Here is a 70,783-nt window from a genome sequence, read left to right as displayed (position 1 = left end):
AAAAACCCCACAGTTTAAAAACTACCACCAAAAAAATATTCCAAAGTACAACTCTCTACCCAGTCACGTGCTTCATATTTTTTTTGTGTCTGAGTAACTTAAGCATTAATCTTTTAGCTTTTACTCATGCAGACTGTCCATACTCATAAGAATAGTCTGTGCGAACAGAACTACCCACCTGAATACTAGATGCTGGCTTAGCGCCTCGATTTGCAGTCAGCCGTCTCCATGTATACAGATAAAGGGCAGACACCTTCCATACAGAAACGTTTACAAAATACATTTAGAATGTTGCTTCCCTGGTTTTCATGTAGCGTACTAAATCAACCAAAAATCAAGCCAAATCAGTTTTAGCTATATTTCATGAATCACAGTGTTTCAATATTTTTTTAATCCTAAGTCTAAAAAAATGTTAATTTCACAATACTTCTTGGGTATTACTCAATTACAGCAGACTTTTACAGTGTTCTTGCACAGTGGATTCTATTATTTGCTCCATTAGTATTACAATAGTTTTACTTCAGTAATTCTCACTTAATATAGAGAAATGTTGCTGTGTGGCGTAAAACCTGATAGTTACTGCGAGTATCTTTAACAAAGATAACATTTACAGAGAATAATACAGACATCCGATCCTATATGTTTCTAGAGATAAAAACCTTCATTCTTTCGACAACAATTTGTAAAGGAAAGGCATTGATAGGTGTAAAGTCTAAATTTTTAAGACAAGATCGCCCTCTACTGCTTAGGAGAGAGTAAAACTAGGGAGGATCATCCTTACCGTATGGAGTTTTCATATAACCGATATGTGAAGCTCCTGGCCCAGAGATGCTCTGCAAACCTTGGTGGCTTCACAGCCTGGGAGTTGTTCCCTCCTTCACAAGCATACTGCTCAGTGAACTCAGTGACTGCAGAGCAACAACTCCACGGCAAGATGCTGCCAAGAACGGGAGGAAGATTATTTACAAACTCTCTTGTCTCTCTGAAACTGGCACACAACTCCCTCGAGTGCAGGGAAGTTGATGTAGGCTCATGGGCATGGTATGCTTGCCCTTTGCTGCACGTAGGCCTTGTTCTTCCTCGAGCTGGTATTCAGTGCCTTCTAGACTCATACGAAAAGATATGGATTGCTCAATAGGATCATATCTTTAAATAAGTATTATCATACATTGCAAAGCGTCTTTACCTTAAGTGTTCTAAACTTGCTTACAATCAATAAGCCCATAGATCCAAAATCATATGGTGGAATGAGAAGACACATTAAGCCAACAATGGGACTAGGTCAAAATCATTCTTGTCACCAACAGAATTGCACCAAAAGAGTGCAATTTCTTGATTCCTCCCAAAAACTATTAACAGATCTTTGAGGCCTGATTTCCCTCTATAAAAGCAGCGTTTACTCTTTGCTTTTATAGCTTACTTACCCAAGTGCCTATTACTTCTCTTTTTATTACAGCTTCGACCAATTTAATACGGCAGTCAGGCCCACATAAGTCTCTTGGATCCTTGTTAGTACTCTTCTAAAAGCAGGCTTAGTATTTGTCACCTGCCATCCCAGTGATCTCAGTTCCATTTCAAGAGAGAAAGTAGCAGCATACCAGAGTAGTTTGATGAACTCATTATCAGGTGCCTCTGAAATTCTTGAGTGAACACCTTCTGCTTCTAGCCATTTATTCTTCATTTTCATTGGAGGGGGGTTTGGTTGGTTTGTTTGGTTTTTTTTAAACTCTTCTACTGACACTATAATTTGAGGCCGTTCCTCAGAAACATCTTGAATAAAGACAGACTGTAGTCTTGGAAGATCCTTAAGCTACTCTGCAAAGAACATTGATTCAAATAATTCATTTAGTCTTCAACTTCAACCTTATCTTCATTAAGGATTCCTCTTACACCACTGTCAACAGGCCATAAAAATTCCCTGGCAAGTTCTGCTTCCAATATGACTGGAAAAAGCATATTAGTAGTTTTGCATCTCCAGGGAGTTTGCCCCTCAAAATCTTTTTAGCTGTGTTACTATCACCTTACATTTAACTTGGATTTTTTTATTCCCTTAATCTAAATATGACAGCATCTTCGATGGATGTCTATTAACTTCCAGTAGTGTTCTCTTCTCTACTCTACTGCTTAAGTAATACATCTTTTTTCTTTTGTTGTTTTGGTTCTTCAAATGTTTCCTTATTATCACAGACTCCATGAAGCCTGCACCATGAGACCTGGAAGATGACGCTTCCAGCTAAATTTTGCTGAGTTTTCTTACAGTCTTTTCTATCTAACTGCTGATCAAACCTAAACCTACTTAAAAAACGTGAGTTGCACTGAAACCCAACTTCATGCTGAGGGGAAGGACTAAATACATTCCAAGTGAATCACGAACTACTGTGTGCAGGATTTGGGTTTAAAAAAGAAAAAGTAACTAGAAGATTGCAAAACCTGTCTCCCCAGAAGTTTACTATGGAGCTAATATCAATGCTTTCATAAAGCATTGGACACAGCTGGAGATGGAACTTCAGACAGGCTGGACTAAGCGCTCGGGTGATGCATTTTGCTTATGGATATTAGGATCACCACGTTTTGAGCCAGGATGATTTTCTCTGAAATGAAATGAGTAGACACCCAGCAAAATAAATGACATACCTGCTGGCAGCGTGTAGGTATAATTCATCCAGTCGTTTTCCTTCCATTGCACAAGCTTCTGGCATGTAAGGCACTTTGATCTCTCTGCCATCACCACCCAACTTCAGCTCCTGATCACTGCCATCCTTTTGTCTATTTAGAGACTTCGACAACACTATGGAGATGGCTCAGTAAAATTCATTAGCTTGTGTTATACAGGAGCTTTAATGAGGTAATTTGATAACCCTATTGCTCCTAGATTCCCAAATATAAAAGTAAGATTTAGGAGCCAAAAGGACTTCCTACTTCCAAAATATCTTACTAGGCCCGCTGGGCAACCTAGCTTCTTTTTGATCAAACTCCAAGTTTTAATTAACTGAAGAAATTTCCCAAACCATTTGGGGAACACTTCTGACTATTTTTTTCACTAACTCCTTAAGATGAGTGAATGGAAAAAACAGATGCATTTCAAAATCTTCAAAATAAAATTCCTTTCTACTTTATTTTTCCCAAAATTGCATTTGTATTTTTGGATCCACTCCAGTAACTTCTATCCACTCACATTCTCAGGGCAAGCCCTTCTTTGCAACATACAGTTTAAGGGAACAGGCTAAGATGAATAATTACAGAACTAAGAAAAGAAAGAATCCTCTGACTTTGTGTCCAATGCTTTAACCCCCGTTTCTTACAGTCACCGCGCACATCCACAGACAGAAACAGCAAGAGACAGCAATATATTTTAGTCACTGAAGATACAGATGCTAATACCTGGCACTGACTACAACCACATCCCCCCTTCATTCCTCAGCCCTCCCGGAGCGAGTCCTTTGAAATCAGATTTTACACTTTGCAGGAAGTAACTATTGTTAGTATTGCACTTTTCCACTCCAAGTTGCATTTTGATAGCTTAGAATCCTTCCTCGGGCTGAAAAATCTGGACTATGAATGTTTAAGTACCTCATAAGTCACACCCATTGATGAAATTGCAGCTAATTTTCACTACAAATCCCTGAAAAAACAGGAAAAATTGAGAAAGAAAACATGTAGATTTATTCAGTCCTGTGCTCTGATAATATTTCCATTGACTAGCATGTAAAAAAGAAAGAAAAAAAAAAGATTCACTATGCCAGAACCTTCAAAAACTTTCCTGGACTATCAAGCTTTAAACATAATTCAAACATATGTCCATTTATTAAATATTTGGTTTGGTTCCTTTACCTTCATTATGGTTCATGAAATTATTTCACAGGCACTCACTCAAAACTTCACCTCCTGCTGTTTTCACAATGACTGAAGTAATAATTCAGCTGTCTGTTTGGGACTTTATATCATCTTTACTGCATAAACCTGTGCTGTCATAGACCAAATATTTAATATCATTGAAAAGACAATGTCTGGAAGAGCAAGCCAGAAACACACAAAAGCCCTAGCCTCACTGTAGCCTTCTTATGAGCAACTTGGTAAGTGCAATGAAAAAGAACAAATTCATCTATATACAATATTTTCCATTTCATCTTTGTTACCAGAAAGGAAGTATACATTTTAAAAGTCTAATTTTATATCAGTTGGATCAATGTTAAATAGGAGAGAATTATCTACAAAGCTGATAAAAGAAAACAGGAATAACATTTCCTAGGGAGAATATGATCTCCGGTTAGTGTAAACCAGGATAGCCACCAAATGTGGCAACCTTATCAGTTGAAGACTTGGCCTTCAAAGCTCTTTTCGCTCGTTCACACTTTCCTTCTTTTCCTACTGTCACTGCCATGTCCTGTTTTGATCATTGCTTTGAAACTTCACATTCATCAAAAACCACAAATACAGAAAAAAAAATGAATAAGAATTCAAATCATTTTGCTTGCAAGCAGGATCTCCACCCTCCAAAAGTTTTACAGTAATTATTGTTAGACATAAAGGGATATTTGAATGATAATAAAGAAAAAGGGATATTTGAATGATAATAAAGAAAAAGTAGGTCCCATGATGAAAAGAACAAGATCTACATGGCTACATGTAACTTGGATTAAAAAATACTCATATCATTTGTCAAGCCAATGATCGATTTCCGATGCTCAGCTCCATGGGCAACATCGTATTTGTTGCAAATATGACTTTATCCCTTGTGAATCAAGTAACTGCACAGGCATACACAGTGCAATGTAGATATCCACAGATGACCTGCTTTGGAGCAGTAAGACACAACTGTTGCAGACTCATCTGCTGTATTGTTGCCATTAACTGTGGTTATTGTATTCTGGTAGGGCTCATACAGTCAAGTTATAATCAAACCACACTGTGCTAAAAACTTAGTTTAAAATATTTTTAGTTTTTACTCCATTTAACAGGCAATCTCAGCCTGAAATACAAAAGGAATCATACAGTAGGAAAAATTTCCATTAAAATAGGATTCTCCAAGGTCATGAACAGATCACTGTAGAAAGAACAAGTCATGGAAACAAAACAAAACAAAAAGTACCATTACAGAGACTTTCTTTACCACATTAGGTGTAACTTTTGTGTGTTTAAACACACAAACAGAAAAAAACAATATATATATATATATATATAAACGAGAGAACTGTGATAAAAGAAGGGCAGACAAGAAACAGGCACCATCTCATGTCAACTGCACAGGATGGCACAGTTCTCGACTCCAAACAGCACTAGACCTTCTTTGTAGCTATAAAAGGCTTCACATTTCAATCCAGAATAAACAGGGATTTGTTGAAGACTGCAAGTCAAAATATCTTGATCCCAGTGACACTTACGTCATTAGTCTCAATAAAAGCAGGGCTGCACTCTGCCTAGAAACGTAGAAGTTCATCTGCACTAACCATTGCCAATAACCATTATAAAACTGCACGGAACACTATTTTATTTACCTGTGTCCTCAGCAGTTACTCTACAACACTGTTTTTCATCACCAGCTTTAGGGCCAAATCTCAGTTCTGGTTTTAATTCAATAGACAAGTAGGATTTATAGGGCCAGACAGAGCTTAAGCCCCTCTGTCTTTCTTTCAACTCTTAACTCCATGGTACTATCCTGGCAAAACAATCCATAAATCCAGTCCTATGGCAGCAGCAGCAGCATATAACACCATATTCACAAGTAAGTCACTCGGCAAGCCAACAGCTGTTCTCAGCAGGCAGGGTGTTTTTGTTCAGAGCTACAGAGAAACTACAGTTTTGAAGCTTTATTGACAGAAAAGACAGCCAATCCATGAGCTTTATGTTTCCAGCCAGCTGTCTGCCACAAATGTATTTGGGTTCTGATGGAAAGCAATGAAAAACCACATGCACGTGAAGAAAAAAAAAAAGTTGCCTCAAAAAATTTGGAGTAGGAGGGTAGTTGCTCGTTACTCTGAAATAACATATCTTGCAAAGAATCTGCTTTCAGCTAACACTGGCTTGGAGCAGACAATCACCATTCACAAACATTTCTGTCAGTATTTTATTGGCAGTTTTAGAATAAAACCCTAACAAAACAAACTCAAGTATAGCTGAAGAACTAAGCAGTGATATGGAAAAAGTATAGAATCTCCCAAAGTTGTGCTTGCAATTCTAAAATTTTCTTTTGTGTCTCAAGTTAGAACTGTTTCTCCAAACATTACACAATTTTATCTCACGTAACAAGAATTTTCCATTCATATCCTCATTGTGAGGTGCAATGTAAAGCTTATAACGTAGCGGTGTTCAGTTTTCTACAAACATACAATCTAAAGTCAAGGGGGGGGGGGGGGGAAAGAGAAGATGCTTGAAAATTTTGAAACCCTGTTCCACCTATTATTTTTTCCCTCCAGAAACAACAATCTGAAAAACTGAAATGATGCCCCGTGGGATCTTCTGGTGATATCACCAGTGGAGTGCTCCCAAAGACATTACAGTGCATCTCTTGGAACACTACAGATATTAATTAGTCTTACTAAAACGCAACTTCCAGAAACTGATACATGAAATGAGAGGTGACGAACAAGTCTTCGGCATTACATATCTTTGTTTGGAATAATCAGTTACCAATGATCTTAAAATTATTTTGATGGTTTGGACGTTTCAGATCTCCTTTTGGCTCCTTGCAGGAAAAGAACATAGCTTGTTTGTTAAAGGTTTATCTTTGAACAAGGTACATGCTAAGACTATATACCATCCAGTTCGTTCGCTCCTTGTTTCACGCTAGTCCCTGGCTGTCTCCGCTGCATACACACTAGTTCGCTTCCAGGCTTTTACCTGAAGTAAATCAATTATTTATTTTGTCTGGGAAACCTGAGTGCAGAATAGCAGATAGAAGATACTGCATATATGAACCACTCCACTGTCCCCAGGGATGAGGGTTCTTCCCCTGAGCCAAGGACAGCAAAACCCAGTTAGGCTTAACTGTATTTGTCTGGCAATCGGAATTTTAACACTTTACCGGTATGACAAGCTATGAATTCGGGCATAAAGATCTTCACTTTGGTTTGGTGCACACAGACATGAGAGCCAGGTATAACCAGAGTAACATTTGAAAGCCAGCTGGCTCTTAGGAGCTTGACTGTTTGCTGAGAAATGAGGAATAGAAGTGACCTGAAACCCAGACAGGTTTGAACAGGATTGCTTTCATAGGAGTCACGACTGGGTCCATGAGAAAATTCTTAGCTAACCTACCAGGCCTGTCTGGATTTTCATACACCATTTTCCTACGTTACAAATTTTGTATACAGATTTTGCTGCCAGGCCACAAACCCATTCTACATACATGTATTTAAAGACTGGGACATAGGGCTCCTTGGAAAATCTTGCTGTTTGACCCACCTCACTGTAAATTATTTTTAATATCTCTGGGAGGGTATTTATTACTGCATTAGAGGCATAAGTGTCTTATGTCATGTAACATAAGCATTATTATCTCTCTCAAAAAAAAAAAAAGCCAACCAAAAAAACATAACCCCAAGCAGCCACCATGTAGCCACAAAGTTACCACTCAAATTCTTATTGATTGTTGTTGTCAACACTCACAGTAAGCAATTATTTTCTTATATGGACTACAGACTTCCCACGTTCTAACTTTTGTCCGTTGTCTCTTCTCTTTCTGCCACACAGCTCTAGGAAGAGTCTGGCTCCATCTTTTTTAGACCCTCCCATTAGGTATTTGTAGACAGCAGTTCCTGGCTCAACCGTTTATCTAAAAGCCCAATTAAAATTCTGGTTAAATCATACCTTCTTCATCACCCTCTCTCACCAGTGAAATAAATCTTCCAAACTATGTATGTCAGCCCATGCCCATGACTATTTTTCTTCACTTTGCACAGGCCTCCAATCTATAAACTGACAAAAATTTCCAGAAGGTAAAGCCTTGATGTTGATGCTTTCCTTTTTATATGCCAAAAAGACACTTTTTTGCAGACCAGCTCCTGTTAGTCTTTCCTATAAAATACACCACAACCAAGCTGATCTGGGTGCTTTAGCACATTACAATTTGATGTGCTGGGCAACAGCTCAATTTAAGAAAGAAACAGAGAACCCTAACAGGTAGTCAGCTAATAAACATAATATTTGTCATTTAGTGCTGCAAGATGCCCGGGGTAATAAGGAATCTCACAGGACCTACTCAGGTTTGGGTTTGGTTTTTTTCCCCCAACTACATGTACTTCAGATTTCACACTTACGTACTATACCTCTTCATTTCTGCCACAGCAGACCCCAAGCTCTAGCCTCACATTTTGCAGACTCCTTGGCATTACCAGCTGTTATTACCATTTTAGATTCCATGCAATACCATACTGATTTCTACCATGTGAAGGCACACAAACTCCAGAGAATTCCTTTGATCTTTTCAAAGAACATCCAGAAGCATTATCATCGTTGCTATTTTTTTTTTTTTATTTATCAGTCCTGTGTTGTTGCTTCCATAAAGATATAATCCTCAGAGTTAAAGTCTGCAATACCTTTCACATGAATAAGCAAAATCAATCATGGGTCAAAAAATATGACAAATTTCACATCTATATCAAACAGTACGACTGTTGCACGTAATCTCTAAGGGGACCAGAGCTGAAAGGACACTGAACAGAAGCAAACAACATACCTGTTCCTTCAGGCAGTGGCTGTAGGAGTTATTAAAATGATATTTGCAGCTACAGTGGCTGGCTGTCCTCATGTTGCCTCAATTCTTAGGACGTATTTCTTCCCATTTCTCATCTTAGTCAGCAACATCTGCATTGTTTTAATTCTCCATTATGCTCAGTAATGTAATTTTTGTACGTCTGCTATCATATTCTGGGTTTTAATAAACTGGTTTTCTCCTTGATCCCCTCATCATCTGTTTCTTCATTCCCTGAACCTACCCTAAATCCCGCGATACCAAGCAATTTGCTTCTACAATCCTTCTCAGGCAGGTTTCATTAAAACCTCCAGCTGTGGAACTAATGTTACTAATGTAGAACTAAAATCTAAAATCTCCACACCTGGAGATCTTGCACTGGCCCTGCTGGGAATTCCACCAAACTCAAACCACTTAAGGAGTTTGTAGACAACCTACTTTTGACTTCAAACAACATCTTTGAAAGTCTCCATGACCGTACATTACCCTCTAGATTGATGCCAAAAATCACTGTTCGCGCCTGGCTCCTTCACAACATAGTTCTACACATGTCTAAGCGCAGACTGTAGAAACGCCTTAATACAATTTTTCAAAACAAAATTCCTCACTATCAATTTATGCATTTTTCCCTATTAATTAATGGCCAGTTACTGGTACGATAAACCAGAAATGCTGCAAAAAGAGGTCTACTAAAATGCCCTAACCATGGCCAACAGCTTAACTCTTAAAAATCAGGCAGCCAGAATATTTTTTTTTTTTCCAGAGCCATCTTTTGTGCTAGTTAGACTAGATGAAAACTCACTGCAATATCCCTAAAACCTACTTGCATGGAACATTAGAAAAGACCATGACAAGGGCAGGATGTGGACACAGCTAATTGCTTTAAGTCTGAATTTTCCATGAGATCTCCCAAAGACGTACACTAAAGCCACCTTCAGCTTTCCTTCCGCATGGAGGTGTGAGTCACCTACCTAAGCAGCAATGCTAAGAGCACATCTGTGAGGTCTGAACAGCCCCAAGAACTAGGTGTCCTACTGCTGCCAGACTATTTGACATTAAGTTCCTGGTTTAAAAGCGCAAACATAGCTCATTTTCTCCTTTTAAAAGTTCTATTTTCTCTGCACCCAGAATTGACCACCCAAAACCTCTGCAGGGCACCTGGGAGCCCCCTGAAAAGTCCCCTGCACCCACAAAGGCCGCAGCCACACACAAAAACCATGCTGACACCAAAAAGGGCCACCAAACTGCACTCCAACCCAGTAAACTCAAGCACATCCCTGCTCTCACGTGTTCTGCGAGCGAAGGCTCACATCTGTCTCCATGTCTTAGTCACAGCCTGTGTGGATATAGATTCTTGACCCCACAGGCCCACTTTTCAGGAAGGGCCCTTCCCTTCCCTTCAACTTCTCCCTTCCACCCCATCTGCACCGAGCACACCGCAGCAGATATGAGACCACCAGAGGTGAATGGAAATAAAAGGCAGGCGCTGCAGGAGTCTGAGGAGTGCTCCACGTTCGCCTGGCACTTTCCAGCGCCCCGTTTATCTCAGGAACAGCATCCCAGATGAAAAGGGCTGAGGCAATTTGAAAGCAACTCACTATAGGGCAGCGAAAGCCTACTTCCCCCCCTTTTTCAGTCAGAAACACGAAGCCGGCTTTACAAAGGAATTAAGGGAAGGGGGAGCCGCCCGCGCAGCCGCCCGGCCCCTGAGAGAGCCCTCAGAGAGCCCTCACAGCGCCCCACCCCGGCGGCCACCTGGGGCTCGAGACACAGCCCCTTCCCGCCGCACGGCCTCAGCCAATCAGCGCAAAGATCGCCGGCGGCGGCGGCGGAGGCCTTTTTTTTTTTTAAAAGCCCGCCTCTCCTTCGCTACTCACCAATCAGAATGTTCTCTCTCGTGAAGCCGTAGGATGCTTTCCCCGCATCCGGCGCGCGACATCTTCCCATTGGACGAAGGGAGGGAAGGGCTCGACCAATGAGGTGGCCCGGGTGGGCGGGGACAGTTCAAACCGCCGGCGGCCGGGGAGCAGCGCCATGGTGAAGCCGGTGAGGGCCGGGGCCGGGGCCGGGGCCGGGGCTTGGGGCCGAGATCCCCGGGGCCGCCTCAGCCGAGGGGGCAGGGCGGGCCTCGGCCCTCGGGTGAGTCCCTCGCTCTTCTCCCGCCGCAGCCCTGCGCGATGCAAGCGGGCGACTTTGACTCCTCTGACGAAGACGCCGCTGAGGAGGACCTGAGGCCGCTCCCGATCTCCTGGTGAGACGCGTCCCGGGGCGGGCGCGGGTGTCTTTTCCCTCAGAAGCTACGCGAGCGTTTGCATTAAATCCCGCTCCAGCAAAACGGGAGGTTTTTTCCTGAAGGAAACCCGTGCCGGGCTCTGGTGACCTGCCATAGCCCTGCTGATACAGCTCTCGGGCTGCAGGATTCCGCTGTCATGCTTTCAAAAGGTGTTTCAAGAGATGCACAATCCTGACTGTTGTCAGGGCAGCCATAAAGATGGTGTGCCTATGGGGCTGTGAGTGAAGGAGGGGAGACGGAGGGAGTGCAGTGCAAATATTTTGGGCGATTACATCTCACAAACCAAACAATAGCTGTGAATATTGCAGTGCGGTATTCTGTAGGGGTTGTGGTTGTGCAGTTGAGGTTGTGGTTGGCCTGACGGCGCCCCTGAAAAGGGATTAAGTTGGTGCTGGTGAACTGTCAGTGGATGCGGGGCCAGGTCTGCTTTTGGAAGCGTCTGCTGGTCACTGTCGGTCGTGCTAACCCGAGTGTCTTGGTGCTAAGGCGGGGATTTGGCAACGCTTTCTCTCCTCCTCTTGGGCAGGGGTATGTGATGAAGTACACTACCAAATGCGTGATTCCCTTGTCTGATGTTGTAGAAATAACACTGGAATACTTCCATTTTATTCTTAAAATTGAAGTACAGGTAGGTAACTCTTCTCATGGTTCCACCGAGAAGGAATGTTTAGCAGTGAGTTATCTCTGTTCAAATAATCAAAATGTTCTGATTTTTTTATTTTATTTTTTTCTTTTCTGATAGGTTGTCTTTGTCTCCTGTCTACTCTTCTGAGTTCCTGGGATTATGTTCCCTTCCAGGTAGGAAGCATTCACTGAAATTTGCAGGCATGTTTGAACTTGAAGAGAGGTAATATCTTGTACCCCAAAATTCTGTGTTCCATTTACTTGGTGGGGTGACTTCTTTTGTAATCTACCACTGGAATAATTATTTCAGAAATACCAAAGCTAATCTAGAGAATATCTTAATGCAAGATCATCTGGCGGAGTGGTAAGAGAATAGTGGCCATCTTCCATTTGTCAGTTAAAATATTTGGCTTTTTAGCCTGGCTTACTATTTATAACAAGCAACAGCAGTGAAACGACTGCTTTGACAAATAATTCCTTTATAAGATATATTGGGCTCAACTCGCTGTGCTGACAGTTTTGTACCGCTCTCCCTTAGCGTCTGGGTTGCACTACCATGGCCATGATATAAAAATAAACATATAAGCTTTCACTGTATTTTTAACTACCAAAACTGCAGCCATGGTGAATCTCTTGTGGTCACAAAAGAGATAGAACTGCTGGTGGTGACAATATGAACTTTCCCTACTTCGTTTAAAGCAGTTACTAGACTTTCATCAGCCAACTCTGAGAAATATAAGCTTGGGACTAATACCACACTAAAGAACTAGAAAACAAGTGTTGAATAATATTTCAATTTGAGGTATCTATCTTGAAGTGGATGATGGCCAGTGCTGATGAAAATCCCACTAACACTTGAATGCCAGTTAACATACATATACCAAAAAATAGCTGCATTATGTTTTTTAGCTACCTGAGCTGTTCATGTAATAGCTGTTTAATCTTCAGATGCTAACCTCCAGTCATAGCCCTGCTGATACAGCTCTCAGGCTGCAGGATTCCGCTGTCATGCTTTCAAAAGGTGTTTCAAGAGATGCACGATCCTGACTGTTGTCAGGGCAGCCATAAAGATGGTGTGCCTATGGGGCTGTGAGTGAAGGAGGGGGGACAAAGGGAGGACACAGTGCAAATATTTTGGGCGATTACATCTCACAAACCAAACAATAGCTGTGAATATTGCAGTGCGGTATTCTGTAGGGGTTGAAAAAATGCCTTGGTAGCATGATATGAGGAAAAAATGGAAGTGGCGATATGCTGAAGATTGAATAGTAAGGAGGATTTTTAATGTGATTTGTGCTGAGTGTTACAGAACAGGGAACTTGCTTTCCTACCACTCAACCAGACAACACTTAAGTGATCTCTATCCAGCTCTTTTATTTGTTGGGTTTTTTGTTTTGTGGGTTTTTTGCGTCTTTTGGTTTTTGGGGTTTTTTTTAAGCTGTACCCTAATTCATAACATCCAAATCTTTTCACCTGGAAAATGCATAGCAGCTTAAAACCTTGGGCAGTTTTTTTTAAATCCTATTACATTACAGTATTAAGCAGATAATGTTTAAACTGCCTTCTGCACTAGTGATCTATTTGCAAAAATAAGAACCATGTTTTATTTGGGGTGTGGCTTTGTTGTTCGCTTTGGTTTTGGTGGGAGGTTGTCTGCACTCTATTCTTCAGCTGTAGCAGCCATTCCATAAATGTCACTTACCTGGAGTGGTAATTGTCATTCATAACTTGTTTTAGGTTGCAGGTTTAAGGATGTTAGAAGAAACCTTCAGAAAGATATAGGTGAGTCTTCTGGCCAGTGTATAAGTGCCTCTCTCTTCCACATAATGGGCAAGAACAACGTGCAGGTAAACTGAAAGCGTAAGTTACAAAGGGGCTAGAGGTTCACCTTGCCTTAGTCTGGAGGCTGCTGGAGTTGCTGTTTATCTAGTTTGGGCATAAGAATCCAGATGCCGGGTATCTAAAACATGGCTTGACTTTGAGAGGTGGTGGCGTTTTATTCATACTTCTATAATGGATGCTGTAGTTGTCTGTCTAATGTGCCATGATGTTAGAATGTTAAATTTTTTTACTGAAAGAGTGGTTAAACATTGGACCAGGCTGCCCAGGGAAGTGGTTGAGTCCCCATCCCTGGAGGTATTTAAAAGACGTGTAGATGAGGCGCTTAGGGACATGGTTTGGTGGGCATGGTGGTGTTGGGTTGACGGTTGGACTCGATGATCTTAGAGGTCTTTTCCGACCTTAATGATTGTATGATTCTATGAATGCATAGCAATTGTTTACAAAGTCTTGCTGGGGGTATGTCTGACAGCAATGTCCATCTGAGTTTTGGTAACGCTGTGCTTGGAGATGCGGCAAATATCTTAGCACAGTCGCCGTTATGAGTACTAGATATCCCTTTCACGTGTGCAGTGCCACTTTCTCTGTGGCTTCTCTACCAAATATTGAATAAGTTGTTAGGGTATTTCCAGGCTGGAGCTATACAGGCATCTGCATGTCTTTCACAGTAACTATGAGCTCTGCTAAGTGCCATGCAGGAGAAGGCATCTTCAGAACAGCTAGGACCAAGAAGAATTACAAAACTTGTAATCTCCTTTTCCCAGAGAAAAGTGAGATTGGGATAGGAAAGATGAAATCATGTAAAGATTTGTGCCTAGTATTCATCTGTAAACACTAGTAGAGCAGAGACTAATAGCAAAAACCCACAGTGTTTGGACATAGTCACAGCTGGAGGTGAGACAGAATCATGCTTAAGCTGGCAGCAGTTAACAGACTGTGCTGAGTGCCGACACGCTTTCTTGTGAGGCTTGTCTCGAGACTCACTCTGAACTGAGAAAATTTCCTCTCGTGGGTTACCTGAAGGCAAACGTGGGAGAGACTCAGTAGAAGTAAATGCTGCTCAAAGCAAAATTGCTAACTCCTATTGTCTTAACCTCAAAGATTAAACAAGAGAATCAGTGCCAAGTAGCTTATCTGTTTATCCTTAAGCTTGATAAGCTTTTGTTTATTTGCAAGTGTCTTAATCTGTTGGCAGAAGAACTAAAGAACTATGGGACCCAGGATATATTTGTGCTTTGTACCAGAGGAGAGCTCTTAAAATACCGAGTACCAAACCTTATAGACACCTACCAACAGCATGGGATCTGTGTGCACCACTATCCTATTCCTGATGGGGACGCTCCTGACATTGCCAAGTGCTGCAAAATTCTGGAAGAGCTCAGAAGCTGCCTGGAAAGTAACCGGAAAACAATCATACAGTAGGTTCTGGTTGCCTCCCTTTCACCCCACGTTCCTGTAAAAGATACCAGCTTCCCTCTAGATGCATGACCAGCTGAAACGGAATCCTGTCAAATGACAATTGCATTCTTTAGGGTTAGTTGCTGCTTAGAAAAGCTGCTTGTTTCTCCTCATGCACCCTTTTGGAGCTAACTTGTTCTTGGTAAGATCTGAATCTCCCGTTTCCCCTTGCTCTGTCCAGCAAGCACTTCAAAGTGTGTGTTGAATGGCACCATGTGACTCCTTGCTGCTAGCCTAGTTGGATATCCGGTATACAATATGAGTTGTAAGCTAAAGCAGCTGTTGTCAGAGGGTAACACACCCCGGGGCTGTTTATCAGGGACTCGGTGGGTTCCAGCAGGCAAAATTCACTCTTAAATTGCATGAAACTGGTTCAAAGTAATTTCTTTAGACACTTGTAGCTGAGCTCAGGGTAGAGGGGAAGAGCTTTTACGTTCCCTGTTCCCTGAATGATCCTGCTGACAGCTCCCTGCACAGGCATCTGCCGAGTCCTTGGGCTTCCTGCTGATGCAGAACCCTGCTGCTATCGTTAGCTCACAACTATCATCAAAGCCTTAATCTGGAGTAGGATTTAAAGAAAATTGAGATTGTCCATCTTCATACAGTTTTCTGTCCTCCTGTGCCTTTGGGACTATCACCATGAACGAAGGGGAGCTTTAAAATTGCAGTTTCTCTAGAAAGGCACTACTTAAGGAAGGTCTGAGGAATAAATGGGAGATAACTTTGTAGGTATTTCTATAGAAATTCTAACTTTCTTGTACCACTGCTCCTCTTGATTATATTAAGGCAAGAATTATGTCTGTACATTTACGTGTCGGGGGGGGGGCTCTGGGTGTTGCAGTGTAATACAGCTTGTTACAACCAAACGTTTTCTTCTCTTTCAGCTGTTATGGTGGCCTTGGACGCTCATGTCTCAGTAAGCAGTTGTCTTCCCCCTCTCAATGCCTAACTAACCCATCTTACAAACCCATTCTCGTGAGACAGCACTGTCTAAAGGAGCCAAATTTTGCTTGAAGCTTAACTGTGGTTACAATGCAAACTGCCACTGCAAGTAGCAGGCTAGTTAGTGGTTTTGAGCCTGTTTCTTGGGAAAGGTGTTGTCAAATGGTAGTAACGTTAGCTGCCTGTATAGAAACTCTTTGTGGTGAGTGATATAAGTATGTCATGGTATAGCTCTGAGTATGTAGGTGAGGGGATGGAGGGTCAGGCAGGGTCAGTCTTTCAGTGAGGCTGATAGAAAGTTCTCTCTTACTTTCCGACTCTTTCTCTGTTTTCACTGCAAATTTTAGTCTCCTCTAACTGATGGGATTGCACTTTCCCCTCTTCCCTGAACATCTCCTCAGGAAAAGGAGATCAACCTATTCCTCTGCATCTTTCTTCAGCCCAACGGTCCCTCTAAAGCTTGCAGGGGCATTAGTTATTGCGCGTGCCCCAGAAGGAAGGGGTGGCGATATTGTCAAAAAAGCAAATGCGGTCAGAAGACACAAAGAGGAATTAACTGGCTGTACTGGGACTTGTTCTTGGAAAGACTTTAGAATTTGCCTCCCGAATGCTGCTACAAAGGCAGAGGGGGGGGAAGTGGGAGGGTTTTCGCCTGTTTCCAAAGCCCGCAGGCTTGGGCAGGAGCAGCAGGCAGATGGGGCCAGAGCCAACAAATAGCATTCAGCAAAAGATCCAACAGATCTGTGACCCTGATATGACGAGGTTGAGTTTTGCTAGAGTGGTTTTCATGGAACAAACCTATTACTGCGCAAAAGCGGTAATGCGTACAGCAAGAGGTGCTCAGTAGCATACATGCATATATACTTTTTCCCTTACAGTAGCTGCGTGTCTCCTGCTTCAGCTTTCGGACGCGCTGGCACCTCAGCAAGCGATAGACAGCCTCAGAAACTTGAGAGGATCTGGGGCGATACAGACCATCAAGGTAAGAGGCTGCAACAGGTAATACACGTGTCGAAACGAGAGTGGAGAGCTCGCAGAGTCCTCCCCTTCATTTCACAAAGGGATCCCTCTGTCTTCCTGAGATGCTCCACAGCTGGTGCCCCTGCTGCGCTCTTGGGTTTGAGCTGCTTCTAGCTTCCTGCTTTCATGCTGATTCCGTCTTGTTCTGCCTCTACTGAATTCAACAGCTGTTCTCCCTGTCTGCTCTTCACCATCATTAGTAACTTGCTGCTTTCTCCTCCTCATCCCTGCCCATCACTCGCTAAGCTATTGTCCCTTTTTCTGTTGCTTACATTCTCCTCACAACTTGGACATCCACTTGATTTTTTTTCTGCCTTGGTTTTGCTCCGTCTTCCTAGCCCAGCTAGCCATGTTCATCTTCTGTAGCTATCACATCGATAAGCTGGCAGTTGTCTTTAAGAAGTATCCCTAGCACTAGTGTTAAAACCTACATGGAGGGAGGCCCAAGTTGCTGAACTTGGGTGGGGTTTTTCTTCTTTTGGCGGGATTTTTGGCTACTGTGCGTACGTATTTCTGTTGATATGAGTCCTAGATGTTCTGTTCTTAAAATAGGTCTACGTACAGGAAAGAGGAGCTGGCATTTAAAAAGTTTACAAGATAGTAGTTTCTGAGGAGAAAGAGTTGCCTAAAGACTGCCTCTTTGTTAGCTCTAAGCCTCTCTGGAAGGCGAATCTTGTTTAAACTACTTGTTGAAAATCAGTTTTCCACAAACCAAGGGGGCAGGTGGGGAGCAGCTTGCATCTCTGGTTGAAGAGGCGGGGAAGGAGACGAACAAATGTTATAATTAGAAGCCCTCACAGCCACTGGGGGTGGCTGATCTGTCCCTTAGCCTCTGCTGACCAACGTCTTTCTCTCATTTTGAACGCTTGCATATTAATACTCCACATGATGCAAGAGTTGACCCAAGAACTCTTACTACAAGCTGTTGTACATCATACTAGCTAAAGGGTGTGTTCTGCATCAGGGACTCATTATGGAGAGAGTAATACTCTCGGTGACCCAAATAAAGCAGCTTTGAATTCTGACATGAAACTCCCACCTATGAGGACCATGTTTTGCGTTACCTTGAGCTCACGTGTGCCCTTTATGAGGAACCACAGGAGCCAAGCCGAGATCCATGTAATCTGTGTCTGATGGTGAAAAATTCCAGAGGATTCGGAGTAAGCGCAAGAACAACAAATAAACAGACTAGAGGGTGCAGTTTTTATCCTGGGGTATCAAACAGCTTTTTAAGATGGGTAGTGCCTCTTCTGGAAGTATAGAGCACTCATCACAAATCTGGTTGTGCTTTTTCAGCAATACAATTACCTCCATGACTTTCGAGAGAACCTAGCTGCACATCTGGCAACAAAGGATACAATACTAAGATCAGTATCGCGATAACTAATACTGGCGTGGTGTATCTTTGTGTCTACATGGCTGTGACAGACACCTGGACAAGACACTTCACTCCCGACCTGTACAGTTTCTCATCGCTGCTGCCTGTGTGATGCAGCCACTCGCTTCCAAATCTGTGTGTAAAATGTTGGGGTGGGGGAAGGCAATCCTACAGGACCTGCAGCATCTTCCTCTATTTGGCAGTAACATAGCTAGATAAAAATTACATCACTGGAGCTGTTTAAAAAACAAAAAAACAAACCTCAGCTCTAGCTTTAAACCAAAGGAAAGCCAAGCATGAAAATTTTCCTGCTGGCGTGCTCGCTGCTTATGAACTAGTAAGAACGCATTCTAAAATGTCACGGTTCCGCTCCTAGTGTGTTCAGTGATATTTGGGAACGAGACCCCTCATTCCAACAGAAGGAGGTTTTATACTGAAGATCTGTGCCAAACCAAGCAGGTGGGTTTTTATATGAATATGGTAGGAAGAGACACTATGCTGTAGCTGTGTGGGCGAGTTTCTGGCACAGCACTTCTGCATGCTAAGGCTAGAGAAAGTAAATAAACAATCAGCTGTGGGCTGGAGAGAATCTCACAGAAACATGCCTGTAACAGTCCACATCCCTCCTGTTTAACTACATCCACTCATAAAGACCAGAGAAGATGAACAGACTCCTCAAGAAAACACTTAAACTAGTTCTGTCCTATTTTGAGGAAGCAATGATCATCCACCTCAGTGCCCAGGTATCCTCTGACACCCCCTGAGGTAAGTTCTGGCTCTGGGAAGAAAGCCCGTGTCACCCAGGCCGTGCCTTTCATTGTTAGCCAGACCCCTGGAGTGGAGGAACTGTTGCCTCTGGGCTGAAGTCGCTGTGCAGTTGCTCTGAGTGTCGGCGTCCTGGCTGTCCTCCTGCCTTGTCACCATCGCCCGATTCCTTGCAGTTAAGTCTGTAAAGACTTTTTTCCCCCTAGTGCTTCAAGAAACCAGCTGGTTACCTGTCCAGTACCAGCACCACCAAGGCAGTGCTGCCGTCCTGCTCTGAGGGTCACCTTCCACAGCTGCAGCCTACGCTTCCCTGTTGCCTACGGTGACACGGATGTTTATGGTGTATTTTAATAAAGTTTCAGTAACTTTTCAAGTCAGTTGTGACATGAGACTCTACCACAGCACCGGTGGGTTTGAGTTGAAGTAGAACTCGCTGCTTTGCTAATTTCAAAATTTATAGCCTTCTCTTAACGTGTTTGAACTCAGACACTTGAACGTGTGTTTGAAGATGATTTCTACTGATAATATTTAACTAGCTCTTACTACCCTTCTCCCCTCCTAAGGCAGGCAACAGGGAACTCTTCCAGAAAGTTCCACAGCACGGACTGACTGACTCACAGAGAACAGTTTGCTCAAAACATGTGTTGTTCTGTCCCCAACACTCAAACAGAAAACCAAAAGAAGTGTCTGTGTCCCTTCAGCAGTGCTGAATCCTTGCAACGGAAGGTATTCAGGTATTAAATATATGTCAGACAGCTTTTTAAGATGGCTCAGAAGGAAACCTGCTGGCAGGGAGAAGCGTTCTTTATTTGCTCCATAATCTTTTGCCTCCCGATTGTGGAACTCCCACAACCAATTAATACCACGTCCACGCTTTGAATGCAAAGTGACCGGTACTCTAGCTAGGCGTCATACGTGCTTCTCCACATGCATCAGTTGCTTTTGCAAGGACTACTCCGGTAAAACTCAGATGCGAGGCTCACATTGCTGGGTACAGATGACAACGTTCACACCACTTAGCAGCTGGGTGGGTGCTGGTAGACGTTAACCTTTCTTTAAAAATAAAAATGCTGAAACCGGTTTCTAAACAGTATTCTCTGAAGGACTCCGCTGGGTTCTCACAGGACTTTTTAACTTCTAACGTGCACTCCTGACCTTTCTCTGCGACGTTTTGACAGTTTAAAGACCTTTGAAATGCGATTACTTAAATTCTTCAGTTCACGTGTACTTAACCACAGCGGGCAGGACAGACTCCAAAGCAGCATTTTGCTCCTGGGGTTAGCGGTGAATTCAAGTTCACCAGCAGAACTGCACTGCCAAGCTACTGCGCTGTTTTCACCTCTGAACTCCTCGGTGCAGGAATACTCATATGCACTTTCACATTAGATGCGTAAAGCCCGTCATCAACAGGACAGTGCAAGCGTTGCAAACGTTTTGCTAAGTATTCCTGGCTGAAGCCGCTCCGCAGCTGGAGGCGGGTTTCAGAAGAAGGTTTTTTTTCAGTTGAACTCAGTAAATCCTGCATTGTTTATTCTGGCACGTAGCTTGGCTTAAATTGGCCCAAGTACCAAGGGAATGAGAGATTTTTTTCTTTTTTTTTTTTGAAGGCCAAGGAGAGCTAGGGGCTATGAGCCAGGAAGTCTCATTTCGGTAACAGATTAATAAACATACAAACATACAAAAGGGTTAATTAGTTTTGCTTACGCAGGCTGAGGTCATATCTTACAGCAGTCTCTGAAGGAGCAGGAAAATAAAAACGATCCAACAGGAACAGTATTCCTGAGTTTCCAGAAAGCCTTTCAAAAATTCTTTTGCTAAAACCTCAACGTTATTATTGCATACAGACGAAAATCCTCTTGTCAACTAACAACTGGTCGAAAGGGATGGCAGAATAGGAATAAAGAGTTTTCGGTGCAGAGGGGCTCCTCGCAGAGCTCCAGAGGTGTGCGGGTGGGAACCCGTGCCTCTGCACAGAAAACAAGGGCCATGAGATGAAGCCTGCAACTGCTGCAAATGCTTTGGGACACTCAGGGGGGAAAAAAAAAAAAAAAATGAAAAATCTTGTAATACTGAATGCTTGAGCAATGAGGACCTGTGAAATTAAGTGTCAATAAATGCAAAGGAGAACCACATGTGAGAAAATCAATTTTATATACATAGAAATAAGCTGTCAGGTATCTATTATGACTTGGGAAAGAGAATTTAAGTTCTCACAGCCTGAGTTCTCATCCCCCCAGATGAGAAAAAGAGAGGAATTCAGAAGCAGAGAGCAAGCAACTGCCATTCTAAATCCCCCGGGCACCCAAATCTTGTGTGATGACAATAGTTCTGGTCTCCTCCAGCTTAGAAAAGGAACATTTGCGGAGGAGAAAGGATAATCACAAAGCTACAGAAGGACTTCCAATCAAGAAGAGATTACACAGACTTCTCCGCTTCGACAGATGACATGATGAAGGTCTACTCAATCGTGCCCAGCATAAATAAGGTGGAAAGGGGGAAATTTTCAGTATGTCTTAAAAAATAAGAGCTTAGGAGCACCAAATGAAATCCGGCAGAACTTTTAAACAAGTATTCTTTACATACTGAGCAATTCCATTGCAGAACTCACCATCTCGGCATATCTTCCATACCAGGCTATAAATGTGCTCAAAAAGCAACTGAATTAATGGAAGAAAAGCTATTCAAGGGCTGTGTAAGATGCCAAGCCTCTAGCTCAGGACATCTGTAACAGGTAGGTTTCCAAACACATTCTCCCACTATTCGGGCAGAGATATTCAATACCTGCCCTGTTTCACAATCTTTTTCCTCAGTCGCTGCCACTGCCCAACACGCCAGTACTGGAGTATCTGGATTTCTGGTCGAGCCCAGTGCAGCCATTCGTACGACTTTTATTGCATCTAACACCCGAGAGACCCAAAGCGAACAACTAAAGAGTTTATTCAAAAACGTTTTACTAGAACTGGGAAACTATTCATTTACCTGCGCTGGGGAACAATGAAAAAGATTCCTAATTATGACTCCTAAATTAAGCAGCTGTTGCAGTAACAATTTACAATGCAATACTATCGGTTTACCTGAAACATCTTCCCCCTGCCCCATCTACTATTTATCTGCAGACCCATGAAAAAAAAAAGCAGGAAATGGGAGCTTCCCTTTTCCAGACATAACTTGATTCAGTGTTCCATTTTGAAAAGGCAATGCAATTATCCATCATAAAGCAAACAGATGAATACAGCAAGGATCTGTTCAATTTGAAAACAAAACAAGGCACCAGTTAAAATACGTGTTTCTGAATTTGAGATTTTTTTTTATTATTTATTGCACTAAGGAACAGCAGGGCAGTTTCACAATCTCACTTTCTGCTTTGAAAAGCTCTGTACTATTACTCTTAAACTCGAGAGTATTTTCATCATTGGACTCGATAAATGTTGCAGGTTTGTCCATTCGTTAATAAGACAGCACAGACATTGAAAAAAAATAAAAATCATCATTTAAATTCACACCTTTGTGGACAGTTCAACTTCTCCTATCACAATGACATATGCTTGAGATTAAAGCAAGGCTAACATTCGGTGAAAATACAATAGTCTCCGAACCATGCATATACGGGGAAAGGTTAACCAGACAGAAAAAAAAATAAAATAAACCAAAAATAGAACTCCTATTTTTGCAACCGTGTCCACGAATTCATCTCTTAAGACCAACGTCGCCTACAGGTCAAACACACACAGCGCCTCCAGTCCTTCCCAAGCACTCGGCAGCTACGGCTGATTTATAGTTAGAGCGGGATACGCAAGTCCAAACGAGCCACTATGAAGCCCAGTCTAAAGAAAATCCCTAGTGTACTAAGGCTAGTCAGTAACGAATACCTACGTGAAGATTATGGCTGTTCCTTATGGAGTGCAAAGTCAAAACTTCTCAAAACCCAGTAACCGTTATATTAACTTACATGTAATTCTTTAATTTCAGTGTCCCAGTAAAATATAAGAAAACAGTCTTTCCACAAGTATAAAATGTGGAAATATTTTAAAAATAGGGGAGTCATTGTTTTCCAACGCAAATGCAATCATCAGGTTCCGTATTTGATCTTGGTAAGAGGTTCTCGTTGTAAAGAATCCGTGTTTTGTGGCTTTTGCATGCACTTAACTGGAACAAAGCTTGCTGAATGTCGTCTTAAGAGCTCACCAGAACATAAATCATGCTGGAAAATAAAACAGAAATATTAAGATGCACCATTTTGATTAGCGTTACACATTTCATTTTACAGTCGCATATTCTAAGGAACAAATCTGTGTGAGGTACATGGATCGTGACTGAAGGTTTTACACAAACACGTAAGGGGATTATAAAGCACGACACGAACTGATGCAACAACCAGCTGTCGCTACATCAAGTGACATTATAACAGGGAACCCTGCAGAAACGCGATGCCTAGGTGTCAAAAGCCTGAACTATTCCAGCTGTGTCGCAAGAAGTGCGGCGTGCCGAGAGGAAGGAGGTCCGCGCACCGGTTCCCGTGTCACACCGCCCAGAACAGACGCGAACACCAAGCAGCGAGCTGGCTTTCGGCTTGAAGGAAGAACTGGGAGGAGGAACCAGGCGGCGGCACTGGCTTTTGTGCGCCTCACCCCTTTTCACTCCTGGAGCGACTCCCCTACCCTTTGACTTCAACAAAAATCACATTTACATCAAAGTACCTACTTCAGAAATATTACTGTTCCAGCTTCTTAATGAAAACACTCGGGGGGGGGGGGGGGGGGGGCGCAGTTATTATATTAAGCTTAAAAGAAAAGCTCAGAGCTTTCAAGTCTCCAGTCATGGTATACAGATTCAAATTAGTAATTCCGACCAAATTAAGACTTGCGTTTTAAAACAGAATAAACGATGATTGTGTATTCTTTTTCAGGAATGTTGGCATTATATATATTCCTATGTTCAAACTTTCTCTTGTGCATTGAGCCCAATCAAAAAAAAAAAAAATAAAACACCAAACTGAAGATTAGATGAGAGACAGAGGAAAAAACTTACCCATATAGGTAGTAAAAAAATGATAGAAGGTAGAATGCTAATTTGCACCATCCTTCTTTCTGGCAATAGGCTAAAATATCTGCGTTCATGATGGTTGTAGGATCATACAGACCAGGGCCACTCATCACAGGTCTACTCATGTACCTGCAAGCGATGCACAGTTAGTTTTGTGGTGACGGCAATGGGAAGCATTGGTTCCTGCCCCCCACCCACCAAGTAATACCAGAACCGAGACAAGGAATCACACCCCTCGCAGCAAAGTCCGTCGGCTCCATGTAGGAGATGGCGAACTGCAAGAGCAATACGAAGCTCCAAACTAAACGAGCCTATGGAAGAGCTTTCCCAGGCGGTGCCGCGACGGCTTACCTCAGCCTTAAACATGCTGAACTCTGGCACACCAAAAGGAAACAGGACAAATTTATAAATAGGTGAAAAATGGGATTCCTCATGAAAGGGTTGGAAAAGCTGGAGAGGAGACCAACATATAACCCTATGTGACCTACAGCCTCCACTCATCAATACAACGCATGCTGGCTACCATGCTGAAGGATACTCGTACAGGTCAACGCAAAACGATCCCAAAATTGTCGTTTAACACAGGCTACTGCCCCTCTACTCTGCTCTGGTGAGACCCCACCTGCAGCACTGCGTCCAGCTCTGGAGCCCTCAGCGTAAGAAAGACACGGACCTGTTGGAGCGGGTCCAGAGGAGGGCCACGAAAATGATCAGGGGGATGGAACACCTCTCCTGTGAAGAAAGGCTGAGAGAGTTGGGGTTGTTCAGCCTGGAGAAGAGAAGGCTCCGGGGACACCTTCTTGCAGCCTGTCAGTACTTAAAGGGGGCTTATAAAAGATGGCGGCAGACTTTTTAGCAGGGCCTGTTGCGACAGGACAAGGGGGAATGGCTTTAAACTAAAGGGGGGTAGATTCAGACTAGATCTAAGGAAGAAATTGTTTACGCTGAGGGTGGTGAAGCCCTGGCCCAGGTTGCCCAGAGAGGTGGTGGATGCCCCATCCCTGGAAACATTCCAGGTCAGGTTGGACGGGGCTCTGAGCACCCTGATCTAGTTGAAGATGTCCCTGCCCACGGCAGGGGGGTTGGACTAGATGGCCTTGAGAGGTCCCTTCCAACCCAAACCATTCTGTGATTCTATAAAAGAAAGAGTCCTACCTCCTCCTCACGCCGGGACTAGCACAGATACAGCCAGGCAGTGAAAGCTGTTTTGCTGGGTTACGTTTCAACCAGACCAGCTCCCTCCTGCAGCTCCCTGAGCAGGACTAATACCAGCACGAGGAGAGGTGGTGCCCATGTCTTAGTGGTAGGAGGAAAGCGGGATTGCCACTTCTACTGGCAATCCACACTGTGAATCTGCAGTACTAGTACACCTTCCACATGTCAGCTACCTTTAACATACACATACACACACATAACTCGATTCTTGCATAGCACAGGAGAACAACAAATAAAAAACTTCCTCAGCGTCGTATCAGAAAACACCTTCATTTGCCAAAGACACAGAACACTTAACAGGAAGCACTGCAACGGGAGAACGAGTTAACAATTAACGTGAGTACGGAGATACCAGACTCGTCGATATTACCTCCAAATATGATAAGCCAACAAAGGCATATTGAGACCCAGTGTAAGCCACTCTGCTGCACAGAGAAACATAACACAGAAGAATGCATGGATGAGGTACTCTGGAAGTACAAGCTGGAAAAGAAAAATACGAGTTAGAAGTTTCGACTACTCAAAGCAAAACGTGTGGTGTTTAATCTATTTTGGAGGTAAGCTATTGTTTAAAAAATATTATTAAAAACCAACACTAATAAGAACAAGACTGCAGAGAAAGTGAAAACAGCAACCAGCAGTACGTGCCTTGCTGTCTTCACATGATATTCATGAACCAAGAAGAAAAATTTATAAAATTAAATGCTCAGATCAGTAGTTTTTTTATTGCTTCTATTAAATTAAGTGTACTGTTAACAGATTCCACGCTTTATACGTGACCTTTGTAACAGAAGAGAGAGCATCGAGATATTTCTGCTCAGGCAACAGAGAAATATCAGTAGGAAATGCGCTCCACATAATGGTTTATAGGCAAAAAGATGTTTTGTGCTTTCCTATTTTACAGCTTCGTTTTGCTATTCACACGTACATAATTTTTCAAATTCAAACTACTGCCAAAACGTAATATCCTGGGCGAAGCTTTATCACAGCAAATCAGCAGTCACGTTGTGATGCACATCGGTCTGCAGAGACGAGCGCTGTGCCGCCTGCAGCGCAGGAGGGCACGACAGCAGCTATGCACGCGCAGTTCGGGGCGCATTAGCCAGCTTCGTTCTCCTTCACAAGTACCTAATACGCATGCTTTATAGCATCATGCTTTCCAGCAGAAGCCCACGGAGCTAATTATCAGTTACTATGAAGTCACAGGAAGCATGAAATGCCAGGTAGTATTAGTGTCATTAATAGGAGTAATATGGAGAGATACATAGATTTAAACGCATGCGAAGAGCCAGCAAAATCTCACGCCCACCACAAGAGTTAAACTTTCTAAAACGAGTCACCCCAAAGTGATGTCATTTACTCCTTTACCGCACAATTCAGAAAGAAGCAAATCTGCAAGCTTGTCGCTTCTCAACTCGGGACCGCTAAAACATCTCCTCATGAAAAATACTCCATTTCTACCTGAGGATTTAAATTGTCAATGTATATGTGCACGCATACACACCACGCGCTCCGCCCCTCTTTTTTTGTGTGATGTGACTAACGTTGCATAGGGCGACTACGCCGAAGTTGCAGTGTTTTATAATTTTTTTCACTCTCTCTAAGCAGACACTTCTTTTAAACCTCATCTCCCTAGAAATCTAAAAACTACCAACAAGCAGACACTCTCACCACCTACTTTGCTACAACGTTCTGCTGCTCTAAAAGGAGAATATCAAACAAAGCAAACTCGCATCAACATCAACAAAAATAAGCTGTCATACGTGACATCTGTCAAGTATTTTTGTCCAGATCCTTCTTCGTATACTTACCATTTACAACTTGGCCGTTATTTATAGTAGAACAGCAGCAACAACCACCGCCCTATCCAAAACGCAGCGCATTTGGCAGCCCGCTGAGACAGATTTACCAGGTCTGAAAATCTGTAATTTGTTTAACTACACATCGCAAAAGGCCTTTTTCTTTATCTTGTTTATTACACCCTACTCCCACACCAGAATACCTGTCTCTTTCAAGTCTACCACACTTTATCCTCCCTGGTTGTCCTAAAAGGAAATTAACTACAGCATATCCTACCGTGATACTTATCACAGAAGCGAGGGAGGAAGAAATGTCGTTGCTGAGAAGAGATACTACTATAATAGGAGCAGGGAAGGGAAGGCACCAACAGCGTACTGAGCAGTTACTATTTCAGGCTAATCTTTCTACTGAGGTGTCTCGATTCCTTCCAGGATTTTTGGTTCTTTGAACAGGGAAACAACACCAGTGCACTTGCCCAGCAGCATTTACCGGATCCCTTCAAGAGCCTGGATCTTAACTGCACTTTTAGTGGCCAATCTACTTTCACAAGAACAGCAAATATTAAGTTATTTAATATTTTCAATTCACAAAGCTATCGTATCAATAAATGCTACATGCACGTGGGTTAACAGAAGGTTAATATTCGCGTTAAACATGCGCATTATAATACTTCAAAGGTTGCGATAAGATCATAATGCATAGATGTAATGAGAATTTGCCTTCCCCATACGGTAGCAGAAATGACTGTAAAACAGACCAAGCAAGGGAAACTGTTAGATGCACAGCTATCCGAGCAGCAAACCTCACTCGCTGAGATGCAATCCTCTGCCTATCACCTCTTCTCCTCCCCGCCCGTTCTCACGCTGCAATGCTTGCCGTCAATTTATGTGCCGTATGTCTAACATGCGGTGTCCCGTGTGTCCCCCCCCCCAAAGCTACTGCAAATTCATTTGTCATTTGCATCATTTACTTAGCTCTTCAAAACACCATAAAGCTACAGGCCAGGCCACACCGCTGTGCTGCCCCTACATTCTACCTCAGCCTGGGCACACCAAGCCAAAGTAAACACCGTGAGAAATGCACAAAGAAACTCCTGCACCAAACTCGATGCTCTTTAACAAGTATCCCTTTTGTCATTGGCCTGTTACAGATGCAAGCAAATAGTTTGTCTCAAAGTCTTTTCACAAACCAAGGAGTGTCAGAGTTGCATCCGAGAGGACACCAAGATTACACCCCTGATCCTGGAACATAAAACAAAGAAGTGAAGATAACGCCTGTCACATTACGCCCCCCTAAATCCTCAAACAAGAGCAGAATTTACTTGGTCGATGCTTAAAAAGAACAACTGGTCTCCTACAATCTCAGAGTTCAATAAATCTTGCTTGAAAAGTACTATTTATTTCTGTCTGAAGTTACTTCAGCTAATCGATAGGACACCTATCACGGGCATGTAACAGTTTTCCCCACTTCACTGGGTAAGCAAGCAGAGTTGTTTTGCACAAAACATGGAAATCCATGAAGTTATCAACCCCAACAAACAAATAACGAGCAGATGAACAGGCACGCTGAACGAAACAGCTCAATAGTATTACAAACGTTCCTAACAAAATGGAAGTGGCGGTAAAAACGTTAAACCAAAAAGCAGTACACACCTTCAATGCAATTTTGACTCTTTTAATCTTTTTGACCTTTTCAACTGTCTTTGTGCCGAAAACGTAGAAAGCAGATTGAAAGAATGTTAGTACGACAGCTGACAAGATCACCAGCAGATTAACAACAGTCAGAATATTCACGTTGAAAGTAAAGAAGCAGACAAAGATTTTTCCCTAGAACTTCTGTCGAACAGCTAGGTTTTGTCCACCCAGGTGCAATTCTATTGCCTAGTTTGAGTGTATCAAGATAACATCAAAACCAATCATTTTACACACATTTCTTAAAAAAAAAAAAAATGTTTAGCATGCAACTTACAGGATTGAGCGTATTACATTGGTCTATGGGATTCTTGTAATCGGTCTTCAGTTCATCAAATGCTATAATCTAGGAAAAAAATTGAAACAGTTGTGAATCTTCAGTCCAGGAGCCACAAGGTATTTTATCCATGAAAAGTAACATTTTGGTACAGAGCCAGAACGCCCAAGTGCTGCCACCGCGTTCGGGAACGTAACTTCTCCCGAGTACGTCCTCACGTCATAAACCCGCAGGTAAGACACATCTGAAGTAGGTTATACAAACAAGAAAGCAGAAGATACTCCAGGCATTCACAGACCTCTGCCCCTGCCCACGCTCTGCCTTTTGACCTCCCCGGGAGCCACGAATTTCCAGCGTCCCCTTGGGCAGTTTTTAACCCCGCTCGCTGTGCGCCGACCCCGACCGTCACAAGCGACTCTCTCGGTTGCCAGCAGGAACCCGAACGCAGGGTTCGTTATTCAAGAAAAAGCAACAGCAATCTTAAAAGCAGCCAAACGTCTTGTCTCGTTGTCGAAGTAAATGCTGACCCCCGCACACATCCATAAAATACACTCGACCTTTTCATGCCATGAAAATCAGACAAAGATGCGGCATGAAATACAACAACAGCCACTTCTGCAGAACAAGCGCCATGCCCAACGTTAAGAAAGTCTTAAGACAGACCAACTTGTTACCAGTATGAGGTTCGCTTCTGTTCAGTGTAGGCCCCCACACGTTTACAGGACAGGGCTTATGTTAGGACAGAACAGTTTTTGTTAAGGACAACTACGAGGCTTGAAACAGCGCCAAGAACAACATCCCCCCTCACGTCCTCTCCTAGAGCGGTATCTCACAGCCCATCCAAGGTAGGTTCCTGGCTCTCCCTCTGTCAGGTTTGAGACAGAAAAATCTCCAAAAAAAAAAAAAGAAAAATTAAAAAAAAAAAAAAAATCAAAAAATTAAGTCTTCTTATAAAGCGTGAGAAGAACGCAACACTTAACTCATCATTTCTGTTCAAGAAGCAGCCAAACGTGACTTCAGACTAAAACGTTTTCAACCGCTATTTTAAAGAGACTGCGCCCATTTACAGTACATCCACTTTATTAAACGGTGTCTTGTGTCGGCACTCGAAGGTTCGTTTTACCCCCAGCCAAACGCTGCCACATCTCCACCTCCTCAAGAGAGCGACGAAGGCTGGGGACCAGCTGCCATCCCTCAGCCTCCACCGCCGCTCTGCCAGCCCGGCCCCGGCCCCTGCCCCGGGAAGGCGGCGCAGCGCCTCACCGGGCCAGCCGCTTCGGAGATGCCGCCGGGCGCCCCGCCAGCCTCCAGGCAGCGAGGGGGAGCCCCCCAGGAGCCTCCAGCCCTCGCGCTGCGGCTATTGCCCTTTGGGGGCTTTTTTTTTTGGGGGGGGGGGGGGGGCTCCCTCACGGGAGACCCCCGCAACGCGTTCACGGCCAGGCAGGACAGCCCGCCGCCCTTCCCCGGGCGGCCCGGCTGCGGTTTCACGTTCGGTTTCGGCCGGCCTCGGCGCCCGCCGCTCCCTAAGGCGGCCTCGGCCGTGCCTCTTCCCCCACCCCGAAAAACGCCTTCCCCTTGCTGCCGTCCGCTGAGGGCCGGGCCGGGGTGGGGTGGGGTGGGGTGGGGTGGGGTGGGGTGGGGGACAGCCGCGCCCCGGTGGCGCCGGTCGGTCTTTAAACTGCCCCGGGACCGAGACAAAGAGCGGGAAAACGCGCCCCGCCGCAAGAGCGGCAACCAGGGCCGCCCCTTCGGGCGGCGGGCGGACGGGCACCCCCCGGCCCGGGCCGCCCGCCTCCGCGGGAGAGAGGGCGGGGGAGCGCCCAGGGCCTCCACCCACCCCGGCCCGGCGACCGTCCCCTCGGCCCGGGCGGCGGGGCGGGACGCGGGACACCCGCCGCCCCTCAGGCCGCGCGGGAGGGACGGCGCTAACGGCCGCCGCACTCACGTGCCAGATGGCGAAGAAGATGAGGGCGGCGGTGAGCAGCAGCGCCAGCATGTAACAGAAGGCGGCGAACGTGAAGGCCATGGCGGCGGGGCCGGGCGAGCCGCGGCGGGCCGGGAGCGGCGCGGGGAATGCCGGGCGCGATCATTCACCGCCGGGACGGGCGCGCAGCCGCCGCCCCGCCCCGCCCCGCGGCGGGCGCCCCCTGCCGGGACCCGCCGGCACCGCCGCCAGGACGCGGGACGCCATTTCCTCGGGGGGGGGGTAGCGGGTGTCGTTTCCCTCCCGCCTCGGTGCCTGCAGCGAAACCCGCCGCGAAGGCCGGGGGGACCTGCGGGGGGTGAGAAATAGGGCACGGAAATATACCTCTGCCCCGGAGGAGGGGGGCGACAGGTTCCTACGATCCCAGAGCGAGACGATTTGGGGCTTGCTGGAAAGACACGGCAAGAAAACAAACAGTTTGAGGGGAGCGCCGCGTATGTTCCTTCCACAGGGTGACGGAAAAGTCCTGTCAGTTTTAAGCGATGATACCTTGCAATAAAGGAAAGCCTGGGTAGTAGTTCTGCAGTCGTTTCCTCCGGACGAGCAGTGTAAGTGACGATTTCCATAAAAATAACAGCTGCCAAATAGTAAACCGTGTTTTCCGGCGATACCTGCCGGAAAGCTTTACGCACAATTAATGGAGCGTCACACTGAGAGGTGAGCAGGAGCTTTATTTCCTTCACCAAAATAAGAGGGAAGATGGTGGCGAATGAGCTGTCTCTAGGAAATCAGTTGTGCCGAACATAAAGCTGATCTTTGGGTATAAAATCACTCATCTGGTCCACAAACTACTCCCTAACACCGCCGCAGTGTCGTTACGACCAATGAAACTTCAATGTGAAACCCAGAAAACAGACTTAAAATGTGAAACCCAGAAAACAGACTTAAAAATCACCCTTAGAGAATATTAATTAAAAGGCGAGAAAACAAAAGGACGGGGTGAGCGTGGGGCGGGTACTGCAGCCTGGGCAGCCGCCCGGAGCCTTCCCCTCCCCTTCCGAGGGGGCAAGGTGACCGCCGGGCAGTAAGAACATCAGCGGGGGCTGAGCCTGTTGTGGTTTCCTTCCGTCTCGGAGCGACGGGGCGGATTAGGAAGACGGCAACCGCCGTGTTCACGTTTCGCGGAAGGAAACGTGTACAGCGGGGTACGGACCCCGGGGAATGGGGCGGCTTGTGCCAGCGGCTGGTACCGCCAGTTCACGCAGGTGTGGCTCTCGAGCCCCTGGCCGTGCATCACGGCCACCTCCCGACCGCTCCTCAGCCCTCGCTCCTGAGGAGCGAGTGAGAAACAACCGGGGACCACAGTCTTCCCCTGCAGTCACTTACTGTTCTACGTATAACTCACTTGAGGCTTCCTTAGGTCTTACTCATTAGCACGCTGCTTCTTTCTTACTTCGAGTAGCCTCGAGCCGCACAGATACACTTACTCCCAAGGCCATTTGACTGGACTTTGCTGGAAGACCTGACGTTCAGCGTTCAAACTCCCCCTTCCAGGCTTTTCCTAAGCCATCCAAGGAGGGTCATTTGCATCAGAGAAGGTGTGGGAGGTGAAGAAACAGAGGATGCGTGCAGAGATGCTGTTATACCTTGGGACCGGGGAATGCTGGTTTTCGACCGCAATACGGAAACCAGCAGTTTGGTCCATTCGAGGTAGATACTTACGTAAAAAGGCACGCAGATCGAGCGACCACCACCGGCCCGGCGGTCACCTTGCCCCCTCGGAAGGGGAGGGGAAGGCTCCGGGCGGCTGCCCAGGCTGCAGTACCCGCCCCACGCTCACCCCGTCCTTTTGTTTTCTCGCCTTTTAATTAATATTCTCTAAGAGTGATTTTTAAGTCTGTTTTCTGGGTTTCACATTGAAGTTTCATTGGTTGTAACGACACTGCAGCGGTGTTACGGGAGTAGTTTGCCCTGCAGAATTACAGCTGCTTTGGCGCTAAGTCTGCTAATATCGTTCGCGAGGGAGCTCTGGCTCCCCACAAGACCCACCACAAGCCGCCAGGCTCACCTGTAACACAGGAATTTGTACTTCAAGACACGTAAACATGCACTAAGGACTCTACAGAGGATTATGCCAAGCCGCCGTTCACGTAGCGCCTGGGCTGGCCACCACAACGTCGCCAGCAGCATCAAGGCTGTTTGAATACGCAAGTCATTGCAGCAGCAAGATGGCCTTCGCGGCACTCCAGCTGTAACAGATGCCGACGGGTTTGGATTAGGATGGGCGATCCGTATTAGCTGAAACATGGGGAAAGAAAAGGGAAACAAACGATCTGTCCGACGCCCGAATAAGCGGCGGTTGTTGCTACGTTGCTAGTTCTATTCTGTGTTCTTGTACAACAGAACGTCGTGCAATAGCGATGTGTAGTACCAGAAATGAAAAGGTGTGTCCGCCCCGGGTACTTGCATTTGCAATTAATACTGGTTCTGCCTCAAGGAATGCACCGTTTTATTACCTCTGATGCTTGCATACCGTTCAACTGCAATTATCTTGTCAGGAAAAGGGGAAGGCAGCTGTAATTTTGTACAACAGAGATTTGTTCATTGAAGGATTTCTTGTATTATAGATTGTCTTTCTAAGATAACACAAAAGGAAACTAAAAGCAAATTCTGTAGAAAAGGTTCTAACCAATTCTCATTTCATTCATTTATTTGGGATCTCAAATCAAACAACTGAGTATCCTCTCAGAATTTTCTCCGATTAAACTCTGTGAACAATGTGAGGAAGACACAGTGGAGGTCTGGAGATGGCCTGTAGCTTTTAATGCACTTTCCTTTTACCCTGGACTCATCGAGTTTAATCCTGATTGGAATCCCAAGGGAAAACGTCAGTGTCGGTTCACTTCATCTTAAATCCCTCCCAAGTATTTGTCCTCATCAGAAACCAGTCATATAATCAGTCGTAATTCGGCGTGTTGCAGTCTGTTCGTAAGGAAGATTTAGCTGAAGAAAGACGACTCCGGCAGGTCATGACAACAATGCTTTGGCAGAGAGCTGCGAGGGAAGATGACGGAGCAATTTTTCTGAATGATCATGGTGGAAATGCATGGGATAACCACATTCTTCAACATTAAAAATAATATCCCTGGAAAAATAGTCATTTCAGTTATAGATACCAGGGAAGAATCTAATACTATTGAACTCAGTAGCAAAAATCCTGCTGACTTCAGTAAAGACTTCGCTCACTGGGTTTTCAGGAGAGGAAAATCTGAATATTTATCTACCATTTAGAAGAGACTCTCCAAGCACCTCTAACGTCAGAGGTCACCTTTCTGCAAACCTTTTAAATACGCGTCAGAAGCAGCAAAAGTACACGACCTCTGCACCCGCTTACCTCGTTTATGCGCTAACGGACATCAGGATGGAGGCTGTTGGTTCACTGCTCAATCTTTGACCGGCAGGATGAAAAGACCCCTGGACTTGCGAGCGCACCGACTTCCTTCCCAAACTGGCAAACACCCTCTCCTATTGCGCTACTTCACTCACCTTTAGAATCCCTGTTTAGACTCTACCATCATGTATGTGACCACATAAACAAATTAATGTTATAAATTCCTTTGCACACGAAAGAAAGTCTCAAGGGAAACAAGAATCACATTTAAACCTCAGTTTCAAAACACAGACGCTGCCAGGCATCTCACCACGTCTCGTTATGGAATCCACCCGTGGCCTCAATCCTTCCAAGGTTTGCTGTCAGATGGCAAGTTTTCTTTTAATAGGCTAAATACTCAATACTCAGCCTGTCCTTTTAATAACAGGGTTTGTTTTTCTCTTGCTGCGTAGAGCTCCTGGTAACGGCTGTCCGTACAATTCGGAGCCCATGGCATCATACCAGTGTGTGATCAGGCAAAGGGGCCAATAATTGTTTTTTTTAAGAACTATTTTATAACGTGTTTCAGGATTCAGCTGCTCATTAACAAAGAGGGGGATTTTCCAAAACGTTCTGCGTTAGCCTAACTGTAGCAGCGATGACCCTGAAAATGCCACCCTTAGTCCTCAGCTCTTCAAAGAACTTTTAAGTTCTGATCCAAATATAAACCAGTGCAGCGATATCAGCCTGAATAAACAGAAGGTGAAAACATGGTGGTAGCATTTTAAGATGGCGTTACGTCTGCTACTGAATGACAACACCTAAAAAAGTCTCCCTTGTTAATTATTTCACTGCTAATCGTTTTAGCAGAAACGTGGTCACCGCTGGATATGGTGGTAGGATTGAATCAAGGTAGAGCCAGGGCAGCTACTCACTGGGACAAATGAGGCATTCGCTCTTCCATCAGCTGTAACATCATCATTGTTTCTGGCCAAAAGGAGGGAAGATACATGCAACTTCTGCTTTGTATCAAAAAAAAAAAAAACCCCGAGCTGTTCAAGGCTCAGTGTCACGTCAACAGCCAGAAGACACAGCCCAGTTATCACAACCTCATGCTTCCCCAAGCAGCTCTTTCAGTCCCAGCAGATCTGCAGCACGCTTGAAAATTTGTGAGGGAGAATAAAGAGTCAGCATGGGACACAGGCGGCTTTGGTCTCCCTGTTCTCCCAGACATCCCATGTGGCCTTGAGTACGGCACCTTCAGGCCCAACGTGTATTTACACACTTAAATCACACTAAGTAGGATTTCAAAAGCCTTAATCTACATCTAAATTCCCTTACAAATCTTGCTTTTGATCTCTCCAGCTATACCCGTGTTATCAAATCAGCTCAAGGCTCTAGCAGTGCTAGAAATCCCCCCCCCCCGGTGGTTCTTAAGATTTAAGTCCTGCCCTGCGCTGGCTCTAGATCAGGACCAGTTCTCCCATCAGTAGCCTCGGGCACAAGGAGCAGGGTGGGGTGGCTGGCTCACACTCCACATCTGCCTCTCCAGGCCACGTGGACGAGGCCGCAGAGCCAGTAGCTCCAAGATCTTGGGACTAAACCGCAGCAAGGAGAGCAACAGCAGCATCGGCAAAGGGAATAAAAACGCAGAAGCTGTCTGTAAAATGGGAATAGCTCTGCTTCACCTCACAGACAGGGAAAGCAGGCCTGTGTTAGACTGTCCTTACAGACCTTGGAATGGGGCCATCTAAGGAAAAAAGGGCTGTTGAGCGGATGCATCTATTTTTCCATTCTTCCAGTAATCCAGCTATACAATTTGTTTTGTACTTCTGAACCAAACAATTGCACATTCACAGTTGGAGGTAGGGTATAAATATTGTCTCTGGCTGATCCCTTGATCCAGTCGTCCTAGCTGAATTAATCACATTCGCAAATCAATCCAGGATTTGTTGCTGTCGGAGCAGATGGCCAGGCAGACTGCATTTGTGAGCAAGGCGGGCACATTCTCCTTCCAATTATCCAGCAGCGTTTTCCAACGGCGGATATTTAAAATTAGACATTATTTTGAAGAAACGCTAAATCTCTCTTGTTCCTTATTCAGCTCAGTAAGGGCACTGACCCCTAACTTTCTGCTCTACTTCTGCCCTCTAAGGCCTTAGTGAATGTGTAGGATGGCTGGCGCCCCTTTCCCTTTCAACTGAACGTTTTCTGCTCCATTTTCTTCTGCCGTCTTCCCATTTTCTGCAGAAAAGAGGTGACAACAACAGATGCTGTTTGGCGTGGGGATTTCAAGGGTGCATTATATTAATTGTGGAGCTGAGTACCGCAGAGAAGGGAAGAGAAGCCGCATTCATGCTCCTAGCTGCCTGCCATGGCATGTAACAGCAGGAACCGTTAACAGTGCGCCTTTCAAAAGGCCTTGATGGGGCTTCCCCATCGCAGTAGTAAATTTGCCATGAAAGACAGTCATGCTGCTTTCCCAGTGTTCACATCTGTTCTGCATTCAGAGTCTTTCTGGCTGATAATTGCTCTCTTCTCCCCTCTGTCTCCTGCTGAGGAACCGCTAGAGCTGTCAGGGGAGTTTCAGCTGAGCTCGATCACGTTCTGTATGAGATGTCTCACTTACCACCAAAGGTGAACAAGGTTAACCAAGAGTAGGTTTGCAGTCCCTGAAAGAATGAAACGTGACAAAACAGTCCAGAGGAGACAATCCCCCTGTGGTGTGACAAAACGGACCACGCTGATTAACTGCATCTATGCAAATGTATTAAAATCATCTCCTTCACTTTATGGGCACATTAGAGAAAAGACATAGAGCCTCGTCAGACCAAGGCGAGGCCGTACAAGATACTGCATATATGCACGCTGCAGCAGACAGCCTGTTAACCCCACAAGATCACATCATCTTAGTACCACCAAAAGGAACAGCAGATGTGGAAGAAAGCCTACGAGAACCGGGAGGGGAACGGTGGCCAAGTTTACACAGATGTGAATACAATTTTACATGCCAGTAGTGTCCTAACCGCTACCAGAGAATATTCACTGCTTAGTATTTCACCATTTTCCTTCACTGTTTTCCAAAAAATGAAAATTGAGTGTTAATAGAAAAATTGAGGTATGTAATTGCTCAGCTTTACGCTCAATCTTTCAGTATAGAGTCCTGGCAGATACAAATGTGTATTAGCTGGAGAAATTAAAAGCTAATGCCAGGGCTCCTTGTACTTCAGAACTGATGTGTTTATTGAAACGTGGCTGGAAATGAAGCTCCCAACACCTTGAATACAGCACAAATCAAGCCAGTCCACTACCTTATACAACAGCCCAGAGAGCGGTTGCCGGTTCCCCAAGATTGACTGTTGACCCCGAAAGATACATTCTGAGAACTACAACTCCTTTTCCTTGCTAAGCTGCAGGAACCTATACGCCTCCATATCTGGCAGTTCAAGACTGCTCTTTAGGAACACCAGGGCTTCATAGAATCATAGAATCATTGAGGTTGGAAAAGACCTCTAAGATCATCGAGTCCAACCGTCGACCCAACACCACCATGTCCACTAAGCCATGTCCCTAAGTGCCTCATCTACACGTCTTTTAAATACTTCCAGGGATGGGGACTCCACCACTGCCCTGGGCAGCCTGTTCCAGTGTTTAACCACTCTTTCAGTAAAGACATTTTTCCTCACATCCAATCTAAACCTCCCCTGGCGCAACTTGAGGCCGTTTCCTCTCGTCCTATCGCTTGTTACTTGGGAGAAGAGACCGACCCCCACCTCGCCACAACCTCCTTTCAGGTAGTTGTAGAGAGCGATGAGGTCTCCCCTCAGCCTCCTCTTCTCCAGGCTAAACAACCCCAGTTCCCTCAGCCACTCCTCATCAGACTTGTTCTCCAGACCCCTCACCAGCTTCGTTGCCCTTCTCTGGACACGCTCCAGCACCTCAACGTCCTTCTTGACGTTGGGATCTCTCAGATCCCAAAAAAATTCTCTCTTCCCCAGCAGTTACAGTTTAAGCTGTGCACCCAGACCAGCCTGGAGGCCACCTCAGCACACAGGACTGACTCCCTGGGCTCAATACCCTTCTGGAGTAGAAGGGGAAGAAGCAGTTACTCCACAAACTTGGTACCATCTCCACAGCTCTTCCTTCGCTGTTAGAGGCAGTTGCCTGCCCTAAGGGAAGACCCTGCAGAGAATAACTGTTACCAAACTAGTCATACACATAGAAGCAAAATCCAAGAACTCCAGCACCGAGATCTAGAAACCCCTCTGTGCAGGCTTTCCCACATGAAGCTGAGCACGCTTTTTTCCTAACCAGCCACATCTTAGGAGATTGACAAGTCTTGTTCTATTTTCTACTGTGACATAGGAACAATCCAACTAGACCAGGCCAAAGCTTTATTGGGTCTCTACAGCAGCTAGCATGCCTGCAGCTACCATGAGAGGTGCCTTAGCCAAGCCCCCCCAATGCCCCCACACAGGTGAGGTCTCCCCTGCTGCTGCAGAAGGCCCTGGGGCCATCACCAAAACTGCAGCTGACATGACTGTGCAAACTAACAAGCGCAGGGGATGGCCCACCTGCCGCATGTCCTCATTTTTGTTCCAAGGGGTGAGGCCCACCTTAAATCATCACTCCTACCATACACGAGCCCAGCAGAATATACCCCAACCACTCTTCATACCTACAGAGTGCCTCAGGTCTCTGTCCCACAGCCTCCCCGCCGGCCCCGCCAGCACTCCCCCTTGAGGGTGCTCAACATCCAGCCATTCTGCCTCTCAGTGGCACCATATCAATATCTCACCTGCTTGTGCTTGTCTTCCCCACCCCCACGTGCACCCAAACACAATGTGGCAGGACCTCCACCTGCGAGGAGCAGGTAAGGAGCTTGGGGAACCCAGCTTGTACTCCAATCAATTCCACAACCCATGGGGGACATGGAACAGTAGGCACAGGCACGCTCACAAGACCCTTTGACTGGTGTCCCTTTCACTACCAGGTGACTCCAGCACACACGATTGCCCCAGCTCCTCCAGAACCAACTACATTTCTCTTCTTCTCTGTATCATCCCTGAAGGCCCTGCCAAGTGAAGGGATCTCCTGAGCAAACTCCTCCTAGCCCTGGACGAGCAATCTATTCACAAACCTAGAAGAAAAAGCACCAGCTGTGTGTAATACTCAGGCTACATTGCAGATTTGTACTGCTGCACAGAGGTTTTCCATTTTGTTTCCTGTTCCCTTCTCTAGCTTTGACTTTAACGACCACTCAACTGCCCTTTTCATGTAACTATTACAAGTCAAAGACCTTTCCTGAATGAATGCAGCTGCCCTTCACTTCATATCCCTAGATCTCCCTGCAATTCTCTTCAGTCAGTTTTTGTTTTTACTGTCTCAGTGATCTAATAGTAGTGCCAGTAAACTATCACCTCATTTTCTAGTTAAGCATACTCAGTGAACAACAGAGAATGCCACAGGACTCCACAGGTGACCTCCCCCTCTGATACAAGAGCTATTTATTCCTTTTTTTTCCCCCTCCTTCCCTTTAATCAGATGGTCTTGAGAACCATTCTTCTACTACAGCAGCTTAGCTGGTTTTTTTTCCAGAGCTTTTGGCAACAGATTTTGTTGCAACATACTTAGGTGACCAAGATGCCATTTAAGAGCCAGATGTGCTGAAGCAGCTGTACATTTTCTCCTTCACAGAGCGCTCTCACCTGAGAGAAGGGGTTTACTTCTATATGATGTCTAATCTGTGGCCCATTAATGCTATTCTTCGGCATTGGCAGAAACAATGTATGTCAGCTACTGAAGCTGAATTCCTTGGATTATCTTTAGTAGTTTTTTCAGCAATATGGGGGGGGACACAACACGGGAACGGGACACGACAATCTCCAAAGATCGGGAAAGGAAGAAACAGTCAGCAAGAATGAGGAAAAGGAGTGCTTCCATCAGATTAATCTAGCGGTCTCTTGGGCAGGAAAGAGATGAGCCAACAACTGAGAAGGTCCAACTAAGGTCCTTTGACTCCTTCAAGCTTTGGGGTCTCCTTGACAACTCCTCTTAACATTGTTCACTTGGCAACTGCACTCTATATTGTATTTCACAGCTCCAGGTTATGCCAGGAGCCTTCATCTTGTGGGAGAGGTGCGACATGGAAGTCTGTGTGGCATTTCAGAATGAAATCGAGCCCCCACGCTGTCTTGCAGCTCACAAGTATACACACTGAGTTTTGTGACACAAAGGTGCGAAGCAGCGGAGGCAGACGGCAGTTATCCTGCAGTACTCCATCAGCTGCTGTCCTCACCTCTCCCTTGCTGCAACCCTTCACAACAGATGGAAAGAGGAATTATTTTAGGTAGAAGAGCAAGCGAGGGAGCACGTTCAAGACTGAAGACCACGCTACAAGTCCAAAGCAAACTCCAGGAAGCTGAGAAAAGGAGAAAGGTCACACCTAGTATTAATAGCTTTTCCCCTGCCAGACACCCATGCTAGATGTGCGACTTTGCAATTAAAACAGGGCAACAGAACCTCTTAATTAAACATTTTATTTAAACCAATACAAGCACCATGCTTAGCAAAAAAGATTTGGTTTAAAGTAAACATGCAATGTGAACTAGCAGAGACTAAATAGCATGTGGAATTTGTACTGGTTACTGATATTTTCACAGAATTGCCAAATTCTCAAAACCGGCCATGAACCTCTCGCACCTTTTACCACCTGCAGCACTGGTGCCAACCCTGACACGTCACAATACACAAGTCACATCGAGTCTGGATCACATAACGAAAGCAAGAGTTTCACTGCGCCCCTTCTCACCTCCCATCACACCTCCATTTCACAGTTACCAGGTGTATGTATCAAAAAGATACGTTGCATGACATCCCTTTTTTGAGCGCGCTGAAGTGAGGAACTGAACTCCCTTGCTTTTTCATGTTTGATTCAGACCCCTGTTACCAGTTTAACATTGTTTCTGGACTAGCTATTTTACAGTTAAAGATACAAAAATGGAATCCTGGTACAAATGCATAAGATGCTCCTTTGGAGAAGTGAAAAGGTGTCAACACCCGCATTATTGCCTCCTTTGATAGATCAAAACAGCATTCATGATACTAGAAACACACTTAAACCATCAAATACCAGCATTTAATTTGTTTTTGTTAAAAATACTCAAACAATACAAGTCCATTTTATGGGCTGACATGCAAACTCATGCTTTAATTCAGCTTACCATCAATTAATAGGATTACAAGAGCTGTATCCTAGCCGTCTATTCAGTATTTAAAGCAAATCAGATTAATTGTGGCAGAAGTCTCCCCTTATGAGAGACCTTTAACTAACTCCAGGCCAAGGATTTTATGGCCAACCTACTAACTCCTGAAAAATAGGAGCTCACAATGGAAAATGCTGACTCTCGGACCTTTAGCTACAAAAGCTCCCACAGGCGGCATTAGTTCATTTATGTTGTCCTTTAGTTTGAACCCTCTTTAGAGATCTGAAAATTCAAGACAAATGTATGATTACAGGTGGGCAACTCACTAGTAAAGTACAGTCAGAACGTACTGGCCTTCTGAACGTGGACACATCTGCCTCCCACTGATCTTAAGGGGGCAGCAGTACAGAAAATACAGTTCTAAGGATAAGGTGGGAGAAGTACGTTATGAAAACAAGTATTATTTGTGCAGGAAAGATTTTGACGTAATTAATGTCTTTGTTTAATCAAGTATTAGCACTACCTGCATCTGAAGAGCCTAGGACAGTAAGCAGCAGACAGCTGTGTCAAAACACTGCATTAAAAACAAGGAAACCACAGACAAGCCTAGAACAGCAAACATCCTCTGCACTCATTCTCCAAGTACCTGCAGCTGCTTCCTCACTTCCACGGCTCAGAGAGGGGAAGGAGGTACAGCTACCAAGCAAGACTGTTTGAAGAGTAATACTGGTGGGCTGAGCAGCATCAATATCACCTTTCACGAGAAAGCGGGCTTTAACACTCTCATCAGGATCTGTTTGCTTTCTACAAGACTTGAGGGGCAGCACCCAAGGCAGACAGTCCTTAAGTGGAGGCAACAAGAACATCCGAAGTGAAAAGAACTCGGACGGAAGATATAGCCGTAAGTAACAATATTTTCTTGGCAGAAGCTGGAGTGATCCAGAGATGAAGAATCAAATTCAATCATTTGACTGCAGCAGCTCCTCCCGAGAGAGACAGGCCCCTTTTACAGTTATTTTTGTCAAGACCTGTGCAAGCAGCAGTTGGATGCTGGCAGCCCACCAGTGTACAAAGTACAACGACAAAGATTATTAATCCAGTTTTCCCCACTGCAAATCAAGCTGAACGTTACAAGTGGCAGCTTCCCTCACCCACGCTGTACTTTGACATGCCTTACCTTTAGCACAATGCCAACAAAACAAGATTCTTGCTGTTTCAACACTGATGCTTAGAATGACACTATTCTTTAAGCCAAAGTCTTATTTATACACTGTTTGTCACAAAAGACATTGTTTTTATTGATCTGTAGTACAGAATGATCAAGCAACAGTTTCATAATCAACATTTTTTTTTGTCCAGGGAAATCAAATTGTTTTTCCAGTTCACTACATTAACACAGAAACTTAATTACAAGCATTTCTTTCCCGCACTGAAAGATCAATTTAATTGGATCATTCGAACATGTATTTTGAAAAGCTCCTCTCAAGTCAGATTCGTATACAAATAAATGAGCAGTAACATCAAACTAAGAAGAGATTTACCAACACCGAGGACCTTTGCAAATGAATTCCTTGGGATCTTAGAGGAATTAGTGTTAACGCTAACACAACGTAAGTTTACAAACGAAAAATAAACCTTCTTTCAGCAAAGGTTTCACAGCATGAAATACTGGCCTCCAAATTTAACACTGCATTCCTTCTCACCGAACAGATTTGTTAGGGCAGCTGTATTTTAAGCTATGTTATCAACAGGAAGCTGCTCTTACGCAGATACTTACTGAGTAGCACAACAAACACCCATGAGCAAGATAGTGAGATACTGTCACATGAGCACTCCTTTTGCCACTGCATGGGCTGAACATGTCCCATATCAGACAACTACTCTATTCGATATAAAACAGACCTGTAAAAAGACTGGTCATTTATAAAAGTTAAATACTATTTTCACATTAGAATATTTGCTGTTTCAAAGAGATGAACTGTAAGTAAATGAAAATCAAATTATCACTTATGCAAAAGCTTTATCTGGAATGTAATTTTGACCAACAAGCAGTTAAGAAAGTTAGAGACTGTAATTAAAAGTACTCAAAAAGCTATTGTGGCCAACTTCTGTAACAAAAGAGATATAAATCATTCATTATCATGAAAAGCTTTAACCTCGTGACTCCTACAAATGGAGTAGATGACTGGAATTTCAAAGAAAACGAGGTTAGCTTTTTCTTTTTTTTAACAGATGTCAACTGCAACACTAGGCACTAGGAAAAAAATGTTACTTGGATTCTTTAACAAAGTTTTTACCAAATTTGTAATAAGTGGCAGTGTAAAATTCTCAAGTCATTTTAAAGCTAACAAATCAAAGGCACACAGTATTAACAGGTGTTCATATAACAGGAAATGAGCAAAGAGGTAAACTTCTTAACAGTGTAATAAGTTATATATGCAAGACATCTGGTACGAGAGTAACCAGAGTTGTAATTCAGCCCTTAGTTATCATCTAGTTCCTGTAAGACTACAGTAGCATGAGAACTGGACAAAGCTTTGCCCTGAAATTTAGTAAGATTGACTCAGTCAACTGAGGAATTACTGGAATGACAAAAATTAGTTCCAAGAATTTGAGAAAGTTCACATGGACCCGATGGAAAGATAAATGAATGGATTTGCTGTACAAGGATTTTGGCTTTTTAATACTAAATGCTTCCAGGGAGTAGTTTTCAAAACTGAGAAGACATTAAGTCAGAAAGTCTGAAAAGTAAGTGACAGTACACAATTTCTGCATATAAATGGCTAGTACGTGTCATAAGGATACATTTGTAGCTCAGAAAAAGTTAGCGTCAGCTTCCAAATTATGTTTGTAGATAGTTATAAATCCGGAACTGAACTATTTTAGTTATAGAAATATTAGTCACAAGAGTGCAAAAGGAGTCCCTGCAGAGGAGTATTCCCTTTTAACAGGTACAAATAAGGAAACACCTGCAAAGATTTGTTACTTCAAGAAGACAGACCTGCTATTCTTTGCACAAACTTTGCACAAGAGATATACTGCAGGAGACAGATGTAAATACAGTGCATTTTTTTTAGATGTAAGTATTCATGTCTGGTTCCAGTATTATCAGGATGGTACATAAATACTTATTACAGAGGTTTTCTTAATGGAAGAAGCCCAGTTTCTCACGCAGCCATTCTTCAGTTAGGTCTTCTGTATTCCTTATTTCAAATACCTAAACAAAATTGCATCGCATAAATTCTTGAGGTGATGGTACTTGAAAGGGATAAGCATACAATGCAATCAATACCTTTCTACACAAGTTGTTTGAGCTGTAATAAAGCAGTAACCAACCTAGAGTGTTCACATGCTTTCTTGAAAGGATCGGTTAATATTCTAAAGAAACATCAGTGGAAAATACACAAGACTAAGCGGCCAGGAATATTACTAACTTGAACAAGAATTCCATAATTCCTATTTCTAGACTTCATTCTCCTTTAAGAATATGTGAGAACAGCAAGTGTACTACATTTCAACGTTACTCTGAAAGGGCACCATCTCATACGCATTATCTCAGCAAGAAGATTGTCTATTTGAATACAAATTAATTTAACCTCTGGGCTGAATTAAGCCCAAAGTTCAGGAAGTTTGCTCAGCCCAAGATACAGTTATTCCTTCTTTGAACTGAAATAAATCCATAGTATCCAGTAGCATACTGTTTTCCCTGTAAGAAACAAGCCTGGGATACCTCAAAATAGAAAACTTGCAAAAAAACCCCCAAACCCCAAAAACCACCAACCCAAAGCTTTGCGGAAGTTTTAAACAAACCTTTAACATAGCCTTGAAGCAGAAAACAAGATCAAAGACACCAATATACTCTTTACATTCCATATGGGCAAGTAACTGGGGTTTTTTTTGTGTGGGTTTGTTTGTTTTTTTTTTTTAATATCCTCGAAGAGAGGCTAAGTTAATTCTGTATTGCTAACCGGAGTCTTTGAGATGCCCACAAATGGATCATCTTTTCAGAAGAGTCAGGTAAGTAAATTTTACAAATCCACAGGCCTTCAAAAGTGTTCTTCTAGGCAACGAAAACAGGGAAAATACTTTAACTGGAGACTGCTGTTACTATTCTGACAACACTGAAAATAAAGCTATGTCGGCACTAAATCAGTTATCTGCCCTTCTAATGGTATGGAGTAGATAGCTGCAAAAAGCATGCTCAGGCCAACAGAATGGATGGGATTTTGTAAGACTCGCAAAACAAGCTTCTCAGTGAACCTGCTGTTTGGGATGAACTTCCTATTTAGTCCTGTCCTCAGCCATTACGCCATTTTAATCTTCAGGAAACAATTCAAGTTTTGTATCTTTTCTTCCTCATTTCCCACCTCTGCTGGAGTGGGCTCTGGACGCTACTTGTATTCAGACAGTGATCCACTGCTATCGACTAATACTGATTTTTTTTTTTTTAAGTGAAAGATAGGGGAAAACCCCAAAATTCAGCATTATAAGAACAGAACAGCTTAACAGAAGACAATATGCAAGCCACTGAAAAAATAAGAGGACTCAGCTGAGTCACACACAGAAATCACACCAGGAGGAAGTCACAGCATGAGCTAAAATGAAACATGGCTCAGCGAGTGGCAAGAATAAAACACATCTGAAGAGCAAGTAAGCAACCCAAACTGGAAACAGGCTATCTTCTCCAGCTTCAGAAGGAAGATGATCATGGACCTCTATATCCACTCCTAGGCTTTCATTCAAAAGCCTTTCAGACTGAATTTCACTTGACAGGTGATAGTAATTCCGATACAGCTGGTCCCCAGACTTTCACCTTCTTATCCACACTTCCTTCTCACTCACTAAAAACTGCCTTCCTCCTCTAGGAATTCTTCCTTTCTATCAAAGGAAGAATTGATGCAGTTCCAACAGACTTCAAAAAAGATTTCTTGGGGCTGTACTGATTGCTTCCACCATCTTATCTTCTGCTTCCCTCCTATTTACTCCTGTCAACTTGACATCTAATTTAAAACAAGAGAGGTCCTTTCTTATGAGGTACAGCTAGAAGATGTAGAAGTTCACAGTTCTCTTACTGCCTCAATATGCATTTTTACTGGGATGTTAAAGTACTCAGTCAGGATAAGGAAGACCAAAAGGGAACGGTGCTGTTGGGGACTGGTGAAGTCATTTCACATCGTACAAAAAACCTGAAGTGACCACTGACTCTATTTAGCTTTACTGGTTGAAACTAAAACTTTAAGAAATCTAGGTGCCAATTAAGCAGAGATTTCAAAAATCTCCAGAATGACAATTAGGTGGCAATTTAAAAAAAAAATATATACACCTAGGCTTAGTGAATGCAGTGATTTCTTCTGGTTTCAGTACTACAGGAAGCAAACACAGGAAGATTTAGAATTGTTCAGCACTTGGCACGTATGTTACTTATTCTGAAGACTATGTTCTGCAAGCATACAACCCCATAAACCATGCAGCAAAACTAGTCCGCACCTCACTATACTAACACTTCAGTCTATTCTTCCCATCACTAAATTCATTCCCCAAAGTAAAGACGTCCATCCGACCGATGGATATTTTAGTTTTAGAGAACACTGTTCTTCCTGCATCCTAAAACTCCAGAAATCTCCACATATACATCTCTCTTCAGTCTTCCTAAACCGGAATCTGTTCACTGTAATTACAAAGTCTCATAACACCCTTCTTGCGATAGGTGCAAGCAAGACACAAAACAGCTTCTGCAACCTGCATTTAAGGGGAAGACAGTTATTTCAGCTAGTCAGTTATACCTTAGTGAGTTCAGCTGTCTGTACAAGCTTATTCTTGCTTCCAGCATACATCATCTGCTGTTCAGGCTTACATCCTGTAGTTGTGTGGGGAAAAAAAAAAAAAGAAGTTTTGTTTAGTTATTTTGACTGCAACACTTCAAAAATAAGAATTTTTTTTTTTTTTAAGAATCCAAACTGAAAGCTGAAGTCTCCATTCAGAAAAGTGACCTATTTCTTTATATACATTATCACCCTTGCTCTTACTTTTGTATCTAGTACTTGAAAAGCATTTCCAGAAGTAACAGATGTGCAGGTTGAATTGGTGGTCTCAACATGCACCTGTATTTCTGCTTAGAGCTAACATCAAATATTGCAGCAGTGAAACCTGAATCACAACAGCCGACAAAGCAGTACCTCCCGCCACTACAGTAGTGTGCTGATTACACTACTGTCAATTCTTTGCTCTCTTGCTATTTCTAGAAGATTCCCATGTCTTTGCTAGTTACAGTTATACAGATCTTTATAGCGTATGCCTTTGAGCTGGAGTCAAACTGAGAACAAATCAAGTCAGTCTGAATTTGTTGTTCTTTCTCCTAATCTCTCCCCAAATCCCCCAACTGAATCAGTAGCTCAAAGGAACTCCCCCCCAGCCCCAAACACAGAGCAACTTCAGCCACAGCTGAAGTTAACTGCTGTTTAGAGTCCCAGCTAATGGTTCATTGTTTCTGACTCCAGTACCAGTCTAACTGCAAACTTGTGTCTGCAGAAAATTTTTTGAAACAGAAAACCTCAAGAAAAAAGTAAAGGCTTTTCTTTAGAAGTTGCTTGTTTAGAAGTTTCTAGATACAAGTGTACTTTTAAATCTCGCCACCCCTAAAGAACATTATCTAAGCTCTCTTTTCCTATGAAGTACTACAAGCCTGCCTGCTTTGCTATTTCAAGGTCTCCCAGGAAGTTTCTTACTGCTGTTCTAGCTCTCAAAATATCTATCCTTCTGAAGAGGAGGAACACCCATAACATTCATACAAAGATTCTCAGGTAATTACAGAAGAATATGCTCGCTAGTTGCTAAACTCTTCTACCTACCTAGTTATTCTAGTTCTGAGTAATGAATGGTAAAACAATGCAATCAGTTTATCTTCTTCTAGAGGATAACAAGGATAATCCAGTAATACCAGCAAGCTACCCTATTACAGTTCAGAACACAGATGGAAGCCACAAGAGCAATTCAGCTCTCTAAGTTCAATCAAGTCACAGGTTATTTGGCTTTTATTAAAATTACACAGTTCCCTGCACAGGTATGTTTATGTTGAGGGTTGCTGCGACACAAGCAGAGGAAGCTGCTGCTCTACATAAACTCGGGACGATCTAAGATTACAGTCTCTCTCTCCTTGAACATAGTCTGTTCACCCAGCACTTTCACCTGCCCAGATCTGGGTTATGGAGCCCTCTTTTCCTCCTTTTCACCCACAGTTGTGACAGCCCTTTAGACCCTCACATCACAGCACTGTTTGGAGGCATCCTCTGTTGCTGCTCATTGCATATAGGCCCCCTGGAAAACCCTCCTAATTCCACCCTAACCCTTTTACAGAGTCCTGTTCCTTTCATGGGTAGACACGGGTTCCCACGCCCTTCTGAGAAGGAGAGGAATTTCTTCCCACCCAGTCACTAACATCCGAGTAGCAAGATGGACAGAGGTGAACAGAAACCCTCAGGAACAGAGCGGGTATCTTCCAGCCCTCTCCTCACTCATTTCCTGAGCCTTGCCTGGTCATACTTTGAGGATTCCCCAAGATTTGAGGAGAGGGTGACAGGAAACACATTCGGTTAAACCTACATGAATAGATGCAGAGCGCTCCAGGCTTTCCCGAGCACACCACTGAGAACACAGTGGGCAGGCACATTTAGAAAGACACACGTTTTGGCCAGCTATACAGGAAACTAACATTTCTGTTCAGCCTTCAGAAATGGAAAAGAAAATCTCTTCTACCATACTTCCTAAGTGCCCTAAATGTAAACCCCAGAGGCAGTGAAAACCTCTAGCAACTAGGGAGATCTGGGCAGATGGAACTGTCTACACTTGTCACGAGCTGATGGTGAGGATGGAGCTAATACACCAGAGATTCCCCTCTGCCAAAGAAGGTCTCCAGATAATGCCATAGCTTTATAGTGCCTTGCCTCCAGCAGCGGCATAAGCAAATCTAGCCTTAAGCATCTGAACCACTATTTGAGCATTTTATCTTCCATAGCAAAGAATATTCCCATATTTACAGCACAGAGTAGCTACCATTCACAATGTTCACTCACCAACTGGACTGGAGAAGATAAAGCACAATGGATAAGAAACTCTTCCATCGTCATGCTGATACTTGTAACTATACACAATAAATGTTTTTTCTGAAGTTAAAGAAACTAAGAAATCAATGATTTTATTAGGATATAATCCGCAGTTATCAGAGCTTGGTGCAGGCACAAATAAGTCTTGCATTCTAGAAGATGCTTTAAATTTGGTAAGTAGTCTGACTGTTCTCCTGTTTTCGCTTCCATATTTGACTTTTAGAACTGACCCTGCCTGTCTTTACCAACCTCTACTACAGGCGGGTGTGAGGGCTGTCTCCATATTACCGTTTTGCATCAGAGAGCTAAAAATCACCCTTTCATCGCAAATATTCCCCTCCCAGCTTTGTAAAAAGACTTCCTACACCCACCAATGTGTTCCTGGCTTAATGAAAGCCAAATTCTTTCTTTGCAGACTAAGCACTTCATCATCTCAGGTGTTTTGCTGAATTTGAACTCAAGTTTTAGCCAGGACTCCTGCTTTATAGCCTCCTACTGTGCTATGGTCATGAAAGGAAAGATTCAGAATGGCATGTGGAATAGTGCTAGCCAGCTTTTGAGCATAATGGAGGCAGATATTTTCTTCACTTACAACTTAAGTACCCCTTTTATTTCATCTAGTTAAAGAACAATTTACTTATCCCTCTCTTCTTCCTTTTTTTAAATACAGGGATTCTTCCCTAGATCACATGCCTACAGCACTCCCAGAATCAGCAACTGCAGCAAAATAGCAAGGGCCACATACTGAGAAAGTACCAAAACAGATCCTAAGTTACACAGGCAATTTTCTATATTTAGAAGTAGCCACATACGAAACTGGTACATTTTGCTCACTTCTTTACATTACCAGCAGCGTGGCTTCGCTTTACTTCCCCAAACATTATATAGTCTAAAAGGAAATAAGATCTTGGGAAAGGCTTAAATGTGTCAGTCGTTGTTTCAACAAGTGGGACAACTGTTCAGTGCATTATGAGAACCGATCCCTAGGTTATCTCACAAATAAAATACAGTAAAGTCACACTACAGGCAAGTATTGGCCTAAAAAGGTGAAGCCCAACTTTGACCATTTTGAACAGCTTCCAGGAGCGAGTAAGAGCAAACACCAGCAGCACAAGAAGGATATCGAGGTTGTCTCTCAGGCAGCTCATCTTTTAGCTCATCGGGAGAAATACCCTGGTAACATTAAACACAAGCAATATTTGAACAAGTGATCTTGCACTCAAAGGTATACTACAAAGGCTAAAGCAGAATAATGCAACAGTGAAACAGCTGTAAGTTAGATGTGCATCTACAGTTGAACTGGTAACGATCTCTCGCGCAAATTACTAGAGCAGTTTAGGAAAACTTGCGTGCTAATAGATTCCTATGACTAAATATAGAATTAATGTTAGCATGAATAATCATCTCTATTTTAGGCATAATGAGTTTAGAAAACATTTTTAGCTCTAGTTGGATATGCTGGCAGCTACCATGCTCTTCTAGCTCTAGTGCTAAACAGAGGTAAGCAAGCACACACCAAAAAGTATCTGCTGAAGTCAGCTACATAAATGGTGCTTTTGAAAAATTCAGTCCTTCCTCCTTGAGCGAGCAAAAAAAAAAGTCCCCATTCTATTTAAATGTTACATTAACTTCTACGTTCTAGGGAATAAGAGCTACGGTTAATGCTCAAATCCCTGGGAAGGATTTAATTTTGCCCTATGTACCATTAAGAAACACTACATGCTGGGCTGACCTTATTATGCCACCTATCAAATTTAGAGTCTGCAGAGGATTAGCAATCCTAGCTTCTAATTGATGGCAGATCAGCTCAGAGTCAAATATGCAGATCCACGTGGAAACACAGCAGAAATCTCTTCAAAAAGCTAGCAGGTGCCAAAGATGCTTTTTACACAGTTGTATCGTTAACAGCTTTAAAATAACTTTTTTGTGTGATTAGTTAGTCAACTCAATTTTTTCTGCATAGTTCCACTATTAATAGTGCTGTGCTTTACATGCAGAGTGACCATGCATTTAAATAAGCTCATGACCCAAATTAGATTAAGAGTTTGATAACAATTTGAAACTAAGGCAGTACCTTAGAGACAACAATACATTGCAGGCTGAAGATACTCTTATTTACAATTCATTTAACAAACCTCATGCTCCTCATCCAGTACCACCAACTGCTTATCCTTGTCGATTTTCACTATAAATCAAAATAAAACATAGATCAATTTTTTTTTTTCCAATCGATTTATATGTGTGCATGAAGCTTTTTAAGATTTCCCCACAGGTATATTCCTTGTACTTCCATTCTGATTCTTCAGTCTGTCCCATGACTTCACAAAATCACTGAAGTCAAGAGAAGTGCACAGTCTGAGTGCTGGTCATTGCAATACACTCTTCTCCAACTTCAAAGACAGAAATGTCAAAGTCCCCTCCTTAAAGGCTACAAAATGTACAAATTCAAAATGACTGTGCCTTGACATTTTTTACTATCATTTTAGAACCAGCAGTAGACTCTGAGCAACAATTAAGTATAAATACTCTACTAAGAGCAGATGAAGTCTTGTATCATAAGAACAGTGTTGCTTTGCTGTTAAAATTACAGGCAGAATTGGAAGTACTGAAGTTCATACAAGAAACAGTCACATTTACCTGTTACAGCAGCAGCATTACATGGGAAGGAAAAGAGGAGACAGGATTTGCTGCAAGACCTTGCAATTTTTGTCAGACATGGTTTTTTAACTTACTTATAATGGCAGCATTGTTGGTTTCTTTACGAAACCGGAATTTTCTCAGTTTCTCCACCAGGTCTTCAGCAACATCACAAACCACCAGAGATTCACTCTACAAAAGGGAAATGGCAGAGGGGAGGGAAAGATAAAACTTTCTAGTAAACCAGAAAAAAGTCCCCATGTCACACATACGTGCGCATAAACCCTACTGAAGTGGAACTGCATGCAACTTGTCCAAAGTTTCAGAACATACACATAAACCAGGAAAACTGTGGATGAAAGCAGTTTTTAAAAACACGAAAACAGAACACTTATCTGTTTTAATATCCCTCCTCAAAGCCACACAGTTAACGAGAAATATTTTATTAGCTATTCCTGAAGTGGGATTATTCTCCTAGTTCTTAGAAGTAAAGAAATTTTACAGTTCATTTGCCAAGACAAGGCCTGAAATAAGGAAGCCCCTTAGAGTAGCAGTAAAGTGGCTACAGTAATTTAAGCATTTAAAATAATAGGAGCTACTATTAGTATTTCAGAAGAACACAGTAATCAAGGGTCACTGCTTATTTTTACCCACAAAAATATTAACTGAACTTTTGAGATTTACACACACAGAAAGCATTTAAGACATTTTAATCAAAAAGCATGGTTTACCCCCGTGTGCTTATATGCCTCTAACTCCAAGTTTTCAGAAGAAATGTCCAGATAACATATTAGTCATCGCACTGAAGATGGGGAAGGAAATGATTATTTCACAAGCAACCATGCAGGTTATCTTCCATTACATATGCAATTTTTAAACTGTACCAAGCCAACCACTGCCATTTCCTGAGCAACATTTAAAACACACAACCTCTATCGCCACAGTTGAGAGATGCATGCCAGCTAGACGAAGAGAAGTTAATTAACATCTCCAGCTTATTTCATATTACTGTCTTTGTCAATTCCTAAAGCATCAAGGCTTTTGTGCCAAAACAACTGTTATTTCAAGACTTCTTTAAAAAAATTGCTCAAATAAAAAAAAAATAGTTGCAAGATTACCTATCACAAGCTCTACTAAAGAGCTATTTCATTGAGACAAATCACTGCTTGCAAATCAGAAGAAAGGTACTATTTAAACTCTGAGTCCTGTCTCCTCACGTTCAACGTTGGCTTGTGAGATTTTCCTCAAAAAGCAGAGCAGTGTCTCTCCTTCCCCACTTCCAAAGTCACCTTGCAAATATCCTATGTTTGTTGTTACTCCTAAAAAGACTCCATCTTGACCAAATTCTGGCACAAAGTCTTGTGCCTCTGCTTCCTTTTAACAGCTGGAGAGGAAATCAGGCTCTGTTGTGACAGGACAGGTCAGGCACTGTGTGTGCAGTCTTCCATTATTTTGCTTGTTTCCCCTAAACTTCAAAGATTGTTCTTGGCTCCCTCTGATCCACCAACGTCATTAATACCCACTCTCACTATTTCAGCAGGTCTCTATTTGGGGGGGGGGGGGGGGGGAAGGCTGCATTTCAAAGTTGAAGGTATATTCTGTATCAAATGCTCTTTTCTGAAAGAAGCATTTCTCCCAGTCCTCTGGGCTCAGCAGTGTCCTAACATCTTCCAGCAGACACTGCAGGGTAAGCAGTGCTCTTGTTCATACCTGTGCAGCCACACAAATATAAATCCTTAAAAGAAGCTGAAGGCTGCGCCTGCAAAACACATGGTGACATCAGATTCAGATCATCTATCGGGGCTAAGCTGGCTCACCAGCGCTTGTTTTAATAAAAACTAAAGAAAGTCAAGAGACAGGAGGACTGCACAGACAGCGGGCACACCCGCCAAACAGCGCGGTGGGGGGTGTTGCTGTCGGTTAACCTCAGCCACCACTCATACCAGCATTACACTTCAACAATTTCAGAAACCGATTTAGCCGTCTGCCCAACAGCCGCTGGCAGGGCAGGTCACGTCTTCCTTTTCGAAGCAGCTGTTTCTTCACTCTCCCCCCGCAGGCTGCCAGCGCCCAGCAGAAAAACAACCGAGGAGGTCCCTCTTCCCGGCGGGGCAGCAGGTGAGCACGGCACCGCACGACCCGGGGGTCGGGCAGGGCAGGACAGGGCAGGGCCGGAGGAGCTTCTCACGGGGCAGCACCCCCAGACCGAAGGGCACCGGCTCGCCCTGAAGAGAACGGTGCCCGCCCCTCCGAAGGCACCCGCTATCCCCTCAGAACTTCCTCCCCAGCCCGCCGAGCCCGGCCGCGCGGGGACACCGGCCTCACGCCGCCCGCCTCAGTGGGGGAACCCCCCGCGCCCGCGGAGGCTGTTGGGCTCCCCCCCGGACCGGACCGGACCCCCTCCCCTCAGGCGGCGCCGGGCTCCTCTCACCATCTTGCGCGCGCCCAACCGCCGCCGCCCGCGCGCCAACAACAGAAGCCGCTGCCGCCGCCGCCGCCGCCTCCTCCTCACTGGGCTGCGCACCCCACTGCGCCTGCGCGGCGGAGACCCCGTCTCCCCCTCCCCTCTGGCCAATCAGCACCGCTGCCCCAGCTGGGCGGAGAGCGTCACCCGCCTACGGGTAGCGGCAAGGTTCAAGGGCCGCGGGGAGCGGCCCGCGTGCCGCGGCGCCGCAGGGGAGGGAGGGAAGGGTCGCGGGCGCGTGCCGCGGCGCCACGTGACGCCCCGGCCTCGCACCCCGCCGTGCCCCGCCCCGTCGCCATGGCGCCGAGGCCCCGCCCGCCCGCGGAGTCATGGCAACGGGGCGGGGCGGGGCCGTGTGCAAGCGGCGGGGAGGTGTTTCCTCAGGTACGGTCTGTCAGCTGAGGCGGCCGCGGGAGGAGCGGGCGGGGACCCGGGGGATTCCGTTTATTAGCGGTTAACGTCCCTTAAGGGCTGGCTATTTAAACCCTGATCCCCAGAGGATCCTCCTCGAGCCGAAGCCGGGCCAGGCCATCAGCCCGCGGGCAGGGTCAGGAGCAGGCCCAGGGGGGTGACCACGGTCAGACGAGCCCATTAAGGCCTATTAGTAACTTCACATCCTTTACTAAAACACCGGAGAATACACGCAGAAAAATGACTGTTAAAAAAGCCTCAGCTGGGATGTCTGTCTCATTAAACATGAGAAAATTCAAGCATGAGACAGAAATGAGACTTAGTAAGTCCTGCTGCTCGTGGTACTTCTTGTTTATACAAGTTGAGCGTGATTCTGGAAGTAAACCAGGATTTGGAGCTCACAAATCACCAATACCAGCAGCGAGTGCGTGGCGGACGCTTCTCTTCCGTAATAGGCTGTCGGTGGAGGTCTGCCTTGGTGCTGGAGGAAATATTTGGCCTTTTTTGTGCTGCTGGGAATTTAAGCTGCCGTAACAGAAAAGAAAACACCTTTTTGGTGACCCCGTAACAGCGAGAATTAAGAATATCATCGTTTTGCTCAAGGAGAATGAAAGTGTAGAGGAAGGCTTCACATCTCAGATACGACCCCTTGCGAGTTATATTAATGACTTCAGTGCCGGGTCTGTAAGATAAAACTGCAGAATTTCAACGAGAGCTCAAGTAAACACCGTGGACGTGCAGGATCGTTGAGCAGCCGTTGAAGCGCCGCTTAATGCCTGTGCACTCTTAAATTCAGCTATTTCCTCGTGCGGCATGGCGTGGGGAGGTCGTTTATTCCTTTCAGGACGCAAAGCTTATTTGCGTCGTGCCCTATTTAGACGCGGAGGTCGTGGGAGGAATTTGGCAGCATCCCATCTTGACCCGAGGTCAGTTTTCCAAGCGCCAGGGTTGACCCCAGCTAAGGCACGGAGGTGTTTGAAGGCGGGTTACTCCGGACGGGCGCACAGGCGTTTTTTATTACTTAAATGCTTTGTGCAAAACCAGGCAGCTGGGGAACCCTCCGGCCGTCGCTAGGCAACGCGGCCCCGCCCCCCCCGGGCCCGCCCACCTCCGGGCAAGCTGCGGGCGGTGGCTTCACTCAGCTGCCGCGCATGCGCCCGGCTGCGGGAGCTGGCGGGGTCTGCGGTGAGGCGGGCGGTGGGGCCTGGCTCTCCCCCGCCGTGGGGCGGCGTGGTTCGGCCCCATGGCTGCTGTGTTCCTCGTCATGCTCTACGAGTACTCGCCGCTCTTCTACATCACCGTGGTGTTCGTCTGCTTCCTCGTCACCAGCGGCCTGGTGCTGGGCTGGTGAGTGCGGCGGGGCGGCCGGCGCCGGCTGCGGGAGCAGCGTGTTGGACCAACACCGTCCCTGTGGTCGAGCCTTGGCTGCGGGGGTCTGGCGGTGTAATGAGGTGGCACGGCGTAGGAAGGGGGTAATGGGAGCTGGCACCCCTTGGGGAATGAGCTCCGGGGGTGTGGGGTGGCCCTGGGGTGGGACAACGCAGGGGCTGGCAGTGGGGATGGGGGTGTGGGGCCTGGCGGTGGTCGGAGAAGCGGGGTTGTATTGAAGAAAGGAGGGTGAGGAGGGCGAGCACTGACCATAGGGGGAGGGGGGCTGCGCCAGCAGAAGGGGAGGATGAAAGCTGTGCTGAAAACAGAATGGCTGGGAGAGGACCTGACCCTGAGTGAGGGGGTGGGGGTCAGGGAGGGCTGCTCCAAGGGAAAAGTTTGGCACCGTTGGAGATGGACATCTCAAATCTTGGTGGTAGATAAGGTAAGGTGCCTGCCGTTAGGCCGGGTAGCCACTAAATCTGCCAGGCTTTAAGGCAGAGTTGTTACTGAGGTGTGTGACTGCCTGGGACCACTGATGGGGCACCAGTCTGTTCCACTGCTGAAGCTCAGAGGAGAAGGGGGTGTTTCAGGTGAACCAAACAGGGTGCTGGGAGTGGGATGGGGAGAAGCCTTAAACGGTTGACCTGCTAAAGTGGGTGCAAGACCCTCTCCTACTCATGTTTGAGAGGGTTCAGCAAAGATTTCACTGTCGCCTTTTTCAGAAACAGGTCCCTGAATGTCTGTCCATAGCACTGTTCTGTTTGTTTTCCTGCCAACTCAGGAGTGTCTGTAAATGTAAATACTGATACTTGCCAAGTGGAGAGCACTGATTAGCAATCAAAATATTTTATGTAGGAATTGTGGATACACCGCACTTCTGGAGAGAATAAAATAGAGTTATCGCATGTCCTCCCATTGGCTTAACATTAATATCTGTAGTGCTGCGCTTCAGTGTTTTCCTTCCTTTGTCTCTCTTTGAATTATAGATGTTTTAGCTGTAGCTGTTTGTTCTCTTGGCAACTTATAAATACTCTGCCTGACTTTTCCTTTAGTGTAAAGTCTTTCCCTTGTTTACATCACTTTGTTAGCTGCTACTGGCTCAAACATGCCATCCATTGCTTTTGGTGTGAATGAAGCTATCTTTTGATCTTTCAGATATGCTTTGTGGAAAGTTTTTGTTCTTGTTTTGCATTGCCTCCCCTAGTGCTGGGTAGGTGGTAGTGAAGGCAAGACTGGTCTTTTTGTTATCTTTCTGCTGGGTGAAGCTCCACCTCAGTATTTACTTGGAGAGGTGCAGAAATCCTTTTCATAATTCTCTCTGTCCCACTGCCATTATTGCCATCCACTTCTCTCCACTCTTCCTTTTTCGCTTCATCAGTTCTTTAAAAACACTGTCTTTACCAATAAATGATACTGAATCATGATTCAAATAAATCTCCTGCATGCATATCCCAAACCAGCGATCCTTTATCAATTTAATCATTATTTATCTGCTTATAATAAATGTTTTGCAATCACCTGCTGTAAAATGTCTGAAATAGGCGTGCCGGAAGATCCGTACATTTGCACACGTGTCCATTGATGCTTTTGGGGCTACAGGGTGTGCAGAGGACTGTCCAGATGCGTTTTTATTTCAGGACCAGAGATTCTGGGTGCATCTGCGCTAGATATTACTGCAGTTTATGTAAATATATACAAACTGTCTCCAAACTAGTTTGTTAAGGAACTGTTAGTCAAGTAGAAGCAGTAGCCAGGAGCTCAGCACACACAGGTATGTGAGTATGTGGCCAGCTGCTCAGAGATAGTAGCTGCTACCTTTGAACTCTGCCGTACCATGGCCGTATGACCAAGAGCCTCCAAGCAACTTCAGTGTGTCTGCAGCTGCAGTTACAGGTTTAAGTGCTCTTGAACTTACTCATGAAAACAACTTGACCCTTTATTTGCTACACGGAGTACTATGAATGCATATGGTGTCATATGAGTACATAATCCTTGATATACTGCTGTAATGACATTTTGTTTCCCCCATCATTTTTGGCATCAATTGTCGGCTTGTTTTAGGGATGTGTTCATGATGGTGTCAGTCAGCCTGAAAAACACCAGCTGCTTAGGAATGTTAATGTTTTCATTTGCAAAATCATGCACTGATTTGATGAGCGTCTGTTTTTATGGCCAGCCCTGGATACCTGTGGCTCTGCTCAGAGAGTCTAAGTAGGTTACTGCACAGGTAGCTTTCTAGGGCCAGCCCGAGAGATGCTCCAGGCATAGGAATGAGGTGGAATTTAGATTAGCTGAATACGGTCCTGTGCGTCGTCTTTTTAGCTGGAGTTGAATGCTCATATTAGGAGGAGCTGTAGGCTCAGCACCTGTTTGAGGTCCAGACTGCTCCTTAAAGAAATTAACTCATGAACAAAACCACTGGAAACTCCTGCCTTTTCTAAACTAGCGTTGTTCTCAAGAAATTAATTTTCCCCCATGCCAGCTAATGATCTAGGCTGATAGACTGTTAGATCATAAAATGAAAACTCTATCTTTATTCATCCTTCATACAATGAATACTACCTTAAAATTTACAGAAGCACTGTACCTTATTGTTGAACAGAAAGGCCTCTCTGCCTTCAGCTGCTGCTAACACTGTACTAGAGGCTTTTTTCTACAGCTGCTTTTCATGGTGATTATCCTGTTGCTTTCGACCAGCGAAGAAAGTTTCCAAAGAACAGGGTTTTTACTTCGGAATCAGCCAGATGGTATAAAACAGGAGGCATCTTTATGTGCGGCTGGACAGATTAGCTCCACTGAGTTTTGGATATTGAATAAGTGAAACGGCTGCTGCACCTGGTTTCTTTGTGAGCGAGGTGTTTAACTGGTGTACTTCATTACAGCCCCAGTGAAGTCAGCGTGGCTGTTTTTACTTGCATTGGAGAGAGATTTGGCCCGCCATGCGCACAAACTAAGTATGGCTGAGCGCCCTATATTATATCGTCGAAGAAATGCAAATGTTGCCATCAAAGCCTAGCAAACCAAAGGAATTTATCAAAGATGGAGTAATGAGTACAGAGTATTTTCCGTCAGCTCAATCTCTTTCCTCTTTGGTGTATCTGTGACACTTGGGCATGCAAGACCTTATATAGTAAAGGCAAGTATTTGTTAGACTGCCAGGAACAGGTTGTTGGTATTGAGAATGGCTTTGAGAATTTTTTTCTGAAGTAGTTTCCTCAACTTGAAAATCACTTTTGACTGATGTTTTTCCCTGTTAGTCTTACAAAGGGCGCCCCTCCAACATGAATCAATAGAAAGGAGCCCAATGTCAGTAAAAGCTCTGCTTTTCTTCTTCATTTGACACACAGGAGTTGGAAAAGATTTTAAACCCGGGAAAAAGTGGCAGTTAAGCCACAAAATCGTCTGTTTGGCTCAGAGCTGTATTGTACACGAAATTACTTTAGCAATTTTCAAACTGATTACGCTGAAGTTGGTCGTGCCCTTTTCAGCTTGAGTTATTGATATGAGACCCATCTTTCTTAACAGCTGCTATTTCAGTATGCTAAATGGAAACAATTGATGCAGGGAAGAGCTGATGCTTCGTGCCATTCAGAGTTTTCCAGCACCCAGTATGCTGATGACTGCATGAACCAAAATTCAAAGCCATTAAACAGGCCGTCACTTTAACAGTACAGGTGGCAGCGACAAAAGCACAAATTCAGGAAAGTACAGCCTGAGCTAATTAATAACTGTTTTCTAAAATGCATTAACAAAAGACTCCCACAGCCTCTCCCTGTTGCCTTTACTAATGAGACAGGACTGGATTAATGCAGTTAAGAAAATCTCCTCAGTCTCTGAAGTAGTCTTCTGATTGCATATCTGGGACAGTTTCTCTAAGCAGCTTTTGGTTATTCAAAGTTATTGCTATCACCTTAAAAAGTGAATTATTCTTAGCCAAGTGTAAAAGGAAGTCTGTTGTGGAGCTTGTTTTGTAGATCCTGATCTTCTGTAGTGGTTCTTTTAAAAGCCCCAGGCAATATGAAAGCCTTGGGGTTTTTGATTGATGTCAGAAATCATCCCAAAATATTCTTCCTTGCTTTCTTTGATTTTTATTTTATTTTATTTTGATTCATAGAGTGTTTAAACTTTTAAACCTTTGCTTCATTATCCTTTTAGGGTCAGAATATCGCTTGGGCTAGCATGCTATTTTTGGCTTCGAAGGGGTCTTAGAGTCTCAGCTTTGATTCAGAGTCTTGACTATTTTGCACTTGGTTTCTGGCTCAAAGCAGAGGCTTTACAGCCCCCGATTTAATATCAGCATATTGTTGTAATTGAGGTTTACATGGGAAATTGGGATCTTATTCTCCCATAAAAACGTCTTGCTGGCTGTAGTTACAGCTAGAAATATCTCAGGGCTGAATGATTTACTCTAAGGTCTTCCTCTTGAGCTCCCAGTCCATTAAGGCTGTTCCATCTTTGCAAGCAGCAGGGTTTTTTTTAATTTTTTTTTTTTTGTCCTGTGATGGGATATGCAGAATGTCAATTAGGAGAAAGCTCTGGCTAACCGTTTACCACTAGAGGGCATTGACCATTCTCGTTAATTTTATTCTCTTTCTGGAAACGTTGCAGGAGTAAAGTATTCCCCCTTTATAGATTTTCTGTATCACTGTGAAGACTCCTACCTTCTGCCACAAAAAGCTGGAGTCAGATTGGCAGGCTATATTATGCATGCATCCTAGCAGATATTCTGCAAAGCCAAGCTAGCTCTATTTGTTGTGCTGCTTGCTATTTAGAGCTGAAGAAAAATTCAAGTGTGTCAACACTAACGCTTAACCCACTTGTTGTTCTTGTTTCATGTCTCATAGGTTTGGGTTGGGTGTTCCTGTTATTCTGAGAAACTCAGAAGAAACAGAATCCAGCACAAGAGTTTTGAAAAAGCGGATGAGACAAGTGAAGAATCCTTTTGGGTTAGAAATCCCTCATCCTGCTACAGCTTCAGTAACAAGTCAGTGGATTTCTGATGTGCTTGATTTTTGTCAGTTTGGGTTCCTGAACTTAGTACTATATTTTCTTGCTCTCACCGTTTTTGTTTATCAAAATTCCTCAGAAACATGCTTCCTTTCATCATTACAACAGAAATAATTTTTACACAGCTTATAAATGTGGTGCTTTTAAAAGTGAAATGTTGGATATTTAAGTACAGTTTAATTCTTATTAATGAAACACTTCCTGCTATAACAGATTTTTAAGTAACAAAAACATTTGCAGATTACCAGCTACTGTGGGCGTTTTTGTAAACTTTACAGAATTGTATAATGATATAGAATTCATTATAGAATATATGCTGCCCACTTAACCTAAGTCCAGCGGTGTTTGGAAGTGCACTACTTTAAAAAAAAATCATCTCCCTCTCTTTCTATCTGTGCTTCAGTGGAAACTGAGTTTAAATATCTATTTGGATCAGAGTTCAAGTAGTTCCTAACATCCTTGAAATCACCCACATAGGAAGTGAAATTCATGCCCTTCTACATCATTGGGGAGTAGTAAGCAAGGCTGAGCATCTTCCACCCACACAGATGTGGAGCCTTCCTATGAATAAGGAAGGGGCTGCAGCAGTTTTGCATCTCCCCCGACATAAAAAACCCAACCCCAACAAACCCAGCAACTTAGTCTTCAGGTAACTTGGATTTTTCAGGAGGTTTGAGCACTTGAATTTGGTGGGACTTTTCAAGAGTTCTGCTCTTGAAGTGTTCTAACAGTACAGTAAGTGTTAGAAGTTAATGGGTTGAGTACTTGATTTTTAGAAAAGAAATGGAGCGCATAGATCCTCTTTTTATCTTCCCTCTGCGTGATCGAGAGGGCCTTACTCTTTGAGACCAGAGAGGGTGTTGTAGGCCAGTGATCCAATTAATACCATTATCTAAAGAGGGAATGGACTTTGGGCTAGGGGTTGTGCTCTTGGGTCTGCCAGTGAGTGTGTAAAATGTTACCAGAAGTTAAAATTTACCTTTCATAAAATGCACATGCTACTTCTGTTAGCTTAATCAGCCATTTTGTCTCCTCACACCCACTTCCTCATCTCCGTGGACTTTCGTAAGCACTAAACCTAGTCTAAATTTTTAGAAGATCAGGTTGTAATGATAAAAATCTGGGACACTGAAGTTGTTTTCTGCCTGTTGCCCTTTAAGAACCTACATGTAGCAGTTCCAGAATTCCTGCACATTGGTGAGTTAATGAAATCCTTATCTTCTTTCTACAAGAGGGTATAACACTGACACCTGATTGTCTGGAAGACTGTATTCTTACATGCTATTGGGGCTGCAGTGTTCAAAAACTCCACGAAGCGTTGCAGAAACATGTCTACTGCTTCAGAATAAAGACTCCTCAGGCATTAGAGGACGCTCTGTACAGCGAATACCTCTATCGACAACAGTACTTGTATCCTTTTTTTAAATTGTTTTGACAAAATATGCTAATTTGTTGGCACTGTTAAGACTTGTGAACACTCGGCAGTTCTTGGCACAATATATTTCTGAACAAACATGATGAAAAATATTCTTTATGTAAACGTCACATTTGTCTACAATTGCAGCCACACTGATTGTTTTCCTTGACACATATAAAGCATTAAAAAAAATGACAAGGAAGAAAAATATTGTCAGTTACCAGAAGATGCTCAAGTTGTCGATTTTGGCCCGGTGCCTAGATCTCGCTATCCATTGATAGCATTGTTGACGTTAGCTGATGAAGAAGAGAGAGAAATATATGATATTGTAAGTAATATAAGAATATATTTTAGGGTCAAAGTATTTAGGGTCTGAATGTTTCAGGAGACGGGCTTGAATAAAACGGCTTCCTTTCCCTGTCCCCCAGAATTTGGTCCCTAACTTCATCACTGATGACTCCAGGGGAGCATGGCAGGAGAGCAAGGATAATTGTTATATAAAAATTATGTATGCCATTCAAAAGATGCTTATGATTTTCACAAAGCTCGTATCTGCAGAGGTCTCTCTGGTAACCCCTGTGGTCAGATGAACTAGGGTTGTGGTAGGTTAGTAAGGTATTACTCTGATTTTTCCGATCACGTAAACCTGTGGTGGAGCTCTTGCGCTGATACGGTCTTTTGGATTGCTGTTGGCAAGGTAGGAGGATTTTTTTTTTTTTAGTGTCTGGCACAGATATTTGAGCTGATTGCTGACTTGACTGTTAGGAACACAGAAATTACCTTTCTGCAACAGGCCCGAGTCTACGTAATGCAGTACATTATGTCTCACAGTAGCCAGCACCAGGTCATTTAGAGGAAGGTGTGAAGGTCTTGCAGTAGACTGATATGAGATACTCAGCTCCCCAAAAAGGTCTCCTCCTAATCTCTTATAGTTAAAGCAGCTTCAGCCTTGTCACATGCAGTTCAATATCCTTTCTAAACTCTAAATTGACTGATTCTTTTTTGGAACGATTTGGGACATGCTTTTATCTCCCATCTTTTCATTTGGTTGATAATCTGATAGCACTAACTGCTTGAACAATAATACAAATGAACTTGGAAGCAAATTGCCTAAATCCACTGAACACTTTTCCATACATTCATCTGGAAATTGTTTGTGATCACACTGGTGCCTAAGAAATCTGTTCCCTTTCCAAGTGATCCCTGTCCTTGGCTTCTTGTCACTTGACCTTAGGACTGCCTTCCTCCCTCCTGTCCCCACTCGAGATCCTCCCCACCTCCAGCTATTTCCCAGATTAGTACATCTATGTATGCTTAGAGCTCAGATTAGTTTAATATGAAGAGACTGTAAATTTCATATTTGAATGTGTTTGACATTATCATGGACATGAATCTTTTAACACCTCTCTTTTGTTCCTTAGCACAGAAGAAAGGGATGGAAGGAGAGTGGGGGAGGTATTTTTCCTCTGGTTTTGGAGAAAAGGAACGCAACTAGAATCTGTTACTATGGTCAAAGGAGCAATTCCACCTGAACTTGTTGCCAGACAAATGTCAGAATTGCATCTGTTGTTGTTGAAACAAACTTGTAAAATATAAATATAGTGTGGAAAGGGATCTTTGCCACTGTGGCCAGTATGGTATTACCGCATTATTCTCACATCAGTGCATCAAGCTCCATCTTGAATTATTTTTTTGTGTCTGTGCGTCCATCACTACAGATGGTGTTCCAGTATCTTTTTTCTCGGGGGGGGGGGGGGGGGGGGGGGGGTGATGTCTAATTTTCATCCTAACTGTATTTGTGACCAGATCGTACCTATTTAGTTTTGTGCCGTAATTTTCCTCCAGCTCCAGAAAATTAGCATGACCATATGTAAGAGTTACAGAAATCATTTGAAGACTGGCAAGGCTAAAGTGGAAGAAGGCTTAGATCTCAGGCCTGTGTATAAACCAGAAGATTGAGAAGTAACTTGATTATGGTGTACAAGTGTTTACAAAGAGAGAAAATACCTGGTGCTCAAGGGGAAGGGGTTCTATAATCAAACAGCATAGCATTTCTACTATATCATAGTATCACTGTATATGTTTCTGTGCTACAGGACAGCATAACAGAGGAGACAGTAGCTTGAAGATAGAGATGCTCACGTTAGGAACTGGTCCCACTCACAGTTAAAAAGTTGCCTAGGCGTGTGAACAAACTATGAATTGAAGACATGCGTCGTCATTGAGAAAGCACTTATCTTATGGTGGGATGACGTAATACAAATACACTGAGAACCGCTAACTTTTAAACTCTTATTATCAAAACACACAATCTGTCATTTGAATGGCGTTAAGGATTTAATGGCTTTCAGGTTCCAAAACAAAGCTAATAGCGGTATGGGGTTGGGTTTTTTTTTTTGAGGCATTGTGATTTAGGAAAAAAAGACCTTATTGCCAAAGAATAGTAAATTCAGTTAGTAGAAATACATATGTATAGGTACATATATATTTAAACTCTGCATGTAATTAGCCATGCATGGATTTTGAAGTGCAAGTCTGATTTGCCTTTAAATTTTTTTTTTTTAAACAAAACAGCTTTCTTCTGTATTTCATTTCTCTTTTGACAGCTTCTGGGAACTACAATAATACTGAATTTCACTTTCTTTTTTTCCTGCTTTTTAGAGGCTATTACGTGATTTGGGCAGGGTGAGGGGTACTAGGCACAGCATGCAAGCTTAGAGTGCTTTTATTTTCAGAAAAATGACTCTAAAGTCAGCCCATGGGGTCCTTTCATAATCCTTTCCAGTGAAATTTGTATTTTGCCTGCTCTGTTTACAAGCCAGTCAGCAACACATCTAAATGCTTTTTGGAGTCTAAAAACCGCTGTCCGTGTGTTTGTGAGGGAAGTGGGAGAAGGTAGAGAAGACTTTGCATTTTATACGTTCCCCTGTAATTCTGCTCTCGGACTTCAGCTGGCAGTGTCATCTCTTGCGTTGAAGACGGCCCGGGATGCGGCTGCAGAAGTTGTACGGGACTTCAGTGCATGCGCTTGCTTGGGGCTCGGCTGCCGTAGGAAACTCCTTGCAGTTTGCCAACTTCTCTCCCATCTAGGAGCAGCTCATCATGAGTTAGTGGAGTGGAAAGAGGAGTGTAGGAGCCGCTACTTCTGGCTGAAATCACTATGCAGGTAGCCTCTCCAAGGCACGTCCGTGACTGTGTAAGCAAGCCCTACCTCAGCTGCATAAGCACTCACCTTCAGGAGGACTGCATGTGCTTAGGTGCCTTTTTGGTTTGGGGCCTAATTCCATTAGGTGAGAGCAGTCGGAGCAGGTCTCCGCTGCAAACTGGCCATAGAAGGGCTCTGTGGAGAACCAGGGCAGAAAGCTGAAGTGCCACAAAGTGCTATCTTGTGCCACGTCCCGTTTTTACCTCGTCCAGCATATTTTTTTGATCTGTGCCTGAAGTCAACGTTGTTGAAGTCCTGATTGTCTAAGGAAATAAGCAGGTCAGAGGTTGTAACAGTTTGCTTGAAAGATTGCATACTTTGTTCTATATGAATCATATAATGAAAAGGAAAGTTACTAAACATAGCTTTTTTTTTTTTTGGTAGATTTCAATGGTGGCTGTAATTCACGTTCCTGATGAGAGCTACAGACTTTCCTGTAGAATATTGTATCAGTATCTACTTCTAGCTCAAGGTCAATACCATGATCTGAAGGTAAGCCACATACCGAGTCTTGTTTCATTTGGGCAACAGTGTTAAGTTTAGTTTGTGTAGGCTTTCAGGTGCCTAAATTAGCATAAGACTTTCATTGTCATGCAAAGAACTGGATAATAGTTAAAATTATTTTATCAGTTAAGTAGTTCCAGCCAAAGTTACTGTACAGAAATATTTTATATTAAAATATTCAAGATTTCCTGGAGATATTACTTGATTCTAGTCTAGAGGCCTAGGTCCTGTCCAGTTATTAAAGCAGTAGTAAGACATTAACTAGCTGTCGAATGCTTCCTCTCTTCAGAACATTTATTACCTCCTTGCTAGTCTCAAACCAGCACTTTCTCCTATACTGCCCTTCGATTGGGAAAGCCTCAGGAGAAACTTTTGTTTTAATTTGTTTTTACCGCAGTACATGCACAAAGGTTAGAAATCTGCCTAGCACATACCATTGTAAGTTAAACCAATGTTCTCATAATTCTGTTCTAGTTTCTCTTATCTATGCATGTTGTGGGGCCATCTTTGTCCTGTGTCTGTCAGGCAGTTGATGATGTGATTCTATTTTATATTACTGTGATAATAAAAATAACATACGGTATTGATAAGCTAGAAATTGGGCCAAATTAATTCTGTTGACTCGATTAGCATTCAGAAATAGATTTGTCCAAAGAAATGTTTGTCCTGGCCGTTTTTTGCTGACATAGTTGATCCAGGTAAACTTCCCTGTTGACCCCCTTAAGTTTTCTTTTCGTGTGTGGTTACCATTGTAAAAACACTGCTTAAACTGAGCAGAAATAACTGCGCAACTGTGTTTCGTGTAGTTGTGTAGTGTGCTCTCTGTGGGCACCTTTGCCTGCGTGGTAGTTTACTGGCTTTATGAAGAGATTGTGCCCAGAAGAATTTGTGCTTCACATAAAATAAGACAAAAAGGAGTAGGGGACTGTAATATGAGCAAGAGCGGAACGGCTCGAGTGAAGTAGATTTGACAGCTTGGTGGATATATTTTTGGCAGGAGTGGATAGAAGCATCCCTCTAGGCATAGAGAATGATATACCAGAAACAGAAACCCGAGCTGCTCAAAACCTGAGCAGTTCTGTTAAAGTTCATGCATGTACATTGAGCTGATTCAGCTAAGGTTTGATAATATCCTTAATATTTTCCCAGTGTTTTATGTAATTTTATGCTTCTGAAATACCTCTAACTGAAGGCCGGGCAACTGTCAGGACTTGCACAAAGAGTGAGTCTGGCACTATTTGACCCAGTGGAACCCGCATCGCATGTGCATGTTCAGGTATCGGGAGGAGAGTTTGTTGACTTCTAAATGTTTGTGTATATGTGTATTTTAGCAACTCTTCATGTCTGCAAATAGTACCGCACCATCTTCAAGCGATGCGTCCCCTGGTGAGAGAAGCACTGACAGAAGCTTGCTAGAAAAGGCCGGACTGGCTGAAGATGAACCAGAATTGCATGAAGAAAACAGTAAAGACTGTGTTGTCTGCCAGAATGGCACAGTGAACTGGGTACTCCTGCCCTGCAGGCACGCGTGCTTGTGTGACGGCTGCATTAAGTATTTTCAGCAGTGTCCAATGTGTAGGCAGTTTGTTCAAGAATCTTTTCCACTTTGCAGTAAAAAGGAGCAAGATGAAGATGAATCAACCCATATCTTGCAAGATGTTCTTCCTGGAAGAGTTTTTTAATGGGGAAGAAATAGAAGAACCGGGTTGTATGCACCAAGATTAAATGTAGAAAACAGACTGTTTATGGGAGGATACGTAGCATTAACTTGTATGGTTTTGCTTTTTATTGTTAGGTAATTTTCAGCTTCCTTATTTTTCTTCACTCCATATGCTCGCAGGAACACTATACTTATCCATGCGATGTGGACAGAAGTGCGTAGGATATCTTTGAAGGATGTGATTTTATTTATAACTTCTTACTAGTTTTTCATGGAGTACTATTGGAGGCTGTTTTGATTACTAAATTTAGTATATCTACTAAAAAAAGAATAAAACTTGCAAGTGAAGTTGCACACAGCTCATTCTATATTTATTGTATTTAAAATACTAGAGCAATATATCACTTTGACTCAGTATAATTTAGAAACATAGCACTTTACAGAATGTATCAAATGAAGGAAAGTAAATATTCTTCATCGTTAAACCCGCGTATATTTATTTTGTAGGTGAAGGCTGGACTGTGGCAGGCATTCAGGATATTGTTTCTGGCTGTTTTGAAAGATTTGTGTGTGTGCGTGCATGAGGGACCTTAGCCAAAGCCCGTTGGAATGAGTGGAAAGACTTTTGTTGGTTATTGTTGGCTTGAACTAAACGTTGCTGATGCTTTCAAGCCTGAGCTTCTGCTATGTCATCTTGAGACACAGACTTTCAATCTTGTTAGCAATGGCTGTAAGAACTTGTTCTCCATGCAAATGTTAGTTAATTACTCCACAGAGTTGTTACTCGGGCAGTTTTGTGGTGCTATTCTTACACGAGTAGCCTGCTTTGGGGAATTTCCAACTCTTTTTACTTGCATTGTCAGCTAAAGAATAGCAGAAAATTATTTCTTTTTCCCTGCAATGGTGTATTGTCAAAAGCAATAAAAATGGCTGTTGAGAAGAGAAATTGTTGGTTTGCTTCTTGAGAGAGAGCTGAATTCTAAAGACAGACGGGCTGGGTTTCACATCTGCTCGTATAAGACAAAAATACAAACGCTCATTAGAACCTGTAGAAAATGGGGAGTAGCTGCTTTCTGTCCTCCCTCTTGTTCCCTTGCAGCTTTGCCCCACATCCAGTTCCAGGACAGCTGCTCAGTCTCGGGGAGAGAAAGCCGTGCTCCAAGCTATTCGGCTGCACTCTCCCGCAGCTCCTTTAACGGTGCTGCCGGTACAAGGTACACACAAGGTGCTGCACGCCTCCAGAATGGGGAAGGAAGCTTCCCCTGCTCAAAGGTATTCCATCTTCATCTTTCTGTCATTCAGGTTTTTGTTTTGCCGCGACCCTGCTTCCAAACTCCTGGCAATTGCCTCTGAGGAAAAGATTTAGGTGGTGGTGGAAAGAGTAATGCTTAGTTGTAAAGACAGAGGTTGGGAATCGATGTGCGTAGCCACAGATTTCCAGCCAGTGATCAGTAGGCTGTTCGTAAGACAATTTATTTGGTCTATGTAAAGTGACCTTCCTTGCCAGGGACAACTCGGGAATAAACTGCTGGCCAAATCAGCCTTTTGTTTGCACTGTATATCAAACAGGAATTCAATACCTAGGTGTCTGTGGGGTCCGATCGGTGCTTGCAGAGAACTTTGGAAGACGGATGGTTCTGTGTGGAAATCATCACGGCAAAGAACGGCGTATATGCTGCAATTCAGGAGGCTGAGAACAGCAAGAGGAGAGCAGAGAAGAATGTAATAGCAGAAGGAATGAGTGCTGGTGGCAGCAAGGCCGTACCTTGGGTAAGAACACAGTGCAGATGTGAAGCAACAACAGTGTGATGCAACTCAAGCAGACCCAGAGCTGCCTGTATAAAGACTATAAATATCATACGGTGTCTTCACCACTCGGGATGAATCACAGAGGCACGATGAGGACTTGTCCTCTGCGTCACTATAGGCAGTCATCACTGCACCACTTAGACTCGTGTGTCTTGGTGCTAGTGAGAATGTGAACGTGTGAGAATGAGCATGAAGGAATGAGTGGGTGAAATCAGTCTTAAAAATCACCTTCCCTTTCTATGTGGTCTCGCATTGAGTTTTGCTAGCTTGGTCGCAGCATACCTGATGGAGGTCGTTGCTGAGTTTAGCCTCCCGATCTGTGTCACTAGCCTTGTTCTGCCATTAAAGGGGAGCAGCTAACGTGATGGTGGTGGAAATAATTACTCTTCAGACTTCCCTTCATATCCGCGTGTCCCCGTTGTGAAACGGAGAGCTGGTGTAAGTTGTTCTAGGCCTCCGTGGGCTCTCAGAAAAATTAGTATAAAGACCGAAGAGCCGGAGCCGTGACAATAGTCGTTTCCATACGAACAGCTTATACTACCAGCGTGTGGGACAGTGGCTGTACAGATTGTTACTCCAGAGGAGCAGGTTAGTGCTGCACTGGGTCTAACCTGGAGCTGGGCACTGCTTGATAGTTAGCAGGGACTTGGTTTGTCCACGTAGGTG

At 43.9% G+C, this 70,783-nt stretch overlaps 4 protein-coding genes across 4 annotated transcripts; 2 read left to right on the top strand and 2 right to left on the bottom strand.

Annotated features, from left to right (window-relative positions):
* Positions 1-10,723: 10,723 nt before the first annotated feature.
* Positions 10,724-18,454, top strand: CDKN3 (cyclin dependent kinase inhibitor 3). The gene is made up of 8 exons (XM_076343462.1): positions 10,724-10,735; positions 10,858-10,940; positions 11,725-11,780; positions 13,344-13,388; positions 14,641-14,863; positions 15,788-15,819; positions 16,724-16,828; positions 18,145-18,454. The coding sequence occupies exons 1-8, from the start codon at positions 10,724-10,726 to the stop codon at positions 18,246-18,248; spliced, it is 660 nt and encodes a 219-aa protein (XP_076199577.1). The 3' UTR covers positions 18,249-18,454.
* A 3,834-nt stretch (positions 18,455-22,288) lies between these two features.
* Positions 22,289-31,119, bottom strand: CNIH1 (cornichon family member 1). The gene is made up of 5 exons (XM_076345735.1): positions 30,980-31,119; positions 29,035-29,103; positions 25,637-25,749; positions 24,037-24,180; positions 22,289-23,209 (listed from the first exon to the last, which is right to left on the bottom strand). The coding sequence occupies exons 1-5, from the start codon at positions 31,058-31,060 to the stop codon at positions 23,182-23,184; spliced, it is 435 nt and encodes a 144-aa protein (XP_076201850.1). The 5' UTR covers positions 31,061-31,119; the 3' UTR covers positions 22,289-23,181.
* Positions 31,120-40,849: 9,730 nt separating this feature from the next.
* GMFB (glia maturation factor beta) lies at positions 40,850-54,827 on the bottom strand. The gene is made up of 7 exons (XM_076345734.1): positions 54,701-54,827; positions 52,365-52,461; positions 51,768-51,817; positions 50,756-50,805; positions 49,603-49,685; positions 47,317-47,390; positions 40,850-44,750 (listed from the first exon to the last, which is right to left on the bottom strand). Exons 1-7 carry the CDS (start codon positions 54,701-54,703, stop codon positions 44,679-44,681), a joined length of 429 nt encoding a protein of 142 aa, XP_076201849.1. The 5' UTR covers positions 54,704-54,827; the 3' UTR covers positions 40,850-44,678.
* A 1,488-nt stretch (positions 54,828-56,315) lies between these two features.
* CGRRF1 (cell growth regulator with ring finger domain 1) lies at positions 56,316-69,248 on the top strand. Its single transcript, XM_076345730.1, has 6 exons — positions 56,316-56,491; positions 61,360-61,499; positions 62,755-62,932; positions 63,120-63,267; positions 66,529-66,636; positions 67,980-69,248. The coding sequence occupies exons 1-6, from the start codon at positions 56,388-56,390 to the stop codon at positions 68,328-68,330; spliced, it is 1,029 nt and encodes a 342-aa protein (XP_076201845.1). The 5' UTR covers positions 56,316-56,387; the 3' UTR covers positions 68,331-69,248.
* The last annotated feature ends 1,535 nt before the right edge of the window (positions 69,249-70,783 follow it).

The sequence above is a fragment of the Aptenodytes patagonicus genome, chromosome 7 (assembly GCF_965638725.1).
Source record: "Aptenodytes patagonicus chromosome 7, bAptPat1.pri.cur, whole genome shotgun sequence".
Lineage (NCBI taxonomy): Eukaryota > Metazoa > Chordata > Aves > Sphenisciformes > Spheniscidae > Aptenodytes > Aptenodytes patagonicus.
Note: the sequence above shows the minus strand (reverse complement) of the source record. Positions and strands in the feature narration are given on the sequence as shown.

Coding starts and splice junctions, on each gene's coding strand:
- CDKN3 (XM_076343462.1), top strand. Junction 11,781..13,343: donor GGGATTATGTTCCCTTCCAG/GTAGGAAGCATT, acceptor AACTTGTTTTAG/GTTGCAGGTTTAAGGATGTT. Junction 16,829..18,144: donor GGCGATACAGACCATCAAGG/TAAGAGGCTGCA, acceptor TCATCACAAATC/TGGTTGTGCTTTTTCAGCAA.
- CNIH1 (XM_076345735.1), bottom strand. CDS start 31,060: ATGGCCTTCACGTTCGCCGCCTTCTGTTACATGCTGGCGCTGCTGCTC. Junction 25,750..29,034: donor AATGTAATACGCTCAATCCT/GTAAGTTGCATG, acceptor TTTCTTTTCCAG/CTTGTACTTCCAGAGTACCT. Junction 23,210..24,036: donor TTTTTTTACTACCTATATGG/GTAAGTTTTTTC, acceptor TTTATTTTCCAG/CATGATTTATGTTCTGGTGA.
- GMFB (XM_076345734.1), bottom strand. Junction 51,818..52,364: donor CAACAATGCTGCCATTATAA/GTAAGTTAAAAA, acceptor TTTGATTTATAG/TGAAAATCGACAAGGATAAG. Junction 50,806..51,767: donor TACTGGATGAGGAGCATGAG/GTTTGTTAAATG, acceptor TAATGTTACCAG/GGTATTTCTCCCGATGAGCT.
- CGRRF1 (XM_076345730.1), top strand. CDS start 56,388: ATGGCTGCTGTGTTCCTCGTCATGCTCTACGAGTACTCGCCGCTCTTC. Junction 56,492..61,359: donor AGCGGCCTGGTGCTGGGCTG/GTGAGTGCGGCG, acceptor CATGTCTCATAG/GTTTGGGTTGGGTGTTCCTG. Junction 62,933..63,119: donor CTCTATCGACAACAGTACTT/GTATCCTTTTTT, acceptor ACACATATAAAG/CATTAAAAAAAATGACAAGG.